Source organism: Somniosus microcephalus, chromosome 6 (assembly GCF_052327205.1).
Source record: "Somniosus microcephalus isolate GS21.2 chromosome 6, FLI_Smic_1.0, whole genome shotgun sequence".
Taxonomy (NCBI): Eukaryota; Metazoa; Chordata; class Chondrichthyes; order Squaliformes; family Somniosidae; genus Somniosus; species Somniosus microcephalus.
This window is the reverse complement of record NC_140992.1, coordinates 279,498,461-279,570,549: the sequence shown is the minus strand read 5'-3', so window position 1 is coordinate 279,570,549 and position 72,089 is coordinate 279,498,461. Positions and strand designations below refer to the sequence as shown.

General features: G+C 51.0%; 1 protein-coding gene across 1 annotated transcript; it reads right to left on the bottom strand.

Annotated features, from left to right (window-relative positions):
• Positions 1-23,403: 23,403 nt before the first annotated feature.
• On the bottom strand, positions 23,404-50,090 carry LOC147116761 (uncharacterized). The gene is made up of 2 exons (XM_085991909.1): positions 49,924-50,090; positions 23,404-27,810 (listed from the first exon to the last, which is right to left on the bottom strand). Exon 2 carries the CDS (start codon positions 27,688-27,690, stop codon positions 26,302-26,304), a length of 1,389 nt encoding a protein of 462 aa, XP_085848035.1. The 5' UTR covers positions 27,691-27,810; positions 49,924-50,090; the 3' UTR covers positions 23,404-26,301.
• Between the last annotated feature and the right edge of the window lie 21,999 nt (positions 50,091-72,089).

Below are 72,089 nucleotides of genomic sequence, written 5' to 3'. Positions count from 1 at the left end.
ATTCTCTATAATATACACAGGGGCTGCTATTCTCTATAATATACATAGGGGCTGCTATTCCCTATTATATTCACAGGCGCTGCTATTCTCTATAATTTACACAGGGGCTGCTATTCTCTAATATACACATTGGCTGCTATTCTCTATAATATACACAGGGGCTGCTAGTCCCCATAATATACACAGGGGCTGCTATTCTCTAATATACACAGGGGCTGCTATTCTCTATAATATACACAGGAGCTGCTATTCCCTATAATTTACACAGGGGCTGCTATTCTCTAATATACACATTGGCTGCTATTCTCTATAATATACACAGGGGCTGCTATTCTCTATAATATACACAGGGACTGCTATTTTCTATAATATACACAGGGGCTGCTATTCTCTATAATATACACAGGAGCTGCTATTCCCTATAATTTACACAGGGGCTGCTATTCTCTAATATACACATTGGCTGCTATTCTCTATAATATACACAGGGGCTGCTATTCTCTATAATATACACAGGAGCTGCTATTCTCTATAATATACACAGGGGCTGCTATTCCATATAATTTACACAGGGGCTGCTATTCTCTATAATATACACAGGGGCTGCTATTCCCTATAATATACACAGGGGCTGCTATTCTCTATAATATACACAGTAGCTGCTATTCTCTATAATATACACAGGGGCTGCTATAACCTACAATATACACAGGAGCTGCTATTCCCTACAATGTACACAGGAGCTACTATTCTCTATAATATATACAGGGGCGGCTATTCTCTATAATATACACAGGGGCTGCTATTCTCTATAATATACACAGCAGCTGCTAGTCCCCATAATATACACAGGGGCTGCTATTCTCTAATATACACAGGGGCTGCTATTCTCTGTAATATACACAGGAGCTGCTATTCCCTATAATTTACACAGGGGCTGCTATTCTCTAATATACACATTGGCTGCTATTCTCTATAATATACACAGGGGCTGCTATTCTCTATAATATACACAGGAGCTGCTATTCTCTATAATATACACAGGGGCTGCTATTCTCTATAATATACATAGGGGCTGCTATTCCCTATTATATTCACAGGCGCTGCTATTCTCTATAATTTACACAGGGGCTGCTATTCTCTAATATACACATTGGCTGCTATTCTCTATAATATACACAGGGGCTGCTAGTCCCCATAATATACACAGGGGCTGCTATTCTCTAATATACACAGGGGCTGCTATTCTCTATAATATACACAGGAGCTGCTATTCCCTATAATTTACACAGGGGCTGCTATTCTCTAATATACACATTGGCTGCTATTCTCTATAATATACACAGGGGCTGCTATTCTCTATAATATACACAGGAGCTGCTATTCTCTATAATATACACAGGGGCTGCTATTCTCCATAATATACATAGGGGCTGCTATTCCCTATTATATTCACAGGAGCTGCTATTCTCTATAATATACACAGGGGCTGCTATTCTCTATAATATACACAGGGGCTGCTATTCTCTAATATACACAGTGGCTGCTATTCTCTATAATATACACAGGGGCTGCTATTCTCTTTAATATACACAGGGGCTGCTATTCTCTATAATATACACAGGGGCTGCTATTCTCTATAATATACACAGGGGCTGCTATTCTCTATAATATACACAGGGGCTGCTATTCTCTATAATATACATAGGGGCTGCGATTCCCTATTATATACACAGGAGCTGCTATTCTCTCTAATATACACAGGGGCTGCTATTCTCTGTAATATACACAGGGGCTGCTATTCCCTATAATTTACACAGGGGCTGCTATTCTCTATAATTTACACAGGGGCTGCTATTCTCTGTAATATACACAGGGGCTGCTCTTCTCTATAATTTACACAGGGGCTGCTATTCTCTATAATATACACAGGGGCTGCTATTCTCTATAATATACACAGGAGCTGCTATTCCCTACAATATACACAGGAGCTACTATTCTCTATAATATACACAGGAGCTGCTATTCCCTACAATATACACAGGAGCTGCTATTCTGTATAATATACACAGGGGCTGCTATTCTCTATAATATACACAGGAGCTGCTATTCTCTATAATATACACAGGGGCTGCTATTCCCTACAATATACACAGGAGCTGCTATTCCCAACAATATACACAGGAGCTGCTATTCTCTATAATATACACAGGAGCTGCTATTCCCTATAATATACACAGGCGGCTGCTATTCCCTATAATATACACAAGGGCTGCTATTCCCTATAATATACACAGGGGCTGCTATTCTCTATAATATACACAGGGGCTGCTATTCCGTATAATATACACAGGGGCTGCTATTTTCTATAATATACACAGGGGCTGCTATTCCCTATAATATACACAGGCGGCTGCTATTCCCTATAATATACACAAGGGCTGCTATTCCCTATAATATACACAGGGGCTGCTATTCTCTATAATATACACAGGGGCTGCTATTCCGTATAATATACACAGGGGCTGCTATTTTCTATAATATACACAGGGGCTGCTATTCTCTATAATATTCACAGGGGCTGCTATTCTCTATAATATACACAAGAGCTGCTATTCCATATAATTTACACAGGGGCTGCTATTCTCTATAATATACACAGGAGCTGCTATTCTCTATAATATACACAGGGGCTGCTTTTCCCTTGAATAAGCACAGGGGCTGCTATTCTCTGATATACACAGGGGCTGCTATTCTCTACAATATACACATGGGCTGCTATTCTCTATAATATACACAGGGGCTGCTATTCTCTATAATATACACAGGGGCTGCTATTCTCTAATATACACAGGGACTGCTATTTTCTATAATATACACAGGGGCTGCTATTCTCTATAATATACACAGGAGCTGCTATTCTGTATAATATATACAGGGCCTGCTATTCTCTATAATATACACAGGGGCTGCTATTCTCTATGATATACACAGGGGCTGCTATTCTCCATAATATACACAGGGGCTGCTGTTCTCTATAATATACGCAGGGGCTGCTGTTCCGTATAATATACACAGGGGCTGCTATTCTCTATAATATATACAGGGGCGGCTATTCTCTATAATATACACAGGGGCTGCTATTCTCTATAATATACACAGCAGCTGCTAGTCCCCATAATATACACAGGGGCTGCTATTCTCTAATATACACAGGGGCTGCTATTCTCTATAATATACACAGGAGCTGCTATTCCCTATAATTTACACAGGGGCTGCTATTCTCTAATATACACATTGGCTGCTATTCTCTATAATATACACAGGGGCTGCTATTCTCTATAATATACACAGGAGCCGCTATTCTCTATAATATACACAGGGGCTGCTATTCTCTATAATATACATAGGGGCTGCTATTCCCTATTATATTCACAGGAGCTGCTATTCTCTATAATTTACACAGGGGCTGCTATTCTCTAATATACACATTGGCTGCTATTCTCTATAATATACACAGGGGCTGCGAGTCCCCATAATATACACAGGGGCTGCTATTCTCTAATATACACAGGGGCTGCTATTCTCTATAATATACACAGGAGCTGCTATTCCCTATAATTTACACAGGGGCTGCTATTCTCTAATATACACATTGGCTGCTATTCTCTATAATATACACAGGGGCTGCTATTCTCTATAATATACACAGGAGCTGCTATTCTCTATAATATACACAGGGGCTGCTATTCTCTATAATATACATAGGGGCTGCTATTCCCTATTATATTCACAGGAGCTGCTATTCTCTATAATATACACAGGGGCTGCTATTCTCTATAATATACACAGGGGCTGCTATTCTCTAATATACACAGTGGCTGCTATTCTCTATAATATACACAGGGTCTGCTATTCTCTATAATATACACAGGGGCTGCTATTCTCTATAATATACACAGGAGCTGCTATTCTCTATAATATACACAGGGGCTGCTATTCTCTATAATATACATAGGGGCTGCGATTCCCTATTATATACACAGGAGCTGCTATTCTCTCTAATATACACAGGGGCTGTTATTCCCTATAATATACACAGTGGCTGCTATTCTCTGTAATATACACAGGGGCTGCTATTCCCTATAATTTGCACAGGGGCTGCTATTCTCTATAATTTACACAGGGGCTGCTATTCTCTGTAATATACACAGGGGCTGCTCTTCTCTATAATATACATAGGGGCTGCTATTCCCTATTATATTCACAGGAGCTGCTATTCTCTATAATATACACAGGGGCTGCTATTCTCTATAATATACACAGGGGCTGCTATTCTCTAATATACACAGTGGCTGCTATTCTCTATAATATACACAGGGGCTGCTATTCTCTAAAATATACACAGGGGCTGCTATTCTCTATAATATACACAGGAGCTGCTATTCTCTATAATATACACAGGGGCTGCTATTCTCTATAATATACATAGGGGCTGCGATTCCCTATTATATACACAGGAGCTGCTATTCTCTCTAATATACACAGGGGCTGTTATTCCCTATAATATACACAGTGGCTGCTATTCTCTGTAATATACACAGGGGCTGCTATTCCCTATAATTTGCACAGGGGCTGCTATTCTCTATAATTTACACAGGGGCTGCTATTCTCTGTAATATACACAGGGGCTGCTCTTCTCTATAATTTACACAGGGGCTGCTATTCTCTATAATATACACAGGGGCTGCTATTCTCTATAATATACACAGGGGCTGCTATTCTCTCTAATGTACACAGGGTCTGTTATTCCCTATAATATACACAGTGGCTGCTATTCTCTGTAATATACACAGGGGCTGCTATTCCCTATAATTTGCACAGGGGCTGCTATTCTCTATAATTTACACAGGGGCTGCTATTCTCTGTAATATACACAGGGGCTGCTCTTCTCTATAATTTACACAGGGGCTGCTATTCTCTATAATATACACAGGGGCTGCTATTCTCTATAATATACACAGGGGCTGCTATTCTCTATAATATACACAGGGGCTGCTATTCCATATAATTTACACAGGGGCTGCTATTCTCTATAATATACATAGGGGCTGCTATTCCCTATAATAGACACAGGGGCTGCTATTCTCTATAATATACACAGTAGCTGCTATTCTCTGTAATATACACGGGGGCTGCTATTCCCTACTATATACACAGGAGCTGCTATTCCCTACAATATACACAGGAGCTACTATTCTCTATAATATACACAGGAGCTGCTATTCCCTACAATATACACAGGAGCTGCTATTCTGTATAATATACACAGGGGCTGCTATTCTCTATAATATACACAGGGGCTGCTATTCTCTATAATATACACAGGAGCTGCTATTCTCTATAATATACACAGGGGCTGCTATTCCCTACAATATACACAGGAGCTACTATTCCCAACAATATACACAGGAGCTGCTATTCTCTATAATATACACAGGAGCTGCTATTCCCTATAATATACACAGGCGGCTGCTATTCCCTATAATATACACAAGGGCTGCTATTCCCTATAATATACACAGGGGCTGCTATTCTCTATAATATACACAGGAGCTGCTATTCTCTATAATATACACAGGGGTTGCTATTCCCTATAATATACACAGGGGCTGCTATTCCCTACAATATACACAGGAGCTGCTGTTCCCTACAATATACACAGGAGCTGCTATTCTCTATAATATACACAGGAGCTGCTATTCTCTATAATATACACAGGGGCTGCTATTCCCTACAATATACACAGGAGCTGCTATTCTCTATAATATACACAGGGGCTGCTATTCTCCATAATATACACAGGGGCTGCTATTCTCTATAATATACACAGGGGCTGCTATTCCGTATAATATACACAGGGGCTGCTATTCTCTATAATATACACAGGGGCTGCTATTCTCTATAATATACACAGGGGCTGCTATTCTCTAATATACACAGGGGCTGCTATTCTCTATAATATACACAGGAGCTGCTATTCTCTATAATATACACAGGGGCTGCTATTCTCTATAATATACACAGGGGCTGCTATTCTCTATAATATACACAGGAGCTGCTATTCCATATAATTTACACAGGGGCTGCTATTCTCTATAATATTCACAGGGGCTGCTATTCTCTATAATATACACAGGAGCTGCTATTCCATATAATTTACACAGGGGCTGCTATTCTCTATAATATACACAGGAGCTGCTATTCTCTATAATATACACAGGGGCTGCTCTTCCCTATAATATACACAGGGGCTGCTATTCTCTGATATACACAGGGGCTGCTATTCTCTACAATATACACAGGGGCTGCTATTCTCCATAATATACACAGGGGCTGTTATTCTCTATAATATACGCAGGGGCTGCTATTCTCTATAATATACACATGGGCTGCTATTCTCTATAATATACACAGGGGCTGCTATTCTCTATAATATACACAGGGGCTGCTATTCTCTAATATACACAGGGACTGCTATTTTCTATAATATACACAGGGGCTGCTATTCTCTATAATATACACAGGAGCTGCTATTCTGTATAATATATACAGGGCCTGCTATTCTCTATAATATACACAGGGGCTGCTATTCTCTATGATATACACAGGGGCTGCTATTCTCCATAATATACACAGGGGCTGCTGTTCTCTATAATATACACAGGGGCTGCTGTTCCGTATAATATACACAGGGGCTGCTATTCTCTATAATATATACAGGGGCTGCTATTCTCTATAATATCCACAGGGGCTGCTGGTCCCCATAATATACACAGGGGCTGCTATTCTCTAATATACACAGGGGCTGCTATTCTCTATAATATACACAGCAGCTGCTAGTCCCCATAATATACACAGGGGCTGCTATTCTCCAATATACACAGGGGCTGCTATTCTCTATAATATACACAGGAGCTGCTATTCCCTATAATTTACACAGGGGCTGCTATTCTCTAATATACACATTGGCTGCTATTCTCTATAATATACACAGGGGCTGCTATTCTCTATAATATACACAGGAGCTGCTATTCTCTATAATATACACAGGGGCTGCTATTCTCTATAATATACATAGGGGCTGCTATTCCCTATTATATTCACAGGAGCTGCTATTCTCTATAATATACACAGGGGCTGCTATTCTCTATAATATACACAGGGGCTGCTATTCTCTAATATACACAGTGGCTGCTATTCTCTATAATATACACAGGGGCTGCTATTCTCTATAATATATACAGGAGCTGCTATTCTCTATAATATACACAGGGGCTGCTATTCTCTATAATATACATAGGGGCTGCGATTCCCTATTATATACACAGGAGCTGCTATTCTCTATAATATACACAGGGGCTGCTATTCCCTATAATATACACAGTGGCTGCTATTCTCTGTAATATACACAGGGGCTGCTATTCCCTATAATTTACACAGGGGCTGCTATTCTCTATAATTTACACAGGGGCTGCTATTCTCTGTAATATACACAGGGGCTGCTCTTCTCTATAATTTACACAGGTGCTGCTATTCTCTATAATATACACAGGGGCTGCTATTCTCTATAATATACACAGGGGCTGCTATTCTCTATAATATACACAGGGGCTGCTATTCCATATAATTTACACAGGGGCTGCTATTCTCTATAATATACATAGGGGCTGCTATTCCCTATAATAGACACAGGGGCTGCTATTCTCTATAATATACACAGTAGCTGCTATTCTCTATAATATACACAGGGGCTGCTATTCCCTACAATATGCACAGGAGCTGCTATTCCCTACAATATACACAGGAGCTGCTATTCTCTATAATATACACAGGAGCTGCTATTCCCTACAATATACACAGGAGCTGCTATTCTGTATAATATACACAGGGGCTGCTATTCTCTATCATATACACAGGGGCTGCTATTCTCTATAATATACACAGGAGCTGCTATTCTCTATAATATACACAGGGGCTGCTATTCCCTACAATATACACAGGAGCTGCTATTCCCAACGATATACACAGGAGCTGCTATTCTCTATAATATACACAGGGGCTGCTATTCCCTACAATATACACAGGAGCTGCTATTCTCTATAATATACACAGGGGCTGCTATTCTCCATAATATACACAGGGGCTGCTATTCTCTATAATATACACAGGGGCTGCTATTCCGTATAATATACACAGGGGCTGCTATTCTCTATAATATACACAGGGGCTGCTATTCTCTATAATATACACAGGGGCTGCTATTCTCTAATATACACAGGGGCTGCTATTCTCTATAATATACACAGGAGCTGCTATTCTCTATAATATACACAGGGGCTGCTATTCACTATAATATACACAGTGGCTGCTATTCTCTATAATATACACAGGAGCTGCTATTCCATATAATTTACACAGTGGCTGCTATTCTCTATAATATTCACAGGGGCTGCTATTCTCTATAATATACACAGGAGCTGCTATTCCATATAATTTACACAGGGGCTGCTATTCTCTATAATATACACAGGAGCTGCTATTCTCTATAATATACACAGAGGCTGCTCTTCCCTATAATATACACAGGGGCTGCTATTCTCTGATATACACAGGGGCTGCTATTCTCTACAATATACACAGGGGCTGCTATTCTCCATAATATACACGGGGCTGTTATTCTCTATAATATATGCAGGGGCTGCTATTCTCTATAATATACACATGGGCTGCTATTCTCTATAATATACACAGGGGCTGCTATTCTCTATAATATACACAGGGGCTGCTATTCTCTAATATACACAGGGACTGCTATTTTCTATAATATACACAGGGGCTGCTATTCTCTATAATATACACAGGAGCTGCTATTCTGTATAATATATACAGGGCCTGCTATTCTCTATAATATACACAGGGGCTGCTATTCTCTATGATATACACAGGGGCTGCTATTCTCCATAATATACACAGGGGCTGCTGTTCTCTATAATATACACAGGGGCTGCTGTTCCGTATAATATACACAGGGGCTGCTATTCTCTATAATATATACAGGGGCTGCTATTCTCTATAATATACACAGGGGCTGCTGGTCCCCATAATATACACAGGGGCTGCTATTCTCTAATATTCACAGGGGCTGCTATTCTCTATAATATACACAGCAGCTGCTAGTCCCCATAATATACACAGGGGCTGCTATTCTCTAATATACACAGGGGCTGCTATTCTCTATAATATACACAGGAGCTGCTATTCCCTATAATTTACACAGGGGCTGCTATTCTCTAATATACACATTGGCTGCTATTCTCTATAATATACACAGGGGCTGCTATTCTCTATAATATACACAGGAGCTGCTATTCTCTATAATATACACAGGGGCTGCTATTCTCTATAATATACATAGGGGCTGCTATTCCCTATTATATTCACAGGAGCTGCTATTCTCTATAATATTCACAGGGGCTGCTATTCTCTATAATATACACAGGGGCTGCTATTCTCTAATATACACAGTGGATGCTATTCTCTATAATATACACAGGAGCTGCTATTCTCTATAATATACACAGGAGCTGCTATTCTCTATAATATACACAGGGGCTGCTATTCTCTATAATATACATAGGGGCTGCGATTCCCTATTATATACACAGGAGCTGCTATTCTCTATAATATACACAGGGGCTGCTATTCCCTATAATATACACAGTGGCTGCTATTCTCTGTAATATACACAGGGGCTGCTATTCCCTATAATTTACACAGGGGCTGCTATTCTCTATAATTTACACAGGGGCTGCTATTCTCTGTAATATACACAGGGGCTGCTCTTCTCTATAATTTACACAGGGGCTGCTATTCTCTATAATATACACAGGGGCTGCTATTCTCTATAATATACACAGGGGCTGCTATTCCATATAATTTACACAGGGGCTGCTATTCTCTATAATATACACAGGAGCTGCTGTTCTCTATAATATACACAGGGGCTGTTCTTCCCTATAATATACACGGGGGCTGCTATTCTCTATAATATACACAGGAGCTGCTATTCTCTATAATATACATAGGGGCTGCTATTCTCTATAATATATACAGGAGCTGCTATTCTCTGTAATATACACAGGGGCTGCTATTCTCTACAATATACACAGGGGCTGCTATTCTCTATAATATACACAGGGGCTGCTATTCTCTATAATATACACAGGGGCTGCTATTCTCTATAATATACACAGGGGCTGCTATTCTCTATAATATACACAGGGGCTGCTATTCTCTTTAATATACACAGGAGCAGCTATTCTCTATAATATACACAGGGGCTGCTATTCCCTATAATATACACAGGGGCTGCTATTCTCTATAAATTACACAGGGGCTGTTATTCTCTACAATATACACAGGAGCTGCTATTCTCTATAATATACACAGGAGCTGCTATTCTCTATAATATACACAGGGGCTGCTATTCCCTACAATATACACAGGAGCTGCTATTCTCTATAATATACACAGGGGCTGCTATTCTCCATAATATACACAGGGGCTGCTATTCTCTATAATATACACAGGGGCTGCTATTCCGTATAATATACACAGGGGCTGCTATTCTCTATAATATACACAGGGGCTGCTATTCTCTATAATATACACAGGGGCTGCTATTCTCTAATATACACAGGGGCTGCTATTCTCTATAATATACACAGGAGCTGCTATTCTCTATAATATATACAGGGGCTGCTATTCTCTATAATATACACAGGGGCTGCTATTCTCTATAATATACACAGGAGCTGCTATTCCATATAATTTACACAGGGGCTGCTATTCTCTATAATATTCACAGGGCCTGCTATTCTCTATAATATACACAGGAGCTGCTATTCCATATAATTTACACAGGGGCTGCTATTCTCTATAATATACACAGGAGCTGCTATTCTCTATAATATACACAGGGGCTGCTCTTCCCTATAATATACACAGGGGCTGCTATTCTCTGATATACACAGGGGCTGCTATTCTCTACAATATACACAGGGGCTGCTATTCTCCATAATATACACAGGGGCTGTTATTCTCTATAATATACGCAGGGGCTGCTATTCTCTATAATATACACATGGGCTGCTATTCTCTATAATATACACAGGGGCTGCTATTCTCTATAATATACACAGGGGCTGCTATTCTCTAATATAAACAGGGTCTGCTATTTTCTATAATATACACAGGGGCTGCTATTCTCTATAATATACACAGGAGCTGCTATTCTGTATAATATATACAGGGCCTGCTATTCTCTATAATATACACAGGGGCTGCTATTCTCTATGATATACACAGGGGCTGCTATTCTCCATAATATACACAGGGGCTGCTGTTCTCTATAATATACACAGGGGCTGCTGTTCTGTATAATATACACAGGGGCTGCTATTCTCTATAATATATACAGGCGCTGCTATTCTCTATAATATACACAGGGGCTGCTGGTCCCCATAATATACACAGGGGCTGCTATTCTCTAATATACACAGGGGCTGCTATTCTCTATAATATACACAGCAGCTGCTAGTCCCCATAATATACACAGGGGCTGCTATTCTCTAATATACACAGGGGCTGCTATTCTCTATAATATACACAGGAGCTGCTATTCCCTATAATTTACACAGGGGCTGCTATTCTCTAATATACACATTGGCTGCTATTCTCTATCATATACACAGGGGCTGCTATTCTCTATAATATACACAGGAGCTGCTATTCTCTATAATATACACAGGGGCTGCTATTCTCTATAATATACATAGGGGCTGCTATTCCCTATTATATTCACAGGACCTGCTATTCTCTATAATATACACAGGGGCTGCTATTCTTTATAATATACACAGGGGCTGCTATTCTCTAATATACACAGTGGCTGCTATTCTCTATAATATACACAGGGGCTGCTATTCTCTATAATATACACAGGAGCTGCTATTCTCTATAATATACACAGGGGCTGCTATTCTCTATAATATACATAGGGGTTGCGATTCCCTATTATATACACAGGAGCTGCTATTCTCTATAATATACACAGGGGCTGCTATTCCCTATAATATACACAGTGGCTGCTATTCTCTGTAATATACACAGGGGCTGCTATTCCCTATAATTTACACAGGGGCTGCTATTCTCTATAATTTCCACAGGGGCTGCTATTCTCTGTAATATACACAGGGTCTGCTCTTCTCTATAATTTACACAGGGGCTGCTATTCTCTATAATTTACACAGGGGCTGCTATTCTCTGTAATATACACAGGGGCTGCTCTTCTCTATAATTTACACAGGGGCTGCTATTCTCTATAATATACACAGGGGCTGCTATTCTCTATAATATACACAGGGGCTGCTATTCCATATAATTTACACAGGGGCTGCTATTCTCTATAATATACACAGGAGCTGCTATTCTCTATAATATACATAGGGGCTGCTATTCTCTATAATATATACAGGAGCTGCTATTCTCTGTAATATACACAGGGGCTGCTATTCTCTACAATATACACAGGGGCTGCTATTCTCTATAATATACACAGGGGCTGCTATTCTCTTTAATATACACAGGAGCTGCTATTCTCTATAATATACACAGGGGCTGCTATTCCCTATAATATACACAGGGGCTGCTATTCTCTATAAATTACACAGGGGCTGTTATTCTCTTTCATATACACAGGGGCTGCTATTCTCTATAATATACACAGGGGCTGCTATTCTCTATAATATACACAGGGGCTGCTATTCTCTATAATATACACAGGAGCTGCTATTCTCTATAATATACACAGGGGCTGCTATTCTCTATAATATACACAGGAGCTGCTATTCCATATAATATACACAGGAGCTGCTATTCCATATAATTTACACAGGGGCTGCTATTCCCTATAATATACACAGGGGCTGCTATTCACTATAATATACACAGGAGCTGCTATTCTCTATAATATACACAGGGACTGCTATTCTCTATAATATACACAGGAGCTGCTGTTCCATATAATTTACACAGGGGCTGCTATTCTCTATAATATACATAGGGGCTGCTATTCTGTATAATATACACAGGGGCTGCTATTCTCTATAATATACATAGGGGCTGCTATTCCCTATTATATACACAGGAGCTGCTATTCTCTATTATATACACAGGAGCTGCTATTCTCTATAATATACACAGGGGCTGCTATTCTCTATAATATACACAGGGGCTGCTATTCCCTATAATATACACAGTGGCTGCTATTCTCTGTAATATACACAGGGGCTGCTATTCCCTATAATTTACACAGGGGCTGCTATTCCCTATAATATACACAGTGGCTGCTATTCTCTGTAATATACACAGGGGCTGCTATTCCCTATAATATACACAGTGGCTGCTATTCTCTATAATATACACAGGAGCTGCTGTTCCATATAATTTACACAGGGGCTGCTATTCTCTGTAATATACACAGGGGCTGCTATTCCCTATAATTTACACAGGGGCTGCTATTCTCTGTAATATACACAGAGGCTGCTATTCCCTATAATTTACACAGGGGCTGCTATTCTCTATAGTTTCTGGTTAATTGCGACCCCCAGGATATTGATGATGGGGGATTCAGCGATGGTAATGCCGCTGAATGTCTTGGTGTGGTGGTTAGACACTCTCTTGTTGGAGGTAGTCATTGCCTGACATTTGTGTTGCGTGAATGTTACCTGCCAGTTATCAGCCCAAGCATGAATGTCGTCCATTTAGTGTATGTAACGTTCCACCTTTAAGAGAACTATTTTAAGGGTTGCACTACTTTATCTTGGCTACTGTATACTGTAATACCGGTGGTGACCACACCGGTATATAAGTGCTGTGTAAGGATTTATTGGGCAGATTCGACCTGACCTTCGAATAGTAAAGTCCTGTTAAAGTTACTCTTGTAGTCTGTGTATTAATTCACCATATACCCACAGACTTTACAGTGGCGACGAGTTCGATCTTACCCTGCGGCAGCGATACATCCGAAGCAGTTAACGAGCGTCGAGAGGAGGCACCCGCCCTCGTCATTCTGCTGAGAGAAGACTCGAGTCTGCAGAGCAAGGAAGAAGGAAGAATTCAGACACGAAGCCTTCCATCAGCAACAGGCAGTGATCGTCCCTTCTGCCACGGTGGTGACTGAGCCGATCAGCCACGAGAAGCAAATCGGCCACGTTGACTGTGAGTAGGGGGAAAATAAAAAAAAAGAACGGAGGAAGGGCGGTGAACTCGACCACGGTTGGGGGGGAAAGGAGCCGGACAGAAGTCGGGCCCAGAGGCGCTGAGACTAGGGCAGCGTGGGGCACGGAAGCCGCGGTGCAAGCGGGAACGCAGCCGGTGTGAGAGACGGGGCTACCAGCGGGAATGCAGCCGGTGTGAGAGACCGGGCTACAAGCGGGCTGGGAGATGCAACAGCGTCGTGAGACAGCTCAACCGCGACCGGCGAAAGGCCGGGCAGCTACCGAGGCCGCGAGGCGCTGCGACCGGGATCGTAAGGCGCGGGAAGAAATAAAAATAAGAAACCGCGGAGAACTCAGCCGCAGCCGGGGGAGGAAAGGACCGGACTGCGAGAGGGCTGGGAGGTGCGATTGGAAGCCGCTGAGGGAGAGACAAAGCCGAGCGAGCGGGAGAGACAGAGCCGAGCGAGGGAGACCGAGGAGATTCAGCCAGCGGCTGGAACTGTTCGCCGTCAACGGGTTGTCCCCAGCGCCGGTTGCCCTGCCGAGAAAAGGGAACAAAGAACGCACTGAAGCCGGCGCGCAGGCTGCGAACCCCGAAAGCCAGCGGTCGTCGCCCGAGGGAAAAGCTTACCCCTCCCGCCAGTAGGCAGAGAAGAAGACAGGAGCGGGAAACTGCCATTTTGAAAGTGGGCGGGGAAGAAGACAAGCGCGGGAAACCGCCATTTTTGGAAAAAAAAAAGTTAAAGAAAAATTTCGTTGTTGTTTCTCAGGAAGATTGTGAAGATGCCTAAGCATGGCAACATCAACGAATTCGATTCTGATGTGGAAGATTGGACCACGTATGTAGAACGCATCGAGATATATTGTAAGGTCAATAAGATAGCAAATTATGATAAAGCTCTAACCTTACTAAACTCAATGGGTGCGAAGACATACGGGTTATTGAAGCATCTTCTATCACCAGCTAAACCGGCGGATCAGTCTTTCGCTAATATTGTTGCTGTCCTGAAGGATCATGTGAACCCCACACCGCTGATGTTAGCGGAACGAGCTAAATTTTACGGGAGAACGCAACTAAAGGAGGAAAGCAACGCGGAGTACCTGGTTGAACTGCATAGGCTAGCAAAATACTGTCAGTTTGGGGTAAATCTGACAGAGGCACTGAGAGACAAGTTCGTGTGCGGGATGTCGAAGGAAGGAACACAAAAGCGACTGCTCGAAGAGAACAATCTTACACTTGATAAGGCTGTCCTTATTGCAGCATCGAACGAAGCCGCAGCGAGAGGCACGGCGGAAATGCAGCTGAAGACAGCGGTACTCAGTGTGGATCAAATGACTTCGGGTACAACGAAATGTTACCGTTGTGGGAAGACAACACACGACCAGAACCAATGCTGGTTTAAAATCCAGGAATGTAGAAAATGTGGCAAACTTGGTCACATAGCTAAAGTATGCCGGTCAGGAAAGAAGACCAGCAACAATAAGTCACCGCAGAAGAAGTACAGAAAGGTACATAAGGTGACTGTGAAGAGTCCAGATGAACTGAATTCGGATTCAGACCCCAACAGCAAGGAACTGGGTAGTCTGAGGATTCACAATGTGAGTAAAGAAGCTGACCGACAAACTATCTGGGTCACACTGCAGATTGCAAAAGTCCAAGTGAAGATGGAAGTGGACACCGGATCGGCGTTGACGGTCATGAATAAACAAGAAATGACCCGACTCTCTCACGAGTCTACGATTTAACGGTGGAGGGATGGCCAGTACATGGCGAACCAATGCTGCCAGCATTTTCGCACAGAAGAGAACAGCTGTCAGTGTGCCGAGGAACCTTGATGTGTGGATCTAGAGTGGTGATTCCACCCAAACTCCAGCAGAAAGTACTAAAGGAGCTTCACGAGGGGCATCTGGGTGGAGTGAAAATGAAGAACCTAGCCAGAGCGTTTGTGTGGTGGCCAGGTATTGATGGAGACATCGAAGAAATAACCAAGAGCTGTCTAGGATGCCAGAAGGTCCAAAACGCGCCACCACAAGCTCCTCTGCATCCATGGGAGTGGCCCTCATCTCCATGGCAAAGGGTACATATCGACTTTGCTGGTCCATTTATGGACTCAATGTTTTTAATCGCGGTGGATGCACACTCCAAGTGGCCGGAGGTAATAAAAATGTCCTCCACCACCACGGAAAAAACCATCACAGTATTAAGGACCATATTTGCCAGGAATGGGCTGCCGGAACAGATCTGTTCTGATAATGGACCGCAATTTGTGTCCAAAGAATTCAGGAAGTTCTTAAAAAGCAATGGGGTCAAGCAGTATACGTCCGCCCCATACCATCCCGCCACCAATGGATTAGCTGAAAGGTTTGTCCAGACCTTCAAGAAGGCCATAAAGGCCATGGGTAATGAAGACATAAATCTACAACATAAGGTAGATAACTTCTTGTTGGCGTACAGGAATGCAACACATGCGGTCACAAACCAAACTCCCGCCATGATGTTTTTCAATAGAAGAATAAGATGCCGGCTGGATTTGATTAAGCCAAACGTCAGAAGGGACGTAGAGAACCGACAATTTCAAGGCATGAATGAAAGGCCAACTAGATCCTTTCAGATAGGTCAACAAGTTTTGGCCCGGGACTACCGTACCGAGAAATGGCAGCCGGGAACTATTGGAAAAAGGCTAGGACCGTTGATGTATACCGTGGACATTAGTGAAAGCATAATAAGGCGCCATGTTGACCAGATCATAGAATCATCCACAAAGGCCCAACCTACTCCACAACTCTATACGTCTAATGTTGAAGCAGAGATACCCAGAGCATCTACCTCCGATCCGGTAATACTGGAATCCGATGAACCTGAAACGGTCCTTCAAGCCGAATCGACCTTGCCAGAAGAACCTACTACACCACCGAAAACGACTACACCACCGAGGCGTTATCCGGACTGAGTCCGGAAGCCTCCAGAGAGACTGAATCTGTGAACTGTTTCACATAAAGTTGTATATATGTTAAGATGTTATATTAATGGGAATATGTATATATTGTTAACCTAAAAAGGGAGGATTGTAGTGTATGTAACGTTCCACCTTTAAGAGAACTATTTTAAGGGTTGCACTACTTTATCTTGGCTACTGTATACTGTAATACCGGTGGTGACCACACCGGTATATAAGTGCTGTGTAAGGATTTATTGGGCAGATTCGCCCTGACCTTCGAATAGTAAAGTCCTGTTAAAGTTACTCTTGTAGTCTGTGTATTAATTCACCATATAACCCACAGACTTTACAGTCCAGGTCTTGCTGCATGCTGGCATGGACTGTTTCATTTTCTGAGGAGTTGCAAATGAAACTGAGCACTGTGCAATCATCAGCGAACATCCCCACTTATGACCTTATGATGGAGGGAAGCTCATTGATGAAGCAGCTGAAGATGGTCAGGCCTAGGACACTGCCCTGAGGAACTCCTGCAGCGATGTCCTGGGGCTGAGATGGTTGGCCTCCAACAACCACAACCATCTTCCTTTGTGCTAGGTATGACTCCAGCCAGTGTAGTGTTTTCCCCCTGATTCCCATTGACCTCCGTTTTACTAGGGCTCCTTGATGCCACACTTGGTCAAATGCTGCCTTGATGTCAAGGGCAGCCACTCTCACCTCACCCCTGGAATTCAGCTCCTTTGTCCATGTTTGGACCAAGGCTGTAATGAGGTCTGGAGCCGAGTGGTCTTGGCGGAACCCAAACTGGGCATCAGTGAGCAGGTTATTGGTGAGCAAGTGCCTCTTGATAGCACTGTTGACAACACCTTCTATCACTTTGCTGATGATTGAGAGTAGACTGATGGGGCAGTAATTGACCGGATTGGATTTGTTCTGCTTTTTGTGGACAGGACACACCTGGGCAGTTTTCCACATTGTCGGGTAGATGCCAGTGTTGTAGCTGTTGCTTGGCTAGAGGCGCGGCTAGTTCTGGAGCACAAGTCTTCAGCACAATAGCCGGGATGTTGTCGGGGCCCACAGCCTTTGCTGTATCCAGTGCGCTCAGCCGTTTCTTGATATCACGTGGAGTGAATTGAATTGGCTGAAGACTGGCTTCTGTGATGGTGGGGACCTCAGGAGGAGGGTCGAACGAATTTCCTCTTCTGTTTTTATTTCGTGAGTTTGTGAATTGGAACTCTGGTTGTGATCCGTTAACCCAGCACAGATTAGGGATTGATCCGGGGAACCATTGAGCCATCAGGGTCCTCATCTTGCGATATTCCTGGCTCCTTTACTGCAAATCCCCCCTCTCCCTCCCCCGATCAGGAAGTCACCATTCAAAGAGCAGCGAGGGTGAATCCGGGGACCTGCCCCCCGAGAAGCCCCCAACACCTAGAAAATTGGGGCAAAAGACAAACGATTCTCTTATTTTAACACAAGAACATAAGAAATAGGAGCAGGAGTCGGCCATTCGGCCCCTCGAGCCTGCTCCATTCAATGAGATCATGACTGATCATCGACCTCAACTCCACTTTCCTGCCCGATCTCCATGTCCCTTGATTCCCCTGGAATCCAACAATCTATCGATCTCAGCCTTGAATATACGCAAAGACTCAGCATTCATAGCCCTCTGGGGCAGAGAATCCCAAAGATTCACAACCCTCTGAGTGAAGAAATTCCTCCTCAACTCAGTCCTAAACGGCCGACCCCTTATCCTGCGACTATGCCCCCTAGTTCTAGACTCTCCAGCCGGGGAAACAACCTCTCAGCATCTACCCTGTTAACAGGCTGTTAATTGGCATTAATCCCCTTCCCGCCTCGGGGAGGCGGGTCCCAGTGCGGGTCAGGTACACGCCTCCTGTGAAACTGGCATGGAGGTGGGTTGGGGGCGGGATTGGTTCGTACCCCCCCCTGATTTCGAGATTTTAACCCCCCACACGCCTCCAATCCCACCTCCATGGCCCAATGAAAATCCAGCCCTTTGTGTCCTCCTCACAGCTTACTCTCCCACCTGGCTTTGTATCATCAGCAAACTTGGTTACATTACACTCAGTCCCTTCATCTAGGTCATGAATATAGATTGTAAATAACTGAGGCCCCAACACTGATCCTTGCGGCACCCCACTAGTTACAGCCTGCCAACCTGAAAAAGACCTGTTTATCCCTACTCTCTGTTTTCTGTCCGTTAACCAATCCTCTATCCCTGCTACTATATTACCCTCAACCCCATGAGCCCTAACCTTGTGTAATAACCTTTTATGTGGCACCTTATCGAATGCCTTTTGGAAGTCCAAATATACTACATCCACTGGTTCCCCTTTATCTACCCTGCTAGTTACATCCTCAAAAAACTCTAATAAATTTGTCAAACACGATTTCCCTTTCATAAACCCATGTTGACTCTGCCTAATCATGTTATGATTTTCTAAGTGCTCTGATACCACTTCCTTAACAATGGATTCCAGCATTTTCCCCGACGACTGATGTCAGGCTAACTGGCCTGTAGTTCCCTGTTTTTTCTCTCCCTCCTTTCTTGAATAGCGGTGTTACATTTGCGACCTTCCAATCCACTAGGACCGTTCCAGAATCTAGGGAATTTTGGAAGATCAAAACCAATGCATTCATTATCTCTCCAGCCACCTCTTTTAGAGCCCGAGGATGTCGGCCGTCAGGTCCAGGGGATTTGTCAGCTTTTAGTTTCTCTAGTACTTTTTCTCTACTTATATTAATTACGTTAAGTTCCTCACCCTCATTAGACCCTTGGTTCCCCACCATTTTTGGTATGTTTTTTGTGTTTTCTACTGTGAAGACAGATACAAGATATTTGTTTAACGTTTCTGCCATTTCCTTATTCCCCATAATAATTTCTCCTGTCTCAGCCTCTAAGGGACCAACGTTTACTTTTGCTACTCTTTTCCTTTTTACATACTTGTAGAAGCTCTTACAATCTGCTTTTATATTTCTTGCTAGTTTTCCCTCATATTCTATTTTTTCCCTTTTTATCAGTTTTTTGGTCAACCTTTGTTCGCTTCTGAAACTCTCCCAATCCTCAGGTTTACTATTATTCTTTGCAACATTATAAGCTTCTTCTTTCAATCTAATGCTATCGTTAACTTCTTTAGTTAGCCATGGTTGGATCACTTTTGTTTCTCAATGGAATGTATTTTTGTTGAGAATTATGAAATATTTCTTTAAATGCTTATCTACCGCCATACCTTTTAATCTATTTTTCCCAATCTACTGTAGCCAACTCGCCCTCATACCTATGCTTTGTAAAATTAGCCTCCGATGGGAGTAATACTGGATGACTAATCCCAGGTCTGTGAGTTCAAATCCACCAGTCTGAGAATTTGAGTTCAGTTTTTAAAAACCTGCAAATAGAATTCTGGTGTCTGTGAAAGTGACCGGAAACTGTCGGATTGTCGTAAAAACCCAACTGCTTCACCGATGTCCTTCAGGGAAGGAAACCTGCCGTCTGGGCCTATGTGTGACTCCAGTCCCACAGCAAGGTGGTTGACTCTTAACTGCCCTCCAAAGTGCTGTAGCGCGACACTCCATTCGTTCACCACCTTCTCAGGGTGTCAAGGGATGGCCAATTAACGCCGGCATTGCCAGAGACGCCCACATCCTGTACAACGAATTAAAAAAAAGGTGTGAAACCCAGTGCTCCTTGAGGATGCAAAGCAGCTGTAATTACTCATTATTCTGCTTGGTGAGATAGGATCAGGCCGAACCAACCTCAAGGCTGAAGCACCTCCCACCTCTGCGAGCTCCGGTGTGGCTGTCAATCTCCCAAAGAACTTCCTGCCCCGGTGCCAGCTGTGAGGGTGTGATAGCATCTCCAAACTGATGACCAGCTTTCGCTTATCAGGCATATCGCACGGTTTGAAAGATGGCCGCCCGCTTTACAGTTTAGAGACCACATCAGCCAGAGAGCAGCTGTGCAAGAGCTGAGTGACAATCGCTTCTCCGCAATCCCTGGACATTGGTCGGCCCTGGCTCAGTGGGCAGCACTCTCGCCTCTGAGTCAGAAAGTCGTGGGTTCAAGCCCCACTCCAGAGACTTGTGCATAAAATCCACACTGACACTCCCAGTGCAGTACTGAGGGAGTGCCGCACTGTCGGAGGGGCAGTACTGAGGGAGCGCCGCACTGTCGGAGGGGCAGTACTGAGGGAGCGCCGCACTGTCGGAGGGGCAGTACTGAGGGAGCGCCGCACTGTCAGAGGGGCAGTACTGAGGGAGCGCCGCACTGTCGGAGGGGTAGTACTGAGGGAGCGTTGCACTGTCGGAGGGGGCAGTACTGAGGGACTGCTGCACTGCTGGAGGGGTAGTACTGAGGGAGTGCCGCACTGTCGGAGGGGCAGTACTGAGGGAGCGCCGCACTGTCGGAGGGGCAGTACTGAGGGAGCGCCGCACTGTCGGAGGGGCAGTACTGAGGGAGCATTGCACTGTTGGAGGGGGCAGTACTGAGGGAGTGCTGCACTGTCGGAGGGGCAGTACTGAGGGAGCGCCGCACTGACGGAGGGGCAGTACTGAGGGAGCGCTGCACTGCCAGAGGGGCAGTACTGAGGGAGCGCCGCACTGCCAGAGGGGCAGTACTGAGGGAGCGCCGCACTGACGGAGGGGCAGTACTGAGGGAGTGCCGCACTGTCGGAGGGGCAGTACTGAGGGAGCGCCGCACTGACGGAGGGGCAGTACTGAGGGAGCGCTGCACTGTCAGAGGGGCAGTACTGAGGGAGCGCCGCACTGACGGAGGGGCAGTACTGAGGGAGTGCTGCACTGTCGGAGGGGCAGTACTGAGGGAGCGCCGCACTGACGGAGGGGCAGTACTGAGGGAGCGCTGCACTGTCAGAGGGGCAGTACTGAGGGAGCGCCGCACTGACGGAGGGGCAGTACTGAGGGAGCGCCGCGCTGTCGGAGGGGCAGTACTGAGGGAGCGCCGCACTGTCGGAGGGTCAGTACTGAGGGAGCGCTGCACTGTCGGAGGGGCAGTACTGAGGGAGCGCCGCACTGTCGGAGGGGCAGTACTGAGGGAGTGCCGCACTGTCGGAGGGGCAGTACTGAGGGAGCGCCGCACTGTCGGAGGGGCAGTACTGAGGGAGCGCCGCACTGTCGGAGGGGCAGTACTGAGGGAGTGCCGCACTGTCGGAGGGGCAGTACTGAGGGAGCGCCGCACTGACGCAGGGGCAGTACTGAGGGAGTGCCGCACTGTCGGAGGGACAGTACTGAGGGAGTGCCGCACTGTCGGAGGGGCAGTACTGAGGGAGTGCTGCACTGTCGGAGGGACAGTACTGAGGGAGAGCCGCACTGACGCAGGGGCAGTACTGAGGGAGCGCTGCACTGTCGGAGGGACAGTACTGAGGGAGCGCCGCACTGTCGGAGGGGCAGTACTGAGGGAGCGCCGCACTGTCGGAGGGGCAGTACTGAGGGAGCGCCGCACTGTCGGAGGGGCAGTACTGAGGGAGCGCCGCACTGTCGGAGGGGCAGTACTGAGGGAGCGCCGCACTGTCGGAGGGGCAGTACCGAGGGAGCGCCGCACTGTCGGAGGGGCAGTACTGAGGGAGTGCCGCACTGTCGGAGGGGCAGTACTGAGGGAGTGCCGCACTGTCGGAGGGGCAGTACTGAGGGAGTGCCGCACTGTCGGAGGGGCAGTACTGAGGGAGCGCCGCACTGTCGGAGGGACAGTACTGAGGGAGCGCCGCACTGTCGGAGGGGCAGTACTGAGGGAGTGCCGCACTGTCGGAGGGGCAGTACTGAGGGAGTGCCGCACTGTCGGAGGGGCAGTACTGAGGGAGCGCCGCACTGTCGGAGGGGCAGTACTGAGGGAGTGCCGCACTGTCAGAGGGGCAGTACTGAGGGAGCGCCGCACTGTCGGAGGTGCCGCATTTCGGTGGAGGCGTTAAACCGAGGCCCCCTTCTGCCCTCTCAGGTGGATGTAAATGATCCCATGGCCACTATCAGAAGAAGAGCAGGGGAGTACTCCCTGGTGTCCTGGCCCATAATTATCCTTCAACCACCATCATTAAAAAACATTATCTTGTAGGAACGTGGGTTCCTAACTAAAAGACTGAGTTCTACTCAGGCGATCAAACAAAACGAACGTTAATGAAACAAACAGGTTTTAACAAGAAACTGCAGGATAACGTCGAATGTAGGTCTGCTCTCTTCAGAGGCTCCACGAGGACTGCCGGGCGGTCCCGGGCTGATGTCATGACATCATCACGTTTTTCCCGCCAGTGGGGGATCACACGTGATGAACGGCGTGACGTCATCACGTTTTAGCCGCGCTGTTAAAGTAACCACGCTCTGTACAGTTAAACAGCATAAATTAAGATACAGACTCAGGCTGTAGCTAACATGTTGTTAAAGGAATTATATACAAACGATCTGAGTCCTTTGGTGGCTCCGCCACATGCGCCCCCCCAGAATTGTCTTTAACAGCAAAAGTGAGGCGTCGAGGAGGCCTGACCAGTCTGTCCGAGCGACTTCGGTAACCCTGCAGAGGAAGCTGATGGACGGTGGTCGAGCTGGCGGGCGGCTGTGGCTGAGCTGGCGCGGCGGGTGTGGTCGAGCTGGCGGGCGGCTGTGGCTGAGCTGGCGCGGCGGGTGTGGTCGAGCTGGCGGGCGGCTGTGGTTGAGCTGGCGCGGCGGGTGTGGTCGAGCTGGCGGGCGGCTGTGGTTGAGCTGGCGCGGCGGGTGTGGTCGAGCTGGCGGGCGGCTGTGGCTGAGCTGGCACAGCGGCTGCGGGCGGTCGGCCACGTTTCGGCGGTTTAGCGATGACGACTGGGCGTTCCAGGTCCAAGTGAGCCCGCTTCAACCGGTCCACCGAAATGTGATCCGGCTTTCCTCCGATGTCGACCGAAAAGGATTTTTCTTCCGATTCGATGACGTGGAAAGGACCAGTGTAAGGGGGCTTGAGCGGATCCCGGTGAGCGTCGTGTCGGATAAATACGTACTCGGCGCTCTTCAGCTCAGCCGGCATGTGGGAGCTCTGTAGGCCGTGATTTGATGTAGGCACTAGAGCGAAGCATCTGGCCGCTTCCTGGTGGCTGATGAGTTGCTGGGAGGCGGACCATGGCTCTGTGGGAGAAGGGAGGAAATCCCCTGGTACTCGGAGCGGCTGGCCATAAACGAGTTCCGCCGAGGACGATTGCAGGTCTTCTTTGGGCGCCGTACGAAGACCCAAAAGGGCCCATGGGAGCCTGTCCACCCATCCCGCACCTTGAAGACTGGCCCGTAGGGCGGCTTTAAGCGAGCTGTAGAATCGCTCGCACAGGCCGTTCGCCTGTGGATGATAGGTGGTGATGCGATGAAGTTTGGTGCCGAGCCACTGAGCTACAGCATTCCAGAGCTCCGAGGAAAATTGTGGCCCACGATCGGAAGAGATGTCCGCCGGTACCCCGAAATGAGCAACCCAACAGGAGATGAAAGCTCTAGCGACGTCTGCCGAAGTGGTGGAAACCAAAGGAATTGCCTCTGGCCAACTAGTGCGGTCCACCATGGTGAGGAGATGCGTATAACCCTGAGAAGGCGGAAGCCGCCCCACGAGGTCCACATGCGAATGTAGCCACTGGAGCTTTAACATGACGCTGGACCTTGGCCTTCTGGCAGACCACGCAGGTGTTGGCCCAGTCACGGACATCGAGGTGCATACCCTTCCAGACGAATTTTGCTGACATTAGCCATTGTGAAGCCTTCATACCAGGGTGCAACAACCCGTGTATGGTGTCAAACACCTTCCGGCACCATGCGACTGGCACGATAGGTCAGGGAACGCCCATGGAGACGTCGCAAAGGAGCGTGGTGCCTGCGGCCTGGAAACTGACGTCGGCCGCTTGGAAACTAGAGGGGGCGGTTCTGTATGATTGGACCTCTGGGTCCGAGGCCTGATCCGCAGCCATGAGGGCGTAGTCAATCCCAAGGTGAACCGCATGGACCGTCGCACGGGAGAGGCAATCCGCCACCAGGTTGTCTTTACCAGACACATGTTGAATGTCCGTGGTAAATTCAGAAATAAACGTCAGGTGACGTTGTTGACGAGCTGACCACGGTTCGGCGGTCTTGGCCATGGTGAACGTTAGAGGCTTGTGGTCGACAAAAGCCGTGAAGGGACGTCTTTCTAATAAGAACTGGAAATGGCGGATGGCTAGAAAAAGGGCCAGCAACACCCGATCGAAAGCGCTGTATTTTCTTTCATTTCTCCGTAGTTGACGGCTGAAAAACGCCAGCGGTTGCCACGTGCCGTTCACCCACTGCTCCTGCACTGCGCCGATGGCGTAGTCTGACACGTTGGTGGTAAGGGCGATGGTGGCACCTGGAAGCGGGTGCGCCAGTATGGCTGCGTTGGCCAAGGCGCTCTTGATGTTGACGAACGCCTGGTCCATCTCGGCCGTCCAGCTGATTGGATCCTTACCGGACTTGCCCTTGAGGGCCTCGTACAAAGGCTGCATAAGCAGAGCCGCCTTAGGGACGAATCAGTGATAGAAATTGACCATCCCGAGGAACTCTTGCAGGGCCTTGATGATTGGCGGGCGTGGGAAAGAGGTAACAGCCTCCACCTTCGTCAGTAAGGGGACGTGATGTGATGTCCCAGGAAATCGATCCGCTGCAGGCCGAATTGGCACTTGGCCGGGTTGATGATCAAACCGTGCTGACTGAGGCGTGTAAAGAGGGTACGCAAATGGCAGATGTGCTCTTCCTTGCTAGCGCTGGCGATGAGGATGTCGTTGAGGTAGACGAAGATGAAGTTTAGGTCTCAGAGCACGGAGTCCATCAAGCGCTGGAAAGCCTGTGCTGCGTTCTTCAAGCCAAACGGCATCCGCAGGAACTCAAAAAGGCCGAAAGGGGTGATGACTGCGGTTTTCGGGATGTCTTGCGGGTGCACGGGAACCTGGTGATACCCACGGACGAGGTCGACTTTTGAAAAGATGGAATTTCCCGCCAAATGGGCCGAGAAAACCTGAATATGCGGGATCGGGTACCGATCAGGAGTAGTGGCGTCGGTAGTCGCTGCATGGCCGCCAGCCGCCGCCCGGTTTCGGAACAATGTGGAGAGGCGAAGACCAGGGAATATTCGACCGGCGAATAATCCCCAGCCGTTCCATCGTGTCGAACTCTGCTTTCGCAGCCGCGAGCTTGCCGGGTTCAAGCCTTCTAGCTCGTGCATAAACCGGGGAGCCAGTAGTGGTGATATGATGTTCAACACCATGCTTTGTGGCTGAGGAGGAGAAAGTGGGCCTGGTCAGCTCCGGGAACTCTCCGAGGAGCCGAGTGAAGTCATCCGGAGATGGGAATGCGCAGGCGATAGAGCGCGACACGACGTTACCGCGGTGGCACGGAATTGAGTGGAAGGTGGCCGCGTTGATCAACCGGCGGTGCCGGACATCGACGAGGAGGCCGTTGGCACACAGAAAATCCACCCCTAGGATGGCCTGCGAGACTGTGGCCATGACGAATTCCCAATGGAAGTGCTGACCGCCGAAACAAACTTGGACCCGCCGCTTTCCGAAAGTTTGAATGGCTGCGCCATTAGCCGCGACGAGGGAGAGGCCGTGGCCCCCAGCTTGAATATCGAGATTCGATGCAGGTAGGATGCTGCACTGCGCACCGGTGTCGCAAAGGAAACGTCGACCCGATAGGGAGTCGGTGATGAAAAGAAGTTTCCCCGAAGATCCGATGGCCATCGCAGCCGCAGAGCGCCCGTTAGACCCGGTCCTCCTTCGCCAGGAACGCTGCAGGAGCTTTGTTTTTGTTTTGGGTGAAAAGCTGCAGGGAGAGCGGCAGCGTCGTGCTTTCGCGTCAAAACGGGCATGGTAGGAGCACCAGCCCGCTGCAAGAGGAGCTGGAGCCGCGTCTGTGGGGGGTGGGCGTCTCGTGGCAGCGCAGCACTGCTGGGTTACTGTGAAAATCTTATCTGCTTCGGCAGCAAGCTCCGCGCAGTCTGTGACCTCGGACCTGGCTAGGGCAGCCTGCACCTGCTCCGGCAGTTGGCAGAGGAATAGCTCCCGGAAGAGGAAGCATTCCGGTTCGGCACCTAAGAGCGTGAGCATTTGGCTCATGAGCTCGGACGGTTTGGAGTCCCCGAGGCCGGGCATAGCGAGAAGCCGGCGAGCGCGTTCTGACTTCGAGAGCCCGAAGACTTGTAGCAGCCGTGCCTTTAACGTATCATACTTGTGGTCAGTGGGTGGACTACCGAGGAGGCTGACGATCCGCGAGGCAGTGGTGCTATCGAGGGCGGAGACCACGTAGTAATAACAGGTCTGATCCACGACGATGTTCCTGATGGCGAACTGGGCTTCAGCCTGGATGAACCACGCGGCTGGTTGTTGCTCCCAGAACTGTGGCAGTTTCAGAGTCACGACGTTCGTTTCCATGCTGAAGATCTTCCGCGAAAACTGTTCGCGAAAGTCAGGTCTGCTCTCTTTGGAGGCTCCACAAGGGCTGCTAGGGCGGTCCCGTGGCTGGCGTCATGACGTCATCACGTTTTAACTGCGCTGTTAAAGTAACCACGCTCTGTACAGTTAAACAGCATAAATAAAGATACAGGCTCAGGCTGTAGCTAACATGTTGTTAAAGGAACTATATACAAACGATCTGAGTCCTTTGGTGGCTCCGCCACAATCTCATCATTATCTCGTTGTTGTTTGTGGGAGCTTGCTGTGCGCAAATTGGCTGCCGCATTTCCTACATTACAACAGTGACTTCAAAAAGTACTTCGTTGGTTGTGAAGTGGACATTGAGCCATTAAGCAGATATTAGGAGTGGTGACCAAAGGCTTGGTCAAAGAGGTGGGTTTTAAGGAGAGGTGGAGGGGTCCAGGGAGGGAATTGCAGAGCTTAGGGCCCAGGCAACTGAAGGCACGGCCACCAATAGTGGAGCGAAGGGAGGGAGGGATGCGCAAGAGGCCAGAGTCAGAGGAACGGAGAGTTCAGAGAGGATTGTAGGGCTGAAGAAGGTTCGGGAGTGCCAAGCCCATGAGAGATTTTTAGCTCGCGGTCACATAGGACTCTGAGGTTGCGAATAATTTGGCTCATCCAGAGACCGTGGCCAGGAGGATGGAATTGGTGGCGAGAGCTTGGAGTGTGTGGTGGGGGCTGAAGATGAAGGCTTTAGTCTTACCACTGTTTGGCTGGAGGAAGTTGCGGGTCATTCAAGACTTTTTAAATTCATCCTTGGGATATAGGCATTGCTTTTAAGGCCGGCATTTATTGTCCATCCCTAGTTGCCCTTGAGAAGGTGGTGGTGAGCTGCCTTCTTGAACCGCTGCAGTCCGTGTGGTGAAGGTGCTCCCACAGTGCTGTTAGGGAGGGAGTTCCAGGATTTTGACCCAGCGATGATGAAGGAACGGCGATATATTTCCAAGTCAGGATGGTGTGTGAATTGGAGGGGAACTTGGAGGTGGTGGTGTTTGTTGTGTATGTACCTTTAAGGGAATAACTGGTCTTAGACCGCAGTACCAGCAGTGACCACCCCTGTATAAAAGGCCCTAGCAGGCTTCTGTAGTTTCAGTTTCAAGCTGCCTCTTGTTCAGTAAAGTACCTGTTAAACTGTTCTCCCGAAGTCCGTGTATTATTGAGGCGCGGACTTTACAGTGGCGACGAGTAAGTTCGAACTCACCTGCAGTGTGGCATCATCTCACGGGGATCTCGCCTGAAAGGAAGGTCCTGGAAGGTCGAAGTCTGAGCAACGGGTGTCGACCGAGGGCAACCGCCCAAAGAATCCATCGGTGTTTGGAGAATTGCGGGAGACACTGTGGTTCCAGCGAATCGTGCTGGTAGCAGGTAGCGCGCTGACCCTTCCGGACTGCGGCGGGCTCAAGCTCGATCGAGCGGCTCTACAAATCGGGCCGCGCAGCGTCGCCGGGAAAAGAAAACAAGAGAGAGAGGGTGGAGCGCACAGGGTGCGGTCGGTGCTCGAGAACAGGACAGCGGAGAGAAACTAAATGGGGGGGAAGGAAAGCGCGACGCGCCGAAGCTGCGGGTCGCTGCCATTACCCCGTAGAACGCTAGGAGCAGCGTGGCAGTAAGGGGAAGAAGCAAAAGCGCAGGAGGCGCCATTTTATTCCATTGGGGAAGAAGCAAAAGCGCAGGAGGCGCCATTTTAAATCGCCCAAGATGCCGAAAAGTGGCAGTATCACTGCTTTCGACAACGAGGTAGAAGACTGGACCACGTATGTGGAAAGAATTGAAGTGCACTGCAAGGCAAATGAGGTGGCTGATGGAAAGAGGGCGTCGGTATTATTAAATCTGATGGGTGCGAGTCCGTACGGCCTATTGCGGAATTTAATTACCCCAGCTAAACCAATGGAGAAAAGTTTTGAGGAGATTGTTCATATCTTACAGGAACATATAAGCCCTACACCACTGCTGATAGCAGAAAGATTCAAGTTCCATAAAAGAAATCAGCACAAAGATGAGAGCAATGCTGACTATCTTACAGAACTACGCAAGTTATCGAAGCACTGCCAGTTCGGAGCAGAACTGGCAGGCACCTTACGGGATAAGTTTGTCTACGGGCTCCAGAGTGAAGGAACCCAGAAACGACTACTTTCAAAAAAGGACCTGACGCTAGAACGGGCTTTCAGCGTGGCAGTATCCTACGAAGCAGCAGCACGGGGAGCTGCAGAAATACAACAGAAACCACAAGAATACAGCGCTAACGAAATGGCGTATGTAGCTGAAAAGTGCTATCGCTGCGGCAGAACAACCCATGAGCAGAAGGACTGCTGGTTTAAAGACAAAATATGCGGGCAATGCGGGAAAATGGGACATATAGCAAGAGTCTGCAGGTCGGGAAAGAAGACCAACATGACAAGAACTACTAAGGAACAGTACAGGAAAGTAAAGAAACTGACAGATAGTAGTTCAGAAGATCAGGAGAGTGATAAGGACTCCGGGAGCAGGCGACTAAGTTGATTAAAGTTACACAACGTGATCGCAAAAGAAGATCACCGAACCATTTGGATCACCCTCATGATAGCAGGGCCCCAGTGAAGATGGAATTGGACACAGGATCAGCCCTAACTGTCATGAATCGACGAGACTATGAGCGGCTATTCTCACACATACCCTTAAAGGACACGTCCATTGTATTGAAGATATACACGGGGCAAAAGGTCTACCCCAGAGGAAAAATAAGGGTGCCAGTTGAATATAGCGGAAAGGAAACACAGAAACTATACATGTATATACTACGAGATGGAGGACCACCATTATTGGGACGTGAATGGATCCGAAGACTACAATTGGATTGGCATTCCATTCTGGCACTAACTGTGACTGACAAAAAAGATGATGACGTCGCACCTGGACGTCTGTCACAAATTCTATCTGACGCGGAAGAGGTGTTCCAACAAGGACTTGGGACTCTAAAAGGAGTAAAGGCAACCATAAAGATTGAGGATAACGCAACCCCAAAATTTTTCAAGGCCAGACCGGTGCCATACGCGATACGCCCAGCTGTGGAAGCTGAACTGGAGAGTCTGGAGCGTTCGGGGGTGCTGTCTAAGGTGAACTGGAGCGAGTGGGCCACACCCATCGTTCCTGTAATGAAGAAAGCATTGAGCAGCACGCCTGGGGAACCAAGGAAGGTTCGCATCTGTGGGGACTTCAAGGTGACTGTGAACCCAGTCCTGCACACAGTACAGTATCCGCTTCCGCGGATAGAAGATATTTTCGCCTCACTATCTGGAGGGAAATGTTTTACAAAGATTGACCTGGCTCAAGCGTATCTACAAATGGAGGTGGAAGAGGCATCTAGGAAATACCTCACGATAAACACTCACAAAGGCCTTTACCAGTACAATCGACTGGTATTTGGGGTAGCATCGGCCCCGGCTATGTGGCAGAGGGCAATGGAACAAGTCCTGCAAGGGATCCCGGGGACCCAGTGTTATTTGGACGACATCCTGGTTACGGGCGAAAATGACAATGAACACCTTGCCAACCTGGAACAGGTGCTCACGAGATTGCAGGAATATGGGCTACGAGCCAACCGTCCCAAATGTGAGTTCTTCAGGAGACAAATCTCGTATTGTGGCTACATGATTGATGAGGAAGGGTTGCATAAGTCGCCGGACAAGATTGAGGCTGTAGTCAAGGCACCAGCACCAGAAAATGTGTCGCAACTGAGGTCGTTCCTCGGGTTAGTGAACTACTACCATAAGTTCTTGCCGAATTTATCTACAATTCTGCACCCACTGAACGCCCTCCTTCAAACTGGTGTAACATGGAAATGGAGTGATGAGTGTAAGCGTGCCTTTCAGGAATGTAAATGCCAAATCACTTCAAAAGAAGTATTGGCCCACTACAACCCAACACTACCGATTCAGTTGGCATGTGATGCGTCACCTTACGGCATTGGAGCGGTGCTGTCGCACAGGCCTAGAAATTCAGTATAGCCACTTTTGGGGTGGTAAAGTCGGGCGGGCGCTAAAGTTTGCGCCCGCCGGAAAGTGGAGGCCACTTCGCCGATATTCAGTAGCTTTGGCCAAGGAGTTTGGGCGAGCGCTAAAACTGGCGTTGCACCCCTATCTTTAGGCGCTAAGCCGGCGGTGCAGACTGATAGTGCCGAGGCCGGGCGCAGCGCAGGTGCGGTCATGTTTTGATTGACAGCGGACACCCTGGCGCCGGCCAGCTCTTAAAGGGGGAAGGGTCGACTTGGTCTGCTGCCACGCCCTGGATACTGCAGCCCTCCAGCTAGGCCTAAACACTGCTGCTGGAGAGAAATAGCGCCAGCAACGATGCAGAGGGCCCGTGAGCGAGCACAGCGCTTCTCTGCCCATGATTTGAAGGTGCTGCTTAGGGGTTTGGAGAAGAGAAGAGATATCTTGTGCCCAGACAGTGGCAAGAAGGCTCCCAAGAGGCTGTACAGGAGAGCCTGGAGGGAAATCGCCCAGAGGGTCACAGCCAACAGCGATGTCCCCAGGACTGGTGGCCAATGCCGGAAGAAGTTTAACGACCTCACTCGGTTGGTCAGGGTGAGTACCCTTTCCAGTGTCCTCCTCATCCTTGCATGTGCACCTCACATTATGGGCAAAGGGACCTCAAAGGCCTAATGGCCAGCCCTCCTCCAGCAGCTATGGCACTGGCATGAACATCAATAGCACTTTCTGCACTTGACACACTGGCCAAGCTATTCCACCATGGGAGGCAGTGCACACAACAACAGGGCACCACACTGGCCAAGCTATTCCACCATGGGAGGCAGTGCACACAACAACAGGGCACCACACTGAACTTAGAGGCCATCCTTTCTCTTGCAGGCCAAGATGGCCCAGAATCTGAAGAGCCGGACTGTCACCGGGGGAGGCCGTGCCCAGTTCCAGGAGCTCAGTGACTTGGAGGAGCACGTGGGTCGACTCATGGGTGCCCAGGTGATTGGCCCCGTTGCAATTGGAGATGCCGACCCTGTGCTGGGCCCCAATGGTAAGGACATGACCGTTTGGACCTCTCTCGTTCCCCTTGCACTTCAGATCTACATCCTTTGCCACTGTCCCACCAATGCGCATAATGCCACCACTCATGCCTCCCTCGCTGACGCCCTGTCCTCACTCTAAAGCTACTCTTGTGCCTTCCTGCTTTCAGCTGGTGAGGAGGAGGTCCCTGAAGCTGCGAGTGTCAGTCCCTCGGAAGAGGAGGACGACGAGGAGCAAGAGGAAGGCGGCACATCGGGGGAACCCTCATCCGCGCCAGGGGATGGCAATGGAGGGGACACGTCTTTCCTGGAGGAGAGCCAGGGGGAAGTGTTGCAGGGGGGTGTAGCTCCTGTGCCCAGTGGCGTCCAGCCACGCGGGAAGGGTCGGGCAGCACGGCTGCCTTCTCCCCAGAGGGGGGAGGTGTTGCAGGGGAGTGTAGCTCCTGTGCCCAGTGGCATCCTGCCACGCGGGAAGGGTCAGGCAGCTCGGCGGCCTTCTCCCCAGAGGGGGGAAGTGTTGCAGGGGAGTGCAGTTGCTGGGCCCAGTGGCGTCCAGCCACGCGGGAAGGGTCGGCCAGCTCGGCGGCCTTCTCCCCAGAGGGAGAGTCCGGCCTCCACTCCGGAGACGGTCCTCGCCCAGGAGGTGCACCTCCTTGATCAAATGTCCGCGGACTCGGATCGTCGGCACACCGAGTTCATGGGGGTTGTGGGACGGTTGCCTGAGGCCATTGAGTCCCTGGCTCATAGTGTGGCCGATTTCGGGGCCTCACAGGCCAGGGGTTTAGAACAACTCGCGGCAGCACAGGCCAGGGGTCACGAACAATTCGGGGCAGCACAGGCCAGGGGTCACGAAGAATTCAGGGCATCACAGGACGCGAGTCGGGCCGATTTCAGGGCAGCACAGGCAGCGAGTGCAGAGTTGATGAGTGGTGCCGTGCAGTCACTGGCTGGTCTGATGCGGGCACAGACCAGGGCAGTACGGGCACTCACTGCTGCCACACTCGCTGTGTCACGCACGCATCGCCAGGGCACCCGCCACCCTGCTGCAGCACAGCGGTCTGGGCTTCACCAGATTGCTGCGCTTGCTGCAGTGCCAGCCCGGCCGACTGCCAGTGTCTCTGGCGACCAGCCAGCGCCTGGCATCAGCCAGCTTGCCCCCATTGCTGCAGCCACCACTGCCACTCCCCCAGCAAAGCTGCGACGAGCTGCTGGAGAGACTGATGCTGCCCAGCCACAGCTGCAGCAGTCAGCAGCCGGCCCCTCCAGGGCCGGAGCTCGTCTAGGCCGACCCCCAAGGGCATCTGCCGTCACGCATAGTGCCCCTCAGGAGCCTTCCCCCAGCCTTGCAACACCCACAGGGCCCAGGTTGAGGCGGAGCAGCAGGTCGGCCAGGGGCCGGAAAAGCCTGCACAAGGACTCGCCCTCTCGGCAGACAAAGTAGAGTGTGTTGCCAAATGTTTCTTTATATGGGGGTGTTTATGTTCTGTATAGGGGGGTTTGTCTTGGTAAGGCCGAGGATGAAGGCCATTTGGATGGACAAGTTTTGTTATTCCTCCCCAGGTTGTGGGAGTGAGATATGTTTTTGACTGTTTTTTGGGGGTCTTGTCTGTTTTTGGGTTTCATGTGGGAAGGGCCCTGAGTTTGTTCAATAAAGCTTTTTATTTAGTCAGCTTGTCCATGTGTGATGTTTCAAGTGGTTGTTGCGTTAACCGGCTGAGGGCTTGCGGAGCGGCTGCATTCAGGTGCGTTCATTGCCACAAGCCATTCCCTGACAGGGGGCCTAGAAGTGTCGTTCAATAAGCCGCCGACGGACGGCCCTTGGACCTTGTGGCTCCCTCCTGGGCTGGTACTCCTCCTCCTCCTCCTCATGCTCCTCCTGCTCCTCCTCCTGAGGTGGTGGTCCAACGTGAGGTGGCAGTGCCTGAGTCCTGCGGATAGCCAGGTTGTGCAGCATGCAGCAAACGACGACGAACTGGGAGACTCTATCCGGCGAATACTGCAGAGATCCGCCGGAGCGATCCAGGCAGCGGAACCGTTGCTTGAGGACGCCAATCGTTTGCTCTATGATGTTCCTTGTGGCTTGATGGCTTTCGTTGTATGCCTCCTCAGCAGGGGTCCTGGGCGCGCGGAGCGGGGTCATGAGCCATGTGCACAAAGGATAGCCTTTGTCCCCGATAAGCCATCCTCTTGGGGGTGGCTGTGCCTGGAACATGTCAGCCACAGTAGTCTGGCGCAGGATAAATGCATCGTGGCTGCTGCCTGGAAAGCGGGCATTGACAGCTAGGATGCGCTGCCTGTGGTCACACACCAGCTGTACATTGAGGGAATGGTAGCCCTTCCGGTTGCGGTAATCCTCGGCATTGTCGATAGGTGCCCGCATAGCCACATGCGTGCAGTCAATGGCGCCCTGCACCATGGGGAAGTCGGCGATCCTTGCAAATCCGACTGCACGCTGCTCCTGCCTCTCTAGGGTCATGGGGAAGGAGATGAATTGGTGTCTCCTTGCGAAAAGGGCATCGGTGACCTGCCGGATGCAGCGATGCATGGCGAACTGGGAGATGTTCGCTATGTCCCCAGCAGCGGCTTGGAAGGAGCCGCTTGCATAAAAGTTCAGAGCCACCGTGACCTTCACTTCCACCGACAGAGACGTCCTGCACATCAGCTGTGGACGCAGATCTCTGTGAAGCAGCTGGCAGATCTCTGCAACCACCTCCCTTCTGAAGCGCAGCCTCTTAACACAATGCGCGGCAGTCATGGTGAGATAGGACACCTGCTGCCGGTATTCCCTGACTGGGTAAGGCCTACGTTGCCGACGCCTGATGGCCCCTCTGCGTCTAGGCATGGCTGCCCCTCTCACACAGCGTCTGCGAGCCCTTCGCACATAATGCTGGAACTGAGGGTTGGAACCCCATGCAGCCCCCATAATATACTTTCAAACAGTGAAATCACAAAGAGTCAAATTTCCAAGCTCTGGCCAGAAGCCAAAAATACCTCTCCTATGTTGTCCCAAATCAGTAAGGTCTCTTCCTTGGTCTCTGTCCAGAAATCCAAAGCACTAAAGTCATTGCAGCAAAATGGCTGCCCTTTATAGTTCAGTCTAAGTGCCCTTTAATTAGCGCTCCCCGAGGCCCGCAGGGCCTCTGCTGCGTTCCACTTCACAGTTCTTAACAGCGCCACACCCACATTGGGCGGGCGCCACTGAAGTTCCGGTTTGGGGCGCACAAACGGCGTTGCACAACGAAATGACGTCATAAGGTGCGCGCGCAGCTGAGCGCGCGCAAACACTTTGCGCCGGCGCTAAATGTCAACTGAAGTTCGGCGTAGGCGCAGATCGCTCTGCGCCCGGGCGCTAAGTGCCTAGCGCTCGAGATCTACTCCTCTTATGGCGCTAACGGCTGGCGAACGCAACTGAATTTCTAGGCCACAAATTCCGTGACGGTTCAGAGAGGCCGATAGCCTTTGCATCGCGCTCGCTAATCTCAGCCGAGCGTAACTACGCCCAGATTGACAGGGAGGCCCTCAGCCTGGTGTGGGGGGTGAAGAAGTTCAATCACTATCTGCACGGGCAGAAATTCACCCTACTGACTGATCATCAACCCCTGGTCTCAATTTTTAACCCAAAGAAGGGCGTTCTGGTGATGACAGCGCAACGGCTGCAAAGATGGTCACTTTTTCTAGGGGCACATCAGTATGACATAGAGTACAAAGGTACGAAACAACATGGAAACGCTGATGGGCTGTCGCGCCTACCGTTGCCTACGGCGGAAGAAGCACCTGCAGTGGACCCGGTGGAGATATTCCATGCGACCATAGTCGAATGTTTGCCTGTTACAAACGCAAGTATTGAGAAGGAAACCCGAAATGACCCGACGCTCTCTCGGGTCTATGATTTGACGGTGAAGGGATGGCCAGCATATGGCGACTCACTGTTGCCAGCAATCTTGCCAAGGAGGGAACAGCTGTCAGTGTGCCGGGTGGATCCCGAGTGGTAATTCCACCCAAGTTGAGAGATAGAGTACTCAATGAGCTTCACGAGGGTCATCTGGGAGGGGTAAAAATGAAGAGCCTAGCCAGGCCGTTTGTGTGGTGGCCGGGAATCGATAAAGAAATCGAGGATATGACCAAGAGATGCACAGGATGCCAGAGGTCCAAAACGCTCCACCACAGGCCCCGCTACATCCATGGGAGTGACCCTCATCTCCATGGCAACGGGTACACATTGATTTCGCTGGTCCACTTATGGACTCAATGTTTCTAATCGCTGTGGACGCCCATTCAAAATGGCCAGAGGTCATTAAAATGTCCTCCACCACCACGGAGAAAACTATTGCAGTCCTAAGGACCATCTTCGCCAGGAATGGGTTGCCAGAACAGATCTGTTCCGACAATGGCCCACAGTTTGTGTCTGAGGATTTCCGGAGGTTCCTGAAGAATAATAGGGTGAAACATTACACATCTGCCCCATATCATCCAGCCACAAATGGATTGGCTGAGAGGTTTGTTCAGACCTTTAAAAAGGCCATAAAGGCAATGTATAATGACGACATACCACTGCAACACAAGGCGGATAACTTCCTGTTTGCTTACCGGAATGCGACACATGCAGTAACCAACCAAACTCCAGCCGTACTGTTTTTCAACCGGAGACTAAGATGTCGCTTGGATTTGCTCAAACCAAACATAAGACGAGATGTTGAGGATAAGCAGTTCCAGCACATAAATGAGAAGCCAACCAGGAGCTTCAAGATAGGGCAACCAGTCTTGGCCCGCGACTACCGAACAGAAAAATGGCAGCCAGGCACGATATGCACACAGCAGGGACCACTAATGTACACAGTGGATGTTGGAGAGAGCATCGTGAGACGCCATGCTGACCAGATTCTAGAGTCACAGGAACAAGCCAAACCTGTACCACAAGCATGTGCACCTGGTAATGAGCCCGAAGTACAGATTGCGTCTACCTCAGAAGCAGGGGTATTGGAAGCTGACGAACCAACCAATGACAATGAGCCAGAATTGACTCCACCGCCAGAACAGGATACTCGAGAAAGGTGCTATCCAGTCCGGATCAGGAAGCCTCCTCAAAGACTGAACTTATAAATGACTATTTCAGTTGATGTATATATTACTGAGAAAATTGTAATTGTAATTAGTTATTATTTAGTTGTTAAATGAATGTTATGTACTGTTTATCTAAAAGGGGAGGAATTGTTGTGTATGTACCTTTAAGGGAATAGCTGGTCTTAGACTGCAGTACCGGCAGTGACCACCCCTGTATAAAAGGCCCTAGCAGGCTTCTGTAGTTTCAGTTTCAAGCTGCCTCTTGTTCAGTAAAGTACCTGTTAAACTGTTCTCCCGAAGTCCGTGTATTATTGAGGCGCGGACTTTACAGTGTTCCCATGCGCCTGCTGCCCTTGTCCTTCTAGGTGGTGGAGGTTGTGGGTTTGGGAGGTGCTGTCAAAAAAGCCTTGGCGAGTTGCTGCAGTGCATCTTGTAGATGGTACACACTGCAGCCACGGTACGCCGGTGGTGGAGGGAGTGAATGTTTAAGGTGGTGGATGGGGTACCAATCAAGTGGGCTGCTTTGTCCTGGATGGTGTCGAGAGTGTTGTTGGAGCTGCCCTCATCCAGGCAAGTGGAGAGTATTCCATCACACTCCTTACTTGTGCCTTGTAGATGGTGGAAAGGCTTTGGGGAGTCAGGAGGTGAGACACTCGCCACAGAATACCCAGCCTCTGACCTGCTCTTGTTGCCACAGTATTTATGTGGCTGGTCCAGTTAAGTTTCTGGTCAATGGTGACCCCCAGGATGTTGATGGTGGGGGATTCGGCGATGGTAATGCCGTTGAATGTCAAGGGGCAGTGGTTAGACTCTCTCTTGTTGGAGATGGTCATTGCCTGACACTTATCAGCCCAAGCCTGAATGTTGTCCAGGTCTTGTTGCATGCGGGCAGGGACTACTTCATTATCTGAGGAGTTGTGAATGGCACTGAACACTGTGCAGTCATCAGCGAACATCCCCACTTCTGACCTTATGTTGGAGGGAAGGTCATTGATGAAGCAGCTGAAGATGGTTGGGCCTAGGACACTGCCCTGAGGAACTCCTGCAGCGATGTCCTGGGGCTGAGATGATTGACCTCCAACCACCACAACCATCTTGCCTCAGCTGGAGTATTGTGTCCAATTCTGGGCACCGTACTTTAGGAAGGATGTCAAGGCCTTGGAGAGGGTGCAGAAGCGATTTACCAGAATGGTCCCAGGGATGAGGGACTTCAGTTACGTGGAGAGATTGGAGAAACTGGGGTTGTTCTCCTTCGAGCAGAGAAGGTTAAGGGGAGATTTAATAGTGGTGTTCAAAATTATGAAAGGTTTTGATAGAGTAAATAAGGAGAAACTGTTTCCACTGGCAGTAGGGTCAGTAAGCAGTGGACACAGAGTGAAGGTAATTGGCAAAAGAACCAGAGGGGAGATGAGGAAACATTATTTTACGCAGCGAGTTGTTGTGATCTGGAACGCGTTGCCTGAAAGGGCGGTGGAAGCAGATTCAATAGAAACTTTCAAAAGAGAATTGGATAAATACTTGAAGGGAAAAAATTTCTAGGGCTATGGTGAAAGAGCAGGAGGGAGTGGAACTAATTGGAGAGCATCTTTCAAAGAGCCGGCACAGGCACGATGGGCCGAATGGCCTCCTCCTGTGCTGTATCATTCGATGATTTTCCTTAGTGCTAGCTTCACTCCAGCCACTGGAGAATGTTCTCACTGATTCCCATTGACGAACACTCTGACGTCGCAGAGGCAGCGGAGGGGTCGAGAGGGGTGGTGGTGAGATTGAGCTGGGTATCAGATGATGTCAACAAGGGGCAACGTGAAGGTGTGAAGAGGAGGGGTGAAGGATGCATCCTTGGGAGACTCCGGAGGTAACATTGCGGGAGCGGGAAGAGAAGTCATTGCAGTGAATGCTCGGCAAACGATTGACTGTAACGGGGAAAAATTCAGTATCGCCCCATTTGTGGCGCCGTTATCGGCCGTGCGCAAAGTTTAGCGCCTGGCGCTGATTATCGCCTCTGACAGCAAACTTGGCTTTTATCACCCCTGGAGGTGATTGGAGCGCTAAATCAGGCGCTTCACACCTGTCTTAAGGCGCAAGCACCGAGGAGCGAGGCGCTACCTCAGAGTGCTGGCGAAGCAAGGAAGGGCAACTCAAAATCAACCTGCAAAGTGCTGCTCAGTACTCAAAACTCCTTCACACAGCGTTGAATCTCTCCAGAAGTCTCTCTCTCTCTCTCTCTCTCTCTCTCTGACTGTGTGGTGCAAAAATATCACCGACAAAAAAAGGCAGGAAGCGGTCGCCTTTAAATAGCGCTCCCCCAGTCCCTTTCTGACAGTATAACGCTCCCCTCAAACTGTCGTTGCTAGCGGCAGGCGGAAAGGCAGGGGGCGCCACTCAATATCCGGTCCGGGGCGCTAACGGGGCGTTGCGCACTCAACTGACGTCACGATCTGCGGGCGCAGGAGATCGTGGCGGAAGTGTTTAGCGCCGCCGCAAAATGTCTAGTTAATTTTGCGAGCGGCACAAATATCGCCGCGCCCGGGCGCTAGTTGCTTTGCGCCCCAATTGGCGCCCTCTTCAGGCACTAACGGGAGGCGCAAGCAACTGAATTTTTCCCCCGAAGAATATAACCAGGCGGGAGCAGTCCCACCTGTAGTGTATGTAACCTGTACCACCTTAAGAGGATACCTTAAGGTGATGGACTACTTTCTGATGCCTTCTGTACATTGTAGTACCGGTGGTGACCACACCAGTATATAAACCCTGTGGAGCAAAGTGTATTTCAGTTCAGCCCTGACCCTCAGTTACTAAAGACCTGTTTAAATATTCTGTAGTCTGTGTCCAGTTATTCAGCATAACTACATTTGAAAGCACAGACTCAACAGTGGCGACGAGTCTGATCGTACCTAGCGGCAGTTTTGCATCCAAGGAAGCTTCGTCCTCAGAACGGGCGTCGAAAAGGGGCATCCGCCCTCAACATCCTGCTGAGCACTGCATCGCACGGGAGGCCATCGGGAACCCGGGTTGGTTTGCTGGCCACGAAGTCCACCATCAGCAACAGGCAGTGATCATCCCTTCTACGACAGCGGCGGGTAAGCCCGATCGAGCGGCACGGAGGGGAAGTCGGCCGAGTTGTCAGTGGGAGAAGGGGAGGGAAAACGAAGAAAAGGGCGGAGAACACGACCGCAGCCGGTGTCAGGGGCCGGACTGCAATCGGGGCAGAGACACGCAGCAGCCAGAAAAGCGTTGATGTCCACGAGGACCGCGGGAGCGGCGGGGAACAAGAGCAGCAGCGTCGGGGGAAATAAAGGACCGCTGGGAGGCGAGAACGGCAACAGCATGGTAATCGCCATTTTTAGTCGGCGGGGGAAGAAGACAAGCGTGGGAAAAGCCGCCAAGCGTGGGAAGCCGCCATTTTGAAAAATAAAATAAAATAAAGGAAACTCAACAAGGATGCCAAAAACGGGTAACATCACTGCTTTTGATAGCGATGTAGAAGATTGGGCCACTTATGTGGAACGCGTTGAAGTTTACTGTACAGCGAATGAGGTACCGGTGGATAAGAAAGCACTAACCCTATTAAACTCGATGGGTGCGAAGACGTACAGGTTATTAATGCACCTTGTAACACCAGATAAACCAGTAGGAAAGAGTTTCGCGGATATTGTTACTATCCTGCAAGAGCATTTAAACCCCACGCCGCTGCTGATAGCGGAACGATTTAAATTTTACAAAAGAATTCAGCTTAAAGAGGAAAGCAACGCTGAATTCTTAATCAAACTGCGCAAGTTATCAAAGTACTGTCAGTTCGGTACAGGACTAGCAGACGCTCTGAGAGATAAGTTTGTGTGTGGGCTACTAAGGGAAGGAACCCAGAAGCGACTGCTAGAGGAAAAGGACCTTACGCTGGACAAAGCTTTCAGCATTGCAGCATCGCACAAGGCAGCAGCACGAGGCACTGCAGAAATGCAGCAAAGGCCATTGGAATTCAGCACCAATGAAATGGCATTGGGCGCAGTAAAGTGCTATCGTTGCGGAAGGACAACGCATGACCAGAACCAGTGCTGGTTCAAAGATAAAGAATGCAGGCAATGTGGCAAACTTGGTCACATAGCAAGAGTATGCCGGTCAGGAAAGAAGACCAGCAGCAAAAAGTCGCCGCAGGAGAAGTACAAAAAAGTACACAAGGTGACAGAGAACAGTTCGGATGAACAGAAGATGGATTCAGACTCCAGCAGTAAGGAACTGGGTTGTCTAAAAATACATAATGTGGGTAACACAGCAGACCACCAAACTATCTGGGTCATGCTTCGGATAGCAGGAGTCCAAGTGAAGATGGAATTGGACACTGGATCGGCATTGACGGTCATGAATAAGCAAGATTACAAAAGGTTATTCTCACACATTCCCCTGAGGGATACGGAGATTGTATCGAAAACATACACGGGGCAAAGAGTATACCCCATCGGAAAGATTAAGGTAAAGGTGGTCTACAATGGTAAAGAAAGTCAGGAAATGGACTTGTATGTGTTACCTGAGGGAGGTCCGCCACTACTGGGACGGGAATGGATCCGGAGAATAAATGTGGACTGGCATTCCTCACAAGCACTAACTGTAGATTCCTGTAAAGAGGACGACGTCAAGCCTAAACGACTGTCCAAAATATTGGACGATGCTAAGGAGGTGTTCCAACAGGGACTGGGAACACTGAAAGGAATTACGGCAAACATCAAGGTTGAAGAACATGCAAACCCAAAATTTTTCAAAGCCAGACCGGTACCTTATGCGATACGACCTGCTGTGGAAGCAGAGCTGGAAGGGCTAGAACGTTCAGGAGTACTGTCAAAGGTGGACTGGAGCGAATGGGCCACACCCATTGTTCCCGTCATGAAGCGTTCGTTGAGCAACAAGCCGGGGGAACCTGGGAAGGTTCGCATCTGTGGCGATTTCAAGGTCACTGTTAATCCGGTTCTTCACACGGTGCAATATCAGCTTCCGCGGATTGAGGATATCTTCGCTTCGCTGTCTGGCGGGAAACACTTCACCAAGATAGACCTGGCGCAGGCGTACCTACAGATGGAAGTTGATGAAGCGTCACGCCAGTATCTCACGATCAACACACATAAGGGCTTATATCGGTATAATAGACTGGTTTTTGGAGTGGCATCGGCTCCAGCGATTTGGCAAAGGGCCATGGAGCAGGTATTGCAGGGAATTCCAGGCACTCAATGCTACCTGGACAGCATTCTGATTACAGGAGATGATGATAAGGAACACCTCGCGAATTTGGAGCAGGTGCTCACCAGATTGAAAGAATATGGACTCAGAGTTAATCGCCAGAAATGTGAGTTCTTTCAGAAGCGAATCTCGTACTGCGGCCACGTCATTGACCAGGAGGGGCTTCATAAGTCACCTGACAAGATCGAAGCTGTTGTGAAAGCTCCCGCTCCGGAAAATGTATCCCAGTTGAGGTCGTTCCTTGGGTTGATTAACTATTACCACAAATTTCTTCCAAATTTATCCACGGTGTTACACCCGCTGAACGCTCTTTTGCAAATGGGAGTACCATGGAAGTGGAGCGAGGACTGTAAGCGGGCTTTTCAAAAAAGCAAGGCACTGATCACCTCTAAGGAAGTGTTGGCTCACTTTAACCCAACGCTGCCTATTCGCTTAGCTTGTGATGCTTCTCCATATGGTATCGGGGCAGTGCTCTCACATAAGTTGCCAAATGGCTTGGAAAGGCCAGTCGCGTTCGCATCCAGATCATTGACCTGCGCAGAGCGCAACTATGCTCAGATAGATAGGGAGGCTCTCAGCCTCGTGTGGGGAGTTAAGAAATTTAACCATTACCTGCAAGGCCAAAAGTTTACGCTGCTGACAGATCACCAGCCGTTGGTTTCCATTTTTAACCCTAAGAAGGGTGTTCCGGTTATGACGGCGCAGAGGCTTCAGAGATGGTCCCTTTTCCTAGGGGCACATCAATATGATATCGAATTCAAAGGTACAAAGCAACATGGTAATGCTGATGGGCTGTCGCGCCTGCCACTACCTACAGCGGAAGAGGCACCGGCAGTTGACCCTGTCGAGATATTTCACTCGACCATCATCGAATGCTTACCAGTCACCAATGCGAGTATTGAGAGAGAGACCCGAAACGACCCGACACTGTCTCGGGTCTATGATTTGACAGTGAAGGGATGGCCAGCACATGGCGAACCACTGTTACCTGCATTCTCAGCCAGACGAGAACAGCAGTCCGTCTGTCAAGGAACATTGATGTATGGAACAAGGGTGATTATTCCTCCTAAATTAAGGGAGAGAGTTCTGAAGGAACTGCATGAAGGTCATCTGGGGGGAGTCAAGATGAAAAGCCTTGCTAGGGCTTATGTGTGGTGGCCAGGTATCGACAAACAAATAGAGGATCTGACTAAAAGCTGCTCAGGGTGCCAAAAAGTTCAAAACGCACCTCCAATTGCACCGCTGCATCCGTGGGAATGGCCTTCAACCCCATGGCAACGTGTGCTTATCGACTTTGCAGGTCCATTCATGGATTCCATGTTTTTGATAGCGGTAGACGCACATTCTAAATGGCCAGAAGTGATTAAGATGTCGACCACTACCTCTGAAAAGACGATCGCAGTTCTAAGAACCATATTTGCAAGGAATGGGTTGCCGGAACAAATATGTTCAGACAACGGACCACAGTTCGTGTCAGAAGAATTCCAGAAATTCATGAAAAAGAATGGGGTGAAACACTATACATCTGCCCCATATCATCCGGCTACCAATGGGTTGGCCGAGAGATTTGTACAAATGTTCAAAAAGGCGATAAAGGCCATGAGCGAAGACCATATTCCACTACAACACAAGGTGGACAATTTCCTGATGGCATATCGAAATGCCACGCACGCAGTGACAAATCAAAGCCCTGCCATAATGTTCTATAACAGGAGGTTGCGGTCCCGGTTGGATTTGTTAAAACCCAATGTGCGTAGGGAAGTCGAAAACAAGCAATTCCAGCACGTAAATAACAAGGCCACTCGGAGTTTCGAAATAGGACAACCAGTGTTGGCCAGGGACTATAGGAATGATAAATGGCAATCCGGAACAATTCGTGCCCGACAAGGACCCTTGATGTACACGGTAGACGTTGGTGAGAACGTAATACGACGTCATGCTGACCAACTTGTGGAATCGAGAACAAGGGTCGACCCCATGTCTACGGCAGAGACACCAGTTGAAGAAGTTATTGAGCCTGTAGCATCTACCTCAGACTCGAACGTACATGATGATGTTCAATCCATAGGAGATCAAATGGATGAGTCACCCCAGCAACGAGAACCAGAGACCCCTGAAAGGCGTTATCCGGCCCGGATCAGGAGGCCTCCTCAGAGACTGAATCTTTGAACAGTTTTGTGTGAAAGTTGTATATATGTTATCCATGTTATGTTTAAATTGGGGTGTACACTGTTAAGCTAAAAGGGGAGGGATTGTAGTGTATGTAACCTGTACCACCTTAAGAGGATACCTTAAGGTGATGGACTACTTTCTGATGGCTCCTGTACATTGTAGTACAGGTGGTGACCACACCGGCATATAAATCCTGTGGAGCAAAGTGTATTTCAGTTCAGCCCTGACCCTCAGTTGCTAAAGACCTGTTTAAGTATTCTGTAGTCTGTGTCCAGTTATTCAGCATAACTACATTTGAAAGCACAGACTCAACACCACCCTGCTGGACAACGGCGGAGAGGTGTTGGAGGAGGATGGCATTGTCGCCCATGTCAAAAGCTGTACAGAGGTGGGGATGGATGAGGAGGGATAGTGCACCTCTGTATCAGTCACACGGGATAGCAGTGCCTGTGGGACCCGTCCCCCAGTGAGAGTCAGTGCCTGTGGAACTGTACCCAAGTGAGAGTCAGTGTCTGTGGAACTGTACCACAGTGAGAGTCAGTGTCTCTGGAACCCGTACCACAGTGAGAGTCAGTGTCTGTGGAACTGTACCCCAGTGAGAGTCAGTGCCTGTGGGACTGTACCCCAGTGAGAGTCAGTGTGTGTGGAACTGTACCCCAGTGAGAGTCAGTGTCTGTGGAACTGTACCACAGTGAGAGTCAGTGTCTCTGGAACCCGTACCCCAGTGAGAGTCAGTGCCTGTGGAACTGTACCCCAGTGAGAGTCAGTGTCTGTGGAACTGTACCCCAGTGAGAGTCAGTGCCTGTGGGACCCGTCCCCCAGTGAGAGTCAGTGTCTGTGGAACTGTACCACAGTGAGAGTCAGTGTCTCTGGAACCCGTACCACAGTGAGAGTCAGTGTCTGTGGAACTGTACCCCAGTGAGAGTCAGTGCCTGTGGGACTGTACCCCAGTGAGAGTCAGTGTCTGTGGAACTGTACCCCAGTGAGAGTCAGTGCCTGTGGGACCCGTCCCCCAGTGAGAGTCAGTGCCTGTGGAACTGTACCCCAGTGAGAGTCAGTGTCTGTGGAACCCGTCCCCCAGTGAGAGTCAGTGTCTGTGGAACTGTACCCCAGTGAGAGTCAGTGCCAGTGGAACTGTACCCCAGTGAGAGTCAGTGCCTGTGGGACCCGTCCCCCACTGAGATTCAGTGCCTGTGGAAATGTACCCCAGTGAGAATCAGTGTCTGTGGGACTTGTCCCCCAGTGAGAGTCAGTGTCTGTGGAACTGCACCCCAGTGAGAGTCAGTGCCTGTGGAACTGTACCCCAGTGAGAATCAGTGTCTGTGGGACTCGTCCCCCAGTGAGAGTCAGTGCCTGTGGAACTGTACCCCAGTGAGAATCAGTGTCTGTGGGACTCGTCCCCCAGTGAGAGTCAGTGCCTGTGGAACTGTACCCCAGTGAGAATCAGTGTCTGTGGGACTCGTCCCCCAGTGAGAGTCAGTGCCTGTGGAACTGTACCCCAGTGAGAGTCAGTGTCTGTGGAATCGTCCCCCAGTGAGAGTCAGTGTCTGTGGAACTGTACCCCAGTGAGAGTCAGTGTCTGTGGAATCGTACCCCAGTGAGAGTCAGTGTCTGTGGAACTGTACCCCAGTGAGAATCAGTGTCTGTGGAACTGTACCCCAGTGAGAGTCAGTGTCTGTGGAACTGTACCCCAGTGAGAGTCAGTGCCTGTGGAACTGTACCCCAGTGAGAGTCAGTGTCTGTGGAATCGTACCCCAGTGAGAGTCAGTGTCTGTGGAACTGTACCCCAGTGAGAATCAGTGTCTGTGGGACTCGTCCCCCAGTGAGAGTCAGTGCCTGTGGAATCGTACCCCAGTGAGAGTCAGTGCCTGTGGAACTGTACCCCAGTGAGAGTCAGTGCCTGTGGAACTGTACCCCAGTGAGAGTCAGTGTCTGTGGAATCGTACCCCAGTGAGAGTCAGTGTCTGTGGAACTGTACCCCAGTGAGAATCAGTGTCTGTGGGACTCGTCCCCCAGTGAGAGTCACTGCCTGTGGAATCGTACCCCAGTGAGAGTCAGTGTCTGTGGAACTGTACCCCAGTGAGAGTCAGTGCCTGTGGAACTGTACCCCAGTGAGAGTCACTGCCTGTGGAACTGTACCCCAGTGAGAGTCAGTGCCTGTGGAACTGTACCCCAGTGAGAGTCAGTGTCTGTGGAACTGTACCCCAGTGAGAGTCAGTGTCTGTGGAACCCGTACCCCAGTGAGAGTCAGTGTCTGTGGAACTGTACCCCAGTGAGAGTCAGTGCCTGTGGAACTGTACCCCAGTGAGAGTCAGTGTCTGTGGAACTGTACCCCAGTGAGAGTCAGTGTCTGTGGAACTGTACCCCAGTGAGAGTCAGTGTCTGTGGAACTGTACCCCAGTGAGAGTCAGTGTCTGTGGAACCCGTACCCCAGTGAGAGTCAGTGTCTGTGGAACTGTACCCCAGTGAGAGTCAGTGCCTGTGGAACTGTACCCCAGTGAGAGTCAGTGTCTGTGGAACCCGTACCCCAGTGAGAGTCAGTGTCTGTGGAACTGTACCCCAGTGAGAGTCAGTGCCTGTGGAACTGTACCCCAGTGAGAGTCAGTGTCTGTGGAACTGTACCCCAGTGAGAGTCAGTGTCTGAGGAACCAGTACCCCAGTGAGAGTCAGTGTGTGTGGAACTGTGCACCAGATAGAGTCAGTGTCTGTGGAACCCGTACCCCAGTGAGAGTCAGTGCCTGTGGAACCCATACCCCAGTGAGAGTCAGTATCTGTGGAACTGTACCCCAGTGAGAGTCAGTGTGTGTGGAACCCGTACCCCAGTGAGAGTCAGTGTGTGTGGACCCCGTACCCCAGTGAGAGCCAGTGTCTGTGGAACCCGTACCCCAGTGAGAATCAGTGTGTGTGGGACCCGTACCCCAGTCAGAGTTAGTGTCTGTGGGATCCACACCCCAGTGATGGTCAGTGTCTGTGGAACCCGTACCCCAGTGAGAGTCAGTGTCTGTGGAACTTGTACCCCAGTGAGAGTCAGTGTCTGTGGAACCCATACCCCAGTGAGAGTCAGTGTGCTTGGAACCCGTACCCCAGTGAGAGTCAGTGTCTGTGGAACCCATACCCCAGTGGGAGTCAGTGTGCTTGGAACCCGTAACCCAGTGCGAGTCAGTGCCTGTGGAACCCGTACCTCAGCGAGAGTCAGTATCTCTGGAACCTGTACCCCAGTGAGAGTCAGTGTCTGTGGAACCGTACCACAGTGAAAGTCAGTGTGTGTGGAACTGTACCCCAGTGAAAGTCAGTGTGTGTGGAACTGTATCCCAGTGAGAGTCAGTGTGTGTGGAACCCGTACCCCAGTGAGAGTCAGTGTCTGTGGAACCCGTACCCCAATGAGAGTCAGTGTCTGTGGAACCTGTACCCCAGTGAGAGTCAGCGTCTGTGGAACCTGTACCCCAGTGAAAGTCAGTGTCTGTGGAACTGCGCCCCAGTGAGAGTCAGTGTCTGTGGAACCCATACCCCAATGAGAAGCAGTGTCTGTGGAACCCGTACCCCAGAGAGAGTCAATGTCTGTGGAACCCGTACCCCAGTGAGAGTCAGTGGCTGTGGAACCCGTACCCCAGTGAGAGTCAGTGTCTGTGGAACCCGTACCCCAGTGAGAGTCAGTGTCTGTGGAACCCGTACCCCAGTGAGATTCAGTGTCTGTGGAACCTGTTCCCCAGTGAGAGTCAGTGTCTGTGGAACCTGTACCCCAGTGAGAGTCAGTGCCTGTGGAACCTGTACCCCAGTGAGAGTCAGTGTCTGAGGAACCCGTACCCCAGTGAGAGTCAGTGTCTGTGGAACCTGTACCCCAGTGAAAGTCAGTGTGTGTGGAACCTGTGCCCCAGTGAGAGTCAGTGTGTGTGGAACTGTGCACCAGATAGAGTCAGTGTCTCTGGAACCCGTACCCCAGTGAGAGTCAGTGCCCGTGGAACCTGTACCCCAGTGAGAGTCAGTGTCTGTGGACCCCGTACCCCAGTGAGAGTCGGTGTCTGTGGAAATGTACCCCAGTGAGAGTCAGTGTGTGTGGAACCCGTACCCCAGTGAGAGTCAGTGTCTGTGGAACCCGTACCCCAGTGAGGATCAATGTGTGTGGGACCCGTACCCCAGTGAGAGTTAGTGTCTGTGGGATCCACACCCCAGAGAGAGTCAGTGTGTGTGGACCCCGTACCTCAGTGAGAGTCAGTGCTTGTGGAACCCGTACCCCAGTGAGAGTCAGTGTCTGTGGAACCCGTACCCCAGTGAGAGTCAGTGTGTGTGGAACCCTTACCCCAGTGAGAGTCAGTGTGTGTGGACCCCGTACCCCAGTGAGAGTCAGTGTGTGTGGAACCCGTACCCCAGTGAGAGCCGGTGCCTGTGGAACCCGTACCACAGTGAGAGTCAGTGTCTGTGGAACACGTACCCCAGTGAGAGTCAGTGTCTGTGGAACCCATACCCCAGTGAGAGTCACTGTCTGTGGAACCCGTACCCCAGTGAGAGTCAGTATCTGTGGAACCCGTACCCCAGTGAGAGTCAGTGTCTGTGGAACATGTACCCCAGTGAGAGTCAGTATCTGTGGAACCCGTACCCCAGTGAGAGTCAGTGCCTGTGGAACTGTGCCCCAGTGAGAGTCGGTGCCTTCAGGAGGGGAGAGAAGTGGAAAAACACAGCTGGGTGTGGCAGTGCCAAGTGCCCGTGGTTTCCAGCAGCCCCTGTGTGTCACTGACCTGTGAGGGCATCGATCTCCTTGTGACCTTCTCCTGATATTTACTGAACCTGTGGAGCAAATAACATCGCACAGTGTGTGACACACGAACAACAAATCTTTTCGCTTTTATCTGGGTCCTGTCAATTTTCCCAACGTGTCTTCGAAGCACATTTAAACTCCGGTTGTTTGAGCACCCACCGATCTCCCCCCCGATCACCCCCACCTCCCCTCACCCCCCACCCCCGCCCAGTGACCCCCCTCACCCCCGTCTCCTGAACAGTGACCCCTGACCCCCACCCCGACCTGTGACCCCCCTGCCCCCCGATCATCCCCCCTCACACACCCTCCCCCCCTCACCCTCCACCCCCGCCCAGTGACCCCTCACATCCCCTCTACCCCCCTCACCCTCCCCAACCCCCCTCACCTCCCCTCATCCCCTCACACCCCCTCTACCCCCCACCCCCGCCCAGTGACCCCTCACACCCCCTCTACCCCCCACCCCCGCCCAGTGACCCCTCACACCCCCTCTACCCCCCTCACCCCCCCACACAGGATCCTATCCAGACAGGCCGCTCCTGGCGAGTGCCACCCCGAGACACACCAGCACAGGCAGGTTGGGACGTCCCGTCTGATTGTCCGCCCGGCCTCGGATCCCCGCAGCGATTCGCAGCGTTAGTGGAATGCAGGCGAGCGCCTGTGCAGCAGCTCAAACCCATAGATTTACTGCAGCATCTGTTAAAAACATCCGCGAGAATAGCAAATCATTTTACAACCAGAGTGGACGGTGTGCGTGCCCTGCCCCAGGAGAGAGAGTCACACACAGGACGGAGCAGGAGGTGAAGGAGGGCTGGGGAGATGTCAGGCAGCTGAGAATCAGCGTTAACAAACACAGGCCGAGGTTGTTTTGCCGTCAGTGCCACTTGGGCAGATGAGCTGATGCACAGAGTCACATTAGGGCGGGCGAGGAGAGGGTAGACTCAGAGTCCGTGCCTCGATACACAGCTGTTTGTTCTGAGCTTCAGAATCGCTTATCAGCAGAATCCACCGTGAACTTTGCCTCTTGTGCTCTTTGCACCGTTTCAGCAGTGGTGACTCAGGTCCGCGGTGGGCAATGCATCCAGCAGGCCTCTCTCGAGCTGCTGTCACTCTGCTCTCCACCTCGCACATGAATATTCTGGTGGTGGCCTGGAGAGGGATGAAGCTCGTTGTTTAGTGATATCCGGCCTTTCTTCGCTTCTCTGCAATCCTTTCCCAACTCGACTGTGTACTGGCCTGAGCCGGCAGTTATCCGTCGTCACAAGTCCCACTCCAGAGAGTTGAGCACAAAAATCCAGGCTGACACTCCAGTGCAGTACTGAGGGAGTGCCGCACTGTCGGAGGGGCAGTACTGAGGGAGCGCCGCACTGTCGGGGGGCAGTACTGAGGGAGTGCTGCACTGTCGGGGGGCAGTACTGAGGGAGCGCCGCACTGTCGGAGGGGCAGTACTGAGGGAGCGCTGCACTGTCGGAGGGGCAGTACTGAGGGAGCGCTGCACTGTCGGGGGGCAGTACTGAGGGAGTGCTGCACTGTCGGGGGGCAGTACTGAGGGAGTGCTGCACTGTCGGAGGGGCAGTACTGAGGGAGTGCTGCACTGTCGGAGGGGCAGTACTGAGGGAGCGCCGCACTGTCGGAGGGGCAGTACTGAGGGAGCGCCGCACTGTCGGAGGGGCAGTACTGAGGGAGCGCCGCACTGTCGGAGGGGCAGTACTGAGGGAGCGCCGCACTGTCAGAGGGGCAGTACTGAGGGAGCGCTGCACTGTCGGGGGGCAGTACTGAGGGAGTGCTGCACTGTCGGGGGGCAGTACTGAGGGAGCGCCGCACTGTCGGAGGGGCAGTACTGAGGGAGCGCTGCACTGTCGGGGGGCAGTACTGAGGGAGTGCTGCACTGTCGGAGGGTCAGTACTGAGGGAGCGCTGCACTGTCGGAGGGGCAGTACTGAGGGAGTGCTGCACTGTTGGAGGGGCAGTACTGAGGGAGCGCCGCACTGTCGGAGGGGCAGTACTGAGGGAGCGCTGCACTGTCCGAGGGGCAGTACTGAGGGAGCGCTGCACTGTCGGAGGGGCAGTACTGAGGGAGTGCTGCACTGTCGGGGGGCAGTACTGAGGGAGCGCCGCACTGTTCGAGGGGCAGTACTGAGGGAGCGCTGCACTGTCGGAGGGGCAGTACTGAGGGAGTGCTGCACTGTTGGGGGGCAGTACTGAGGGAGCGCCGCACTGTCGGAGGGGCAGTACTGAGGGAGCGCTGCACTGTCGGAGGGGCAGTACTGAGGGAGCGCCGCACTGTCGGAGGGGCAGCACTGAGGGAGCGCTGCACTGTCGGAGGGGCAGTACTGAGGGAGTGCTGCACTGTCGGGGGGCAGTACTGAGAGAGCGCCGCACTGTCCGAGGGGCAGTACTGAGGGAGCGCTGCACTGTCGGAGGGGCAGTACTGAGGGAGTGCTGCACTGTCGGAGGGGCAGTACTGAGGGAGCGCCGCACTGTCGGAGGGGCAGTACTGAGGGAGCGCTGCACTGTCGGAGGGTCAGTACTGAGGGAGCGCTGCACTGTCGGAGGGGCAGTACTGAGGGAGCGCTGCACTGTCGGAGGGGCAGTACTGAGGGAGCGCCGCACTGTCGGAGGGGCAGTACTGAGGGAGCGCTGCACTGTCGGGGGGCAGTGCTGAGGGAGTGCTGCACTGTCGGAGGGTCAGTACTGAGGGAGCGCTGCACTGTCGGAGGGGCAGTACTGAGGGAGTGCTGCACTGTCGGAGGGGCAGTACTGAGGGAGCGCTGCACTGTCCGAGGGGCAGTACTGAGGGAGCGCTGCACTGTCGGAGGGGCAGTACTGAGGGAGTGCTGCACTGTCAGGGGGCAGTACTGAGGGAGTGCCGCACTGTTCGAGGGGCAGTCCTGAGGGAGCGCTGCACTGTCGGAGGGGCAGTACTGAGGGAGTGCTGCACTGTCGGGTGGCAGTACTGAGGGAGCGCCGCACTGTCGGAGGGGCAGTACTGAGGGAGCGCTGCACTGTCGGAGGGGCAGTACTGAGGGAGCGCCGCACTGTCGGAGGGGCAGCACTGAGGGAGCGCTGCACTGTCGGAGGGGCAGTACTGAGGGAGTGCTGCACTGTCGGGGGGCAGTACTGAGAGAGTGCCGCACTGTCCGAGGGGCAGTACTGAGGGAGCGCCGCGCTGTCCGAGGGGCAGTACTGAGGGAGCGCTGCACTGTCGGAGGGGCAGTACTGAGGGAGCGCCGCACTGTCGGGGGGGCGGTACTGAGGGAGTGCTGCACTGTCGGAGGTGCCGACTTTCTGATGAGATGTTAAACCGAGGCCCGTCTGCTCTCTCAGGTGGACATAAAAGATCCCATGGCACTGTGGGGGACTACGGTCTCCCGCGTAAAGAAATAGGCAACACAGCGAGCTACAAGAAATAGGTCTTTACTCCAACTCTCACAATACAGTACTGAATTCGTGAAGCCCGTGAACCTATGATGACTCACGGATTGGTCACCTGCTGGAACCTGATTGATTTTCCTTCTATCAGCAGCAGGCAAGTCTGAACATGCCTTATTCCTCTCAGCTTGCAACTGTCTTGCGGGGGGAGGGAAATACAGCAGTTAAAAGGGGATTATACAGGTTTATCTACATACACACAGTGTTTCCCCAATGTGGCAACGCCACATACACCCCCCAGAATCCTCGTTAACTGTAAAAGTCAGTCTCTGCGGAGGTTTGACCAAGCGGCCGTAGCGGCTGTAGTAGCCATCTGGCGTGTGAGGAGGGCTGTCTGGGAGGTCGGCCGGTTGGTTCATCGGCTGGTCTGGCGGCTGGTCTGCCGGTGGGCTGGCTGGACAGGCTGCCGGCGAAGGTGGGGCGGCGGCCGGGAAGTAAGGTTCTGGCGTGTCTTGGTCCTCTTGTGGGGCCGCCGCCAACGCGGGAGGTCTGCCCCGCCGTGGGGGAAGAGCCGGCCAAAACGGGAAGCTGAGGTCCAGGTGCGCCGGTTTGAGGCGGTCTACTGAAATAAGGTCCGGCTTCCCGCCGACATCGATATGAAAAGCTTTGTCCCCCGTCTCCAATACTGGGAAGGGGCCGGTGTATGGTGCCTGCAGTGGGCCTCTGTGCGCGTCCCGGTGCACGAAGATGAACTCCGCATGTTGTAAGTCTCGAGGCACGTAGGACGGCTGCGGGCCGTGTTGCGAAGTGGGCACTGGACGGAATTGCTGGGCCGCGTCCTGGTGCAGGGAAAGCTGTCTGGCGGCCGACCACGGCTCCATTGTCAGGGGGAGGAAGTCGCCTGGTACTCTGAGCGGTTGGCCGTAGACCATCTCGGCCGCAGAGGCGCGGAGGTCCTCTTTGGGCACAGTACGCAATCCCAGGAGAACCCAGGGTAGTTTGTCGATCCAGCTGGTGTCGGCCAGGCTGGCGCGGAGGGAAGCTTTCAAAGAACGATGAAAGCGCTCGCAGAGCCCGTTGGCCTGCAGGTGGTAAGCTGTTGTCCTGTGCAACTTGGTGCCGAGGCCGGCGATGATGGCATTCCACAAGTGGGAGGTGAACTGGGGGCCTCTGTCCGAGGATATGTCGGTCGGCACGCCGAACCGGGCCACCCATGTCGAGACGAATGCTCACGCGACGTCGGTCGTGGTGGTGGAGGCGAGGGGAACCACCTCGGGCCATCTGGTGGTGCGGTCGATGATCGTGAGCAGGTGTGTAAAACCGTGCGACGGTGGCAGGGGGCCTACCAGATCGACGTGGACATGGTCGAAATGCCTCTCGGGCACCGGGAAACACTCCAATGGCGCCTTGGTGTGCTGCTGGACCTTAGCGCGCTGACACGGCACGCATGTGTTGGTCCAGTCTCTCTCATCCTTGTGGAGTCCAGGCCAGACGAACTTGGCAGACATAAGTTTCTGAGACGCACGCATCCCTGGATGTGAAAGGCCGTGGATGATGTCGAAAACTCGCTTGCGCCAGGCGGATGGAACGACCAGCCTAGGCGAGGGGACTGAGACGTCGCACAGGAGGGTTGTGCCGGCTGCGTGGGAGTGGATGTCGGCCAGGGTGAGGCTGGTAGTTGACGTCCTGAGGGCCTGGATCTCCGCGTCAGCAGCCTGGTCTCTCGCCATGCTGGCGTAGTCGACGCCCAGGTGCACTGCGTGGAGCGAGGGTCTTGAGAGGCAGTCGGCCACCAAATTGTCCTTGCCGGCGATGTGGCGGATGTCCGTGGTGAACTCCAAGATGAAGTTGAGTTGGCGCTGTTGGCGTGCGGACCAGGGTTCGGTTACTTTGGCCATGGCGAAAGTGAGCGGCTTGTGGTCCACGAATGCGGTGAACGGCCGGCCTTCCAGAAGGAAACGGAAGTGCCGGATTGCCAGGAACAGGGCCAGGAGCTCTATGTCGAACGTGCTGTAGGCCTGCTCGTTCTTGCGCAGCTGTCGGCTGAAAAATGCCAGTGGCTGCCACGCGCCTTCGACCCACTGTTGCTGGACGGCGCCGACGGCGTAATCCGAGGCGTCCGTGGTGAGGGCGGTCTTGGCGCCCGGGATGTGGTGGGCCAGTAGTGTGGCGTTGGCCAAGGCGCTTTTGGTCTGGTGGAAGGCTGTCGCCATCTCGCTGGACCAGGTGAGTTGCTCTTTGCCCGTTTTGCCCCTGGTGGCTTCGTAGAGGGAGCGCATGAGTGCGGTGGCCTTGGGCACGAACCGGTGATAGAAATTGACCATCCCCAAAAATTCCTGCAGCGCCTTAACCGAGGTGGGCTGGGGACAGTCCGCCACTGCCTGCACCTTGGAAGGTAGGGGAATGGCTCCCCTTGGCGAGATTCTGTGGCCGAGAAAGTCAATTTGGGCTGCTCCGAACTGGCATTTGGCCGGGTTGATGATTAGCCTGTGTTGGCTGAGGCGCTGGAAAAGGGAGCACAAATGCGCGATGTGCTCGGCCTTGCTGGTACTGGCCACGAGGATATCGTCCAGATAGACGAACAGGAAGCTCAGGTCCCGTAGGACGGAGTCCATGAGCCGTTGGAAGGCCTGTGCGGCGTTCTTAAGCCCAAAGGGCATGCGCAGGAACTCGAACAGTCCGAAGGGGGTGATGACCGCCATCTTCTGGACGTCTGCGTGGTGGACGGGGACCTGATGGTAGCCGCGAATCAGGTTGACCTTGGAAAAGACGGACTTTCCTGCTAGGTGTGCCGAGAAGTCTTGGATGTGCGGAATGGGGTATCTATCGGGGGTGGTGGCGTCGTTGAGCCATCTGTAGTCGCCGCAGGGGCGCCAGCCACTGCCCGGCTTGGGCACAATGTGGAGGGGGGACGACCAAGGGCTGTTCGAGCGGCGGATGATGCCCAGTTTTTCCATCGTGGCGAATTCTTCCTTGGCCACCGCCATCTTGGCTGGGTCCAGGCGTCTGGCTCGAGTGAACACTGGTGGTCCCGTAGTGGCGATGTGGTGCTCGACCCCATGCTTGGCTGCCGCGGCTGAGAAGGTCGGTTGTGTGAGCCTCGGGAAATCTGCGAGTAGGCGGGCGTAGTCGTCATGCGCCGGGGCGGAGCAGGACCCGACGAGGGCCGGGCTGTTGCTCAGCTGGCAGGCCAGTGAAGCGAAAGTTGCTGCGTCGATCAGGCGCCTGTCGCGGACGTCGACCAGGAGTCCGTGGGCGCAAAGAAAATCGGCGCCCAGCAAAGGATGTGCCACCGAGGCCGTCACGAAATCCCACGTAAATCGCTGGCCGTTGAAACAAACCTCGGCCCGTCGCTTTCCGAAAGTAGCGATGGCTGCGCCATTTGCCGCCACGAGGGGTGGGCTGCTGCGGCCTGCCTGGATGTCGAGCTGGGAGGCAGGAATTATGCTGCATTGGGCTCCGGTGTCGCAAAGGAATCTGCGCCCTGAAAGAGAGTCGGTTATGTACAGCAGTTTACCTGCGGTGCCGATGGCCATCGTGGCGGCGGGGGTGCGGTTGAGCGGGCCTAGGCGGCGGCGCGGGGCTGGTGCGTTGGACCGGGTGGCCATCTTGGTTTGATCGAAAGAGCAGGGTGATCTGCAGCGTTGGGCCTTGTGGCCGAAACGCGCATGGTAGTAGCATAGTACTGCGGCCTGGCGTGGCAGCGCACGCTCGGTGGTGTCGGGGAGCCTCGCGGCTGCACAGCCGAATTGGGCGACGGCGAAAACTTTGTCCGCGGCGGCTGCCAGTTGTACGCAGTCCGTGATCGGGGACCCCGCGAGGGCAGTCTGTACCTGCTGAGGAAGCAGGCTGAGGAAAAGGGCCCGAAACAAAAAGCACTGCGGTTCAGAGCCCAGGAGCGCAAGCATCCGGCTCATCAACTGGGTCGGGGTAGAATCGCCGAGGCCTGGTAGTGAGAGAAACCTGCGAGCCCTCTCCTCCTTGGACAGGCCGTAAGCCTGCAGCAAGCGGCCCTTAATGGTTGAGTACTTGCCGGTCTGTGGTGGGTTCCCCAGCAGGTCGAGAACTTCGGCGGCGGTAGAGCTTGCTAGTGCTGAGACTACGTGGAGGTACCTTTCTTCATCGTCTTGAACCCTGCGAAGGGTGAATTGGGCCTCCGAGTGCGCGAACCAAGCTGGTGCTTGGTGTTCCCAGAAGGTGGGGAGCTTCAAGGACGCGGCGCCGGCCGACATCAGGCTGCTGCTGGTTGCCATCGGGTCGTTGCTGGCCTCTGTAGGGCTGCGTGAGTCGGGGGCTTCGGCCGCCGACATTCGGGGTCACCAATATGGGGGACTACGGTCTCCCGCGTAAAGAAATAGGCAACACAGCGAGCTACAAGAAATAGGTCTTTACTCCAACTCTCACAATACAGTACTGAATTCGTGAAGCCCGCGAACCTGTGATGACTCACGGATTGGTCACCTGCTGGAACCTGATTGGTTTTCCTTCTATCAGCAGCAGGCAAGTCTGAACGTGCCTTATTCCTCTCAGCTTGCAACTGTCTTGCGGGGGGAGGGGAATGCAGCAGTTAAAAGGGGATTATACAGGTTTATCTACATACACACAGTGTTTCCCCAATGTGGCAACGCCACAGCACTATTCGAAGAAGAGCAGGGGAGTTATCCCCAATGTCCTGGGCCAATATTTATCCATCAATCAACATCACTAAAACAGATTATCTGGTCATTATCACGTTGCTGATTGTGGGCTCTTGCTGTACACAAATTGGCTGCCGTGTTTCCCACATTACAACAGCGACTACACATCAAGAAAAAGTACTTCATTGGCTGTAAAGCGCTTTGAGACGTCTGGTGGTCGTGAAGGGCGCTATAGAAAGGGAAGCCTGTCTTTTTTCTTTATGTCCCAACACTGGGCACATCCAAGAGTTCCATAAATAGTCATTCAGGGATGTGAATCACATGGGAGGCTCAGTGTCGAGTTATTCACACCCTTGATGCTGCTTCACGAGAGGGGAAGGGAGAGGTAGGGGATCACCGGCAAGTTCCAGGGCCGCCTCCTCCGAGGTGGTGAGCTGGGCTACTGAGGGTGGCCCTCCTCCTGTCCTCGCTCTTTCCCTCTTATTGTGGGCTCTCTTTTCCTGCAATGAGGGACACAAGTGGAGTTTGAGTGAGAATGAAGGAGTGAGGGTAGAGAATCCACAGCAAAGATGCTTAGGAGACAAAGGGCCCTCCCTGTGTGTTGTAAGTTGTTGTCATTGCGTCACAGTGATAGGGAGTGTGAGAGCTGCATGGTGGAATAGTTAAGTGAATGTGACCATAGAGAGAGAGGGAATGGGTAAGGGTGCAGGGATGTCAGTGTCAAGTGGGATGTGGAGGAAGAGGTTGGCAAAGCAGAGTGCTGGTGAGGAGAGGCGATGGGGATCAGATTGAGGGTGATGGGAAAGTCATACTCACTTTTCCTGTGCGGAGAAGGTCATGAAACCTCTTCCTGCACTGCAGCCAGGTTCTGCGGCAGATAGAGATGGCATTGACCTCCTGGGCCACTTGCAGCCACACAGCTTTAGTCTGTTGTGACTTTTTTCTCCCTGAGGAAGGGAAGAGCACCTCTGTAACATCCGTGTGTAATTGAGACACGGACTGCAGAAGTTGGTTATAACAGGTGTTTACTGAGTGGAGACAAAACTGGAACTACTATACAAAGTTACTACACAGGCTTATATACAGGGGTGGTCACTACTGGTACTGCAGTATACAAGGGCTGCAGAATATAGTTCCTTCTTCAAGGTACATACACTACAATTCCTCCCCTTTTAGCTAAACAGTACATAACATTCGATTAATAATTAAATAACATATTTACAATTACAGTTGCTATATACATTAGCTGAAGTTAATCAATTATAAATTCATGGTGTGGAGATGCTGGGGTTGGACTGGGGTGGACAAATGTAAGAAGTCACACAACACCAGGTTATAGTCCAACAGCTTTATTTGAAATCACAAGCTTTCGGAGCGCTGCTCCTTCTTCAGGTGAAGTGGAGAAATGCATAAAGACACAGCTTATATAGTCAGAGAATCATGTCAGATGTTTACAGGTAACCTTTCCAACTGCCATTTATCACACCTCGGCAGAGAGATAATCACAGCAGTCAAAGGTGTGAATAGTGCCCAAACAGGTCAGTCAGGGAAACATTACATCAAAGTACAATGAGGTGGGGTCACAAGGGGTCAAATATTGCAGATGCTGGGGTCTGTATGAAAAACAAAAAACAGACAAAAAACATTTTTTTTGGCTGGAAATCACAGCAGGTCCGGCCGCATCTGTGTAGAGAGAACAAGCCAATGTCGACTCGAGTCTGGATGACCCTGCATCAGGTGGGGTTACATGTAGCGTGACATGAACCCAAGATCTCGGTTGAGGCCGTCCTCATGGGTGCAGAACTTGGCTATCAGTTTCTGCTCGACGATTTTGCGTTGTCGTGTGTCTCGAAGGCCACCTTGGAGAATGCTTACCCGAAGATCGGAGGCTGAATGTCCTTGACTGCTGAAGTGTTCCCCGACTGGGAGGGAACACTCCTGCCTGGTGATTGTTGCGCGGTGTCTGTTCATCCGTTGTCGCAGTGTCTGCATGGTCTCGCCGATGTACCATGCTCCGGGGCATCCTTTCCTGCAACGTATGAGGTAGACAACGTTGGCCGAGTCACATGAGTATGTACCATGTACCTGGTGGGTGGTGTCCTCACGTGTGATGATGGTATCTGTGTTGATGATCTGGCATGTCTTGCAGAGGTTGCTGTGGCAGGGTTGTGTGGTGTCGTGGTCGCTGTTCTCCTGAAAGCTGGGTAATTTGTTGCGAACGATGGTCTGTTTGAGGTTAGGCGGCTGTTTGAAAGCGAGTAGTGGAGGCGTGGGGATGGCCTTAGCGAGGTGTTCGTCGTCATCGATGACATGTTGAAGGCTGCGAAGAACATGGCGTAGTTTCTCCGCTCCGGGGAAGTACTGGACGACGAAGGGTACTCTGTTGGTTGTGTCCCGTGTTTGTCTTCTGAGGAGGTCTATGCGATTTTTCGCTGTGGCCCGTCGGAACTGTCGATCGACGAGTCGAGCGTCATATCCCGTTCTTACAAGGGCGTCTTTCAGTGTCTGTAGGTGTCCATCGTGTTCCTCCTCGTCTGAGCAGATCCTGTGTATTCGCAGGGCTTGTCCATAGGGGATGGCTTCTTTAACGTGGTTAGGGTGGAAGCTGGAGAAGTGAAGCATCGTGAGGTTGTCCGTGGGCTTGCGGTAGAGTGAAGTGCTGAGGTGTCCGTCTTTGATGGAGATTCATGTGTCCAGGAATGAGACTGATTCTGAGGAGTAGTCCATGGTGAGTTTGATGGTGGGATGGAACTTGTTGATGTTATCGTGTAGTCTTTTCAGTGATTCTTCGCCGTGGGTCCATAGGAAGAAAATGTCGTCGATGTATCTGGTGTATAGCGTTGGTTGGAGATCCTGTGCAGCGAAGAAGTCTTGCTCGAACTTGTGCATGAAGATGTTTGCGTATTGGGGTGCAAATTTGGTCCCCATGGCTGTTCCGTGTGTTTGGGTAAAGAACTGGTTGTCGAAGGTGAAGACATTGTGGTCAAGGATGAAGCGGATGAGTTGTAGGATGGCGTCTGGAGATTGGCTGTTGTTGGTGTTGAGTACTGAGGCTGTCGCAGCGATGCCATCATCGTGGGGGATACTGGTGTAGAGTACCGAGACGTCCATCGTGGCGAGGAGTGTTCCTGGTTCAACTGGTCCGTGGGTGCTGAGCTTCTGTAAGAAGTCTGTAGTGTCGCGACAGAAGCTGGGGGTTCCCTGTACGATGGGTTTCAGGATGCCCTCGACATATCCAGAGAGGTTCTCACACAGGGTTCCATTGCCTGATGCGATAGGACGTCCAGGTGTGTTGGCTTTGTGTATCTTTGGGAGGCAGTAGAAGTCTCCCACGCGGGGAGTACGTGGGATGAGAGCATGTAGGATGCTTTGAAGGTCTGGATCGAAGGTTTTGATCAGTCTGTTGAGTTGGTGGGTGTGTTCTTTGGTCGGATCTGCGGGTAACTGTCTGTAGTGTTCCTGGTTGTCCAGTTGTCGGTATACTTCTTTGCAATAGTCCGTTCTGTTCTGTATGACGATGGCACCTCCTTTGTCTGCTGGTTTGATGACGATGTTGCGGTTGGTCTTGAGAGTGTGGATGGCGTTGCGTTGTGCTCGGGTGACATTCTGGACTGTCTTGTGAGTGCGGCTGATGAATCTGGCGTTGATGCATCTCCTGACAGCTTGAGCATACATGTCAAGCTTAGGGCAGCGACCCTCCGGAGGGGTCCAATTTGACTCTTTCTTCTTCGGTTGCTGCACTGCGGATCCCTCTGTCTGCTGTTCCGGATCATTGATTGTCTCATTGGGTTCGCTGCTGACATCTTGGGATTTGTGGAAGAATTCCCGGAGCCTCATTCTCCTGATGAATTCCTCTGTGTCTGCCGCGAGACCGATGGGGTCCATTTTGGTGGTGGGGCAGAAATTGAGCCCTCGGCTGAGAACTTCAATTTCGTCTGGTTGAAGGGTGTGGTCGGACAGGTTGACGATGGATTTCCCTGTGGTTTCAACCGTGGTACCGGGGGAGGCTTGGTTGCTGCTGCTGGTGATGCCAAGTTTCTCAAGCTTCCTGTTCTTGGTGTGCATGTAGGTAGCGTAGTTCCGTTGCCTTGTTTGTTTGGCGGTGTCTCGTAGCTGGTCTGCTGCGTCCTGAGCACAGGCTGAGAACATGGACTCCATCTCGGTTTCGAGGTTGCGGCGTCTGCTGTAGAGCTGGTGTACGAGATGGTTGAGGAGTGTGCGAGAGGTACGACGGCAGAGTCTCTCAGCGTAGTCTGTGTTGTAGGTCGACTTGAGTGGGTTAGTGATCTGTAGTCCTTTCAGGATCTTGTCTGCTTTCTTGCATCTCTGTAGAAACTTGATGTCTGTGTCGATATGCGTGATCTTCTTGGAGATCCTCTCCACTTTGAGCCGGCAGTTTGTGGTGTCGATAGTAGCCATGGTGTGGAGATGCCGGAGTTGGACTGGGGTGGACAAATGTAAGAAGTCACACAACACCAGGTTATAGTCCAACAGCTTTATTTGAAATCACAAGCTTTCGGATCGCTGCTCCTTCTTCAGGTGAAGTGGAGAAATGCATAAAGACACAGCTTATATAGTCAGAGAATAATGTCAGATGTTTACAGGTAACCTTTCCAACTGCCATTTATCACACCTCGGCAGAGAGATAATCCAGCCAAAAAAAATGTTTTTTGTCTGTTTTTGTTTTTCATACAGACCCCAGCATCTGCAATATTTGACCCCTTGTGACCCCACCTCATTGTACTTTGATGTAATGTTTCCCTGACTGACCTGTTTGGACACCATTCACACCTTTGACTGCTGTGATTATCTCTCTGCCGAGGTGTGATAAATGGCAGTTGGAAAGGTTACCTGTAAACATCTGACATGATTCTCTGACTATATAAGCTGTGTCTTTATGCATTTCTCCACTTCACCTGAAGAAGGAGCAGCGCTCCGAAAGCTTGTGATTTCAAATAAAGCTGTTGGACTATAACCTGGTGTTGTGTGACTTCTTACAAATATAAATTCAGTCTTTGAGGAGGCTTCCTGATTCTGTCCGGATAACGCCTCTTTGGGGTATCACGTTCTTCTGGCAAAGTTGATTCGGGATCAACGTCGTTGTTTGGTTCGTCTGCTTCCGATATCACCGATTCTGAGGTAGATGCAATTGGTACTTCGGTTTCATCACCAGGTGTATAGGATCGTGGTGTAGATTTGACGTTTTCCAGTGAGTCTAGAATCTGGTCAGCATGGCGTCTTACAATGCTCTCTCCAACGTCCACGGTATACATTAGAGGTCCTTGCCGTGTGCAGATCGTTCCTGGCTGCCATTTCTCTGTGCGGTAGTCCCGGGCCAAAACTGGTCGACCTATCTTAAAACTCCTGGTTGGCCTTTCATTCATATTCTGAAACTGCCTGTTCTCCACATCTCTTCTGATGTTTGGCATAACCAAATCCAAGCGGCATCTTAGTCTTCGATTGAAGAACATCATGGCTGGAGTTTGGTTGGTAACCGCATGTGTCGCATTCCGGTAGGCAAACAAGAAGTTATCCACCTTGTGTTGTAGGGGTATGTCTTCATTACACATTGCCTTGATAACCTTCTTGAATGTTTGAACGAACCTCTCAGCCAATCCATTGGTGGCTGGATGATATGGGGCGGATGTGTAATGCTTAACACCATTGTTCTTTAAGAACCTCCGGAACTCTTCAGACACAAACTGTGGTCCATTGTCGGAGCAAATCTGTTCAGGCAGCCCATTTCTGGCGAATATGGTTCGTAAGACTGTGATAGTTTTTTCTGTGGTGGTTGAGGACATTTTTATTACCTCTGGCCACTTTGAATGTGCATCCACCGCAATTAAAAACATCGAGTCCATAAATGGACCAGCAAAATCAATGTGCACCCTTTGCCATGGAGATGAGGGCCACTCCCATGGATGTAGAGGGGTTTGTGGTGGGGCGTTTTGGACCTTCTGGCATCCTGTACAGCTCTTGGTCATCTCTTCGATTTCTCTATTGATTCCCGGCCACCACACAAACGCTCTGGCTAAGTTCTTCATTTTTACCCCTCCCAGATGACCCTCATGAAACTCATTGAGCACTCTATCCTTCAATTTGGGTGGAATTACTACTCTGGATCCACACATCAAGGTTCCTCGGCACACTGACAGCTGTTCTCTTCTCGGCGAGAATGCTGGCAACAGTGGTTCACCATGTGCTGGCCATCCCTTCACCATTAAATCATAGACCCTGGAGAGTGTCGGGTCATTTCGTGTTTCCTTTTCTATGTTTGCATTCGTCACAGGTAGACATTCGACGATGGTCGAGTGGAATATCTCCACAGGATCCACTGCAGGTGCTTCTTCCACCGTCGGCAACGGTAGGCGCGACAATCCATCAGCATTTCCATGCTGCTTAGTTCCTTTGTACTCGATGTCATATTGGTGTGCCCCTAGGAAAAGGGACCACCTCTGTAGCCGTTGTGCTGTCATTATCGGGACGCCCTTCTTAGGGTTGAAAATGGAGACAAGAGGTTGATGATCAGTTAGTAGAGTAAATTTCTGTCCATGCAGGTAGTGATTGAACTTCTTCACCCCCCACACCAGGTTGAGGGCCTCTCTGTCAATCTGGGCGTAGTTACGCTCGGCTGCAGTTAACGAGCGTGATGCAAAAGCTATCGGCCTCTCAGAACCATCAAGGAATTTATGTGACAGTACCGCTCCAACGCCGTAAGGAGACGCATCACACGCCAGTCTTATCGGTAATGATGGGTTGTAGTGAGCCAAAACGTCTCTTGAAGTGATCAGGCCTTTACACTTCTGAAAGGCCTGCTTACATTCATCGCTCCATTTCCATGCTACTCCAGTTTGTAGCAGGGCGTTCAGTGGGTGCAGAATTGTGGACAAATTCGGCAAAAACTTATGGTAGTAATTCACCAATCCGAGGAATGACCTCAGTTGCGACACATTTTCAGGTGCTGGAGCCTTAACTACCACTTCAATTTTGTCAGGGGACTTATGTAACCCCTCTTCATCAATCACGTGGCCACAATACGATATTTGTTTCTTAAAAAACTCGCACTTGGGGCGATTGACTCATAGCCCATGTTCTCTTAGTCTAGTGAGCACCTGCTCTAGGTTGGCAAGGTGTTCACTGTCATTTTCACCCGTCACTAGGATGTCGTCCAAGTAACACTGAGTCCCCGGAATCCCTTGCAGGACTTGTTCCATCGCTCTTTGCCATATAGCCGGAGCTGATGCAACTCCGAATACCAGTCGATTATACTGGTAAAGACCTTTGTGAGTGTTTATCGTGAGATACTTCCTAGAGGATTCTTCAACCTCCATCTGCAAATATGCTTGCGCTAGGTCAATTTTTGTAAAACGTTTCCCTCCAGATAGTGAGGCGAAAATATCTTCTATCCTCGGAAGAGGATACTGTACTGTGTGAAGGACTGGGTTCACAGTCACCTTGAAGTCCCCACAGATGCGAACCTTCCTTGGCTCCTCAGAATTATTGTTTAACGTTTTCTTCATGACAGGAATGATGGGTGTCGCCCACTCGCTCCAGTCTACCTTAGTTAACACGCCTGCATTCTCCAGATTCTCCAGCTCTGCCTCGACGGTTGGGCGAATTGCATACGGTACCGGTCTTGCTTTGAAAAACTTGGGAATTGCTTTCTCTTCTATTTTTATCGAGGCGGTTACGCCTTTAAGAGTTCCCAGTTCTTGTTGAAATACCTCTTTAGCGTTAGCCAAGATTTTTGACAATCGTCCAGGTGTGACATCGTCATCCTTTTTACCAGCCACCGTCAGTGCCTGAATGGAGTGCCAGTCTAAACTTATCTTTCTGATCCATTCACGTCCCAATAACGGTGGTCCACCATCTTGCAGTATGTACAGATACAATTTCTGTATTTCCTTGCCGTTGTATTCGACAGGCACCCTTATTTTCCCTCTGGGGTATACTTTCTGCCCCGTATATGTCTTCAAGACAATGGATGTGTCTTTCAAGGGTATGTGTGAGAATAGCCGCTCGTAGTCTCGTCGATTCATGACGGTCAAGGCTGATCCTGTATCCAATTCCATTTTGACTTGGGACCCTGCTATCGTGAGGGTGACCCAAATGGTTCGGTGATCCTCTTTTGTGATTACGTTGTGTAGTTTGAGACAGCTTAGTCTCTTGTTCCCGGATTCACTATCGCTCTTCTGGTCTTCGGAACTACTGTCCGTCATCTTTTGTACTTTCCTGTACTTTTCCGTAGTAGTCTTTTTGTTGTCGTTAGTCTTCTTCCCGGACCTGCAAACTCGTGCAATGTGTCCCATCTTTCCGCATTGCCTGCATGTTTTGTCCTTGGACCAGCAGTCCTTCTGGTCATGGGTTGTTCTGCTGCAGCGATAACATTTTTCAAATCCCCATGTCATTTCATGGGTGCCGTATTCCTGTGGCTTTTGCTGTATTTCTGCAGCTCCCCTTGCTGCTGCTTCGTACGATACTGCCACGCTGAAAGCCTTATCTAGCGTCAGCTCTTTCTCTGAGAGTAACCTCTTCTGGGTTCCTTCACTCAGGAGTCCACAGACAAATTTGTCCCGTAGGGTATCTGCCAGTCCTGCTCCGAACTGGCAGTGCTTTGATAGCTTGCGTAGTTCCGTAAGGTAATCAGCATTGCTCTCATCTTTATGCTGATTTCTCTTGTGGAATTTAAATCTTTCTGCTATCAGCAGCAGTGTAGGATTTAGGTGTTCCTGTAGGATATCAACAATTTCGTTAAAACTCTTCGCCATCGGTTTGACTGGAGTGATCAGGTTCCGCAATAGGCCGTACGTTCTTGCGCCCATTAAGTTTAGTAGTACCGATGCCTTTTTCTCATCGGCTACTTCATTTGCCTTGCAATATACTTCGACTCTTTCCACATACGTGGTCCAGTCTTCTATTGCATTATCGAAGGCAGTGATATTGCCAGTCTTCGGCATCTTGGAGATCTAAGATGGCGCCTCCCGCGCTTTGCCTTCTTCCCTGATTGAACAAAATGGCACCTCCCGCGCTTTGCCTTCTTCCCCGCTGGATTAAGATGGCGCCTCCCGCGCTTTCTGTCTTTTCCGCTGCTGCTAGCGCTGTTGCTGGCATTTTTATGCCTTGATGGCGACGCCCTATGGTCTTCGCGCACTTCCCCCCCCCCCGCGCTGCTGCCAACGCCGCTCTCCGCAGTCCCCGTGGCAAACTGCAGCTCCTCGTGGCTTTCTGCGCTTCTAATTTCTTTTATTTTAATTACTGTTCCCGTCGTCAGAGCAGACCCTATGGGACACTTTCCTCCCTCTTCTCAGGTCTGTACGCTGCCCGGCTTCGTAGCACCGGCCGCGCCCTGTGTGCTCCACCCTCTCTCTCTCTCTCCTCTTCCCGACAACGCTGCTCGGCCCCGTTGAAAAGCCACCCGATCGAGCTCTAGCCCGCCGCAGCCCAGGAAGGATCAGTGTACTACCTGCCACCAGCCCGATTAGCTGGAACACCATAGACTGGAGAACCAAGCCCAGCTCTCGACAGCCTCTCCTGCAAATCTTCGAATTCGATGAATCAGAGTGCGATTGCCCACGGTCGGCGCCCGTTTCTTCTGTTTGTTTTTTTTTCTTTTTGGATTTCTTCCTTCTGGCCTCGACCTCTAACAACTTCGCTTCAGGGATGGATCCCTGTGAGGTGGTGCAGAACTGTAGGTAAGTTCGGATCTGTTCGTCGCCAGTGTAACGTCCGTGTGTAATTGAGACACGGACTGCAGAAGTTGGTTATAACAGGTGTTTACTGAATGGAGACAAAACTGGAACTACTATACAAAGTTACTACACAGGCTTATATACAGGGGTGGTCACTACTGGTACTGCAGTATACAGGGGCTGCAGAATATAGTTCCTTCTTCAAGGTACATACACTACATCCTCCTTATTTGATCTTGCTCCCTGCAGCAGAGCTTGGAGGGAGGGCTCATCAAAGCGAGGTGCACACTTTTGCTAGCTGGTGGACATAGTTGCTGAATGAAGCGATCACAACAATGGGCATAAGGTTTGCAGTCTGCAGAAGAAGCAAGGCTGCTTGCAGGCCTTAAATCCAGCAGCACTGATGACGTCATCGGAGGTGACTTTCAGGATGGAAAGACGAGTTGGGCCAGGGGTTCCCACACGCTGGGAATCAAGTGCCCAATTAGGGGAAAATCACACATTTTCAGCACTTCAATTCGCAGTCGGGGTCCTGACACGATTTCCGCCTGACACGCCCCCAGCCCGCCCACACTGACACGCCCCCAGCCCACCCACACTGACATAATCCAGCCCATTGTGTCCCATGCACTCTGCACTGGTCCTGTTGAATTTCCCAGTAAACCAATATAAATAGTTGCGGTGAGCTCCAAGCAGAATCCCTCCCAGCACCTGGGATCTGGAGGCAGTGGGCAGGTGCTGTCTGTGGTCAGGCCCCTGCTCCAGCTGATAGGGACAGGCAGCCTGGTGATGCGATGAAGTGTGATGTGGAACTGCCACTCCGCGGCGCCACATCCAATGTAAAGGGACCTTCTTTAGCTGGTCTCACACCAGCTGTGGCAGTGTAGGGCTTCTGTTACTGGGCTAATTATTCAGTCAACGCAAGTTCACAGCCCAGCAAGACAAATTGAATTCCGTTTAAGAAATCACACATCGGCCCAGACCAGGTAAGGACTGTAGGTTTCCTTCCCTAAAGAACATGACCTCGCCCCTCCCTATCCCTGTAACCTCCTCCAGCCCTACAACCTCCCCCCACCCCCCGAGGTCTCTGCGCTCCTCCTATTCTGGCCTCTTGCACATCCCCGATTTCCATCGCTCCACCATTGGCGGCCGTGCCTTCAGCCGCCTGGGCCCCGAGCTCTGGAATTCCCTCCCTAAACCTCTCCGCCTCTCTCTACTCCTTTAAGATTCTCCTTAAAACCGACCTCTTTGACCTGTCCTAATACCTCATGTGGCTCGGTGTCAAAGTTTGTTTGATGATCGCTCCTGTGAAGCGCCATGGGACGTTTCACTAAGTTAAAGGCGCTGTGTAAACACAAGCTGTTGTTGTTGTTTTTGACATCAGTGAACCAGTTGGGTCTTTGCGACAATCCGATAGGTCCATGGTCACTTTTACTGACACCGGCTTTTTCTTTCTAGATTTTCAAAATTGGAATTCAAATTCATTTCAGGGCTGTTTGTGGGATCTTGCTGTGCGCAGCATGGCCGCTGCCTCTGCCTCCATGGCGAGCCCTGTAGTTTGTGGCGTGCCAACGTTGGAGTGCGGGCCTGCTATTTATTTCTGTGTGAAGGCGATTCATTTTATTTTTGACAAATGAAAGAAAAAACCCTGCCTGTGAATATTTCTCCGAGTCTGTCAGTGAGAGCCATCCACCAGAGGCCCGACTGGTGACCCTGGAACCAAAGTGCAGCGAGGGACAGAGACAGGAGAGAAAACAGGAGAAGGGGAAAACATGACTCAGTAATCACTGAACGTGAGGGCGATCTGGAGCTGGAAGAGGCTTAATTATACTCTGCTGGGGCTAAAGTCGAGAGCTGTTTAGCCAAAAATGTAACCCTGTTTGCCCCTGGAGGGGTTCCTGGGTTTTAATAGAGATTTTATTGGCATCTTTGTCCAGTTCTTTTTATGTTCTAACCTCTCGGCTAGGCCCCTGTAGCTGATCTGAAGCCAGCATCAGTCTCACGAGATCAGTAAATCTCTGCTTGGAATGGTTTTTTTTCATCATTTTCCTTCTTGGCCCCTTTCCAAGTTCCTCTAACATTTGTGATCCATAGTTTCACTTCGTTCTTCTAGTGCACTGACCGTCCTTCGATTGCTCTGCGCTAGCAGCCCAACCCATCCCACATTCACAAGATAATGTGACCTTCAAGGCTTCCTCTTTCTCCCTGCTGGTGCACTCGCCCTGACTTGCGTTCCTCTTGATTACACAAAGTCCTCCATCGTCCAGTCCAACTCCCTTCAACTCAAAAGGTTAGCTACAAGGGGAAGGGAAAAGGGTCCAGCTCCTGACCGCTGAGCCACACGAGCCAGAAAGTCCCGTCTTCAAGCCTTGGCCTGGGCTGATTGAGCTGACCTCCCCCAGGATGGCAATTGGGAGTCTACACTTGGCTGTGGGTTGGGAGGGGGAAAAATCAGTTGGGGTTCCCGATCCTGATCACTGCAGCAACAACAAAATCAACAACTTGTATTTATATAGTGCCTTTAATGTAGTAAAGTTAAACATGAGGCTCCCAGCCTCATTATAATATACTAGCTGAAGTGCCCAGCGGTGCCGAGGCTTTTTCGAGGGCATGTTGTTGTTGGAAGAGAGAGAGAGAGAGCGACTGGGGGGGGGGGAGAGAGAGAGCGACTGGGGGGGGGGAGAGAGAGAGAGAGAGAGCGCGACTGGGGGGGAAGAGAGAGAGCGACTGGGGGGTAGAGAGAGAGAGCGACTGGGGGGAAGAGAGAGAGAGACTGGGGGGAAGAGAGAGAGAGACGGGGGGGAAGAGAGGGTGGGGGGGAAGAGAGGGCGGGGGAAGAGAGGGCGGGGGGGAAGAGAGGGCGGGGGGAAGAGAGGGCGGGGGGGAAGAGACGGCGGGGGGGAAGAGAGGGCGGGGGGGGAAGAGAGGGCGGGGGGAAGAGAGGGCGGGGGGGAAGAGAGGGGGAAGGGAGGGGAGGGAGAGGGGGAAGGGAGGGGAGGGAGGGAGGGGGGGAAGGGGGGGAAGGGAGGGCGGGGGGAGGGAAGGGAGGGCGGGAAGGGAGGGCGGGGGGGAAGGGCGGGGGCGGGGGGAGGGGGGGAAGGGGGGGAAGGGAGGGAGGAAGGGGAAGGGGAGGGGGGGAAGGGGAGGGGGAGGGGAGGGGAAGGGGAGGGGGAGGGGAGGGGGAGGGGAGGGGAAGGGGAGGGGGAGAGGGGAGGGAAGGGAGGGGGGGAAGGGAGGGGGGGAAGGGAGGAGGGGGAGGGGGGAGGGGGAGAGGGGGGGGAAGGGAGGGGGGAAGGGAGGGGGGGAGGGAGGGGAAGGGGGGAGGGAGGAAGGGAGGGCTTGAGGCTGAGAGACGGCCACGGCCACGCCCGGTTGCCGGGGTAACCCTGCCGCGCCGCCCCGCCCCGCACTCCCGAGAGCCCCGCTCTCCAAGCCCCAGCCGGCCCGCACTCCCATTGCCGGGGTAACCCGATCCGCACTCTCGAGAGCCCCGCCCGAGCCGAGCGCGAAACAGAGTCTCACCTGCTCCTGCTGCGTGCGCACCCTGACCCTCATGGCTGACGCCATTGCCCCGGGTAACGTGACAGCGGGGGGTGGGTCGGGGGGGTGAGGAGCTTAGCAGCAGCCCAGTTAGCTAGCTCGGGCCTGGCTGGGCAAGAAAGGCCCAGGCTTTCAGGCCTAAGAAAAAAACGGGCAAAGGTAGGAAAAAGAATGTTCAGGTTAGATAAAATATTTACAAATGAGTGATTTATTTTAAAAGAATTTAATAAATTGAATTTTATTTTGCTGGAAATGTATATTTGAAAAGAAAGACGCAGAAAGCAGGAAAAAGAATGGAAGCAAGATGGCGGCTACTCACCTCGGTTCAGAACGATAAGGCCCGCCCACACACGCACCGATTGGTCGACCATCAGGTGACCAAAGCGTAGGATTAGTCAATCGTCCTGTCACTCGATCGTAGGAGGGCCCGGCCGCACGCGGCAGCAAGCCGGCGTACGATTGGTCGAGCTCGAGGTCACTCTGTCGCTAATGAGCGGATAATGAGATGCTAATGAGCGGAACGTGAAGGTTTTTCGGATACCGCGGGCGCGATTTTAGCCCGGCCGAAACGTAAATACGCTTAAAACCGTTTTGGAAAGGTAAGCTTTCTTTCGACGTAACGCACGCGTAGGTACGCCCTGTAACTTTCGAGCGCACTTTCGAGCGCATAGCCGGACAAGCACACGTGCAGACAGACAGACAGAATGCCAGACAGACAGAAGGACAGACAGAAGGACAGACAGACAGATCGACCGATTTATATATATAGATAACTGACCAACCCGCCTCCTGGGAATGGGTTGGCTGCCCGCCCCGTCCCCCCTCCGGTAAACTCGGAAGTGGGCGGGTTGGAGGCGTGATGGGATCGGGTATGAGACTAAAAGTTTTTACCTCACACCCGACCCCCCAACC

Excerpts from the sequence above, each read along its gene's own strand:
- LOC147116761 (XM_085991909.1), bottom strand. The coding sequence starts at position 27,690 with ATGGAAACGAACGTCGTGACTCTGAAACTGCCACAGTTCTGGGAGCAA.